At 39.2% G+C, this 72,089-nt stretch overlaps 1 long non-coding RNA gene across 2 annotated transcripts; it reads left to right on the top strand.

Annotated features, from left to right (window-relative positions):
- The first annotated feature begins 18,766 nt into the window (after positions 1 to 18,766).
- On the top strand, positions 18,767 to 46,500 carry LOC136699319 (uncharacterized). 2 transcript variants are annotated; one of them, XR_010803638.1, is made up of 3 exons: positions 18,767 to 18,887; positions 19,022 to 19,160; positions 46,364 to 46,500. It is a non-coding gene; the product is annotated as an uncharacterized lncRNA (long non-coding RNA). The 2 variants fall into 2 exon arrangements; XR_010803637.1 differs by lacking the exon at positions 46,364 to 46,500 and adding an exon at positions 19,373 to 19,497.
- Positions 46,501 to 72,089: the final 25,589 nt, after the last annotated feature.

Here is a 72,089-nt window from a genome sequence, read left to right on the forward strand (position 1 = left end):
CTAGTATCAAATCCTTATTTTGCTTCAGTGTTGTCCTGTTATATAACAGTGAATATAAAGGTTCACTGGTGATTATCGTTGGTCCAGAGCCTTGGACCAGCAGAGTGGACAGGATATTATAATAATGCGCTACAGTGACAGCAATGTGAGTCGGACCAAAGTCATTCTGCGTGACAAAAGTTTGCAAGGAACTTTCTAAGCAAATGAAAAATTTCATGCACTACTGCTTTCAGTGCCCACATCTCTGCCTATCCTTGCCCCCTCCAAAGAAACAATTACAGCTTGGAGAAAGGTAGAACAAGTTCGACTCGGACTGCATAAAGTGCTGTTTTAATGTGACTTACCTCTACAGGGCTAATTGCTCTCACTTTGAAGAAAAGCACTTAGCTTTGTGAGACACTACAAATTAACTTCATTTTACCAAGGACTCCATTATTTGCTTGTGTAATTCCATTTTTCTCTGAATGTGTGTGTGTGTGTGTGTGTGTGTGTGTGTACGTACACTCACTCTGTGTGTGTGTATGTGTTTGTACAGGATGGAATGTGTTTATAAGTCGATGTAGGTCAGACTATGACTCATCAAATAGTCAGCCATTAGAGACATGCACAGTGCATTCCCTGTGTGTGCTCCCTCTCTGTCTGTGGCCTTCTTTCACCTTAAGTCTGTGTGCCTCAGACCCAGCGTGGAGCTGACTGACCTAAGAAAAGGTGCAGGTTCAGCCATGCGCTAAGAAAGCAACCGCATCACACTGGGGTCTGTTTTTATTGCAGCACACTGTGCTGCTGCATTCTGCTTTCTCTCACCGGCCTGTTACAGCCGTCTCAAATAATAGAAGGGCAAACACAACCCAGTGCCTCTGTAGCCCATTACTGCACATATATACAGGACCCACCAAGGATGAGATGGGACTCTGGTTTGTGTGTGTGTGGTGTGTGTGTGTGTGTGTGGCAGTGAAAGAATGAGCAAAAAAAAAAAAAATGTGAGAAAGAATAAGCAGAGTGTACAGTGAGAGTGAGGGTGTGAGAATGATAAATCAAAAAAAAAAAAAAAAAGAAGTATAAAAGGTTGTGAGACTTCTCAAATGTGCGAGATAGGGTCAGGCACTGGAATAATAGCTTGGCTGGAGGGTGCCACAAAGCTGCAAGATTGTGTTGAGTGTATGAAAGGCTTCATTTAATACATGAAAGCTTGTGAAATACTTTGGTGAGGGGCATTGGTGGGTGGTGGGGTGGGGGTGGAGATTTAGAGAGCACCGGCTTTAGGTCGGCTCTCATAGAAAAAAAAAATATATTCAGGCTATCACAACAATACAACAGTGTTCCACCAAAAAGTCTTAATATGAAACGTATACGCTCACATTGCGTTTCTGTTCACACTGAAGCAACTCATCTCAATTAAAATTAAAATTGAAAATAGAAATAGAGTTAGCTTAAAGGAGTCATATCCTACCTCCTTTGCCACAAGTAAACACAATCTCCATGGGGTATTAATTAAACATCCATGACACCCTTTGTTCAAATTAGGACAAGATCAACCAGCACAGCACTGTCCACCCCCTTCGTCTAAACAGCCCTTTTCAGAATGACCGGTTTCAGCCCCTGTATTTTTTTAAATGAGAATCTGCCACAGCTCAGTTCAGCAAGAGTGCCCAGGAGTGAGAAACAAGGGCCAGGAGCCCAGTTTTTTATTTTTTTTTATTTTTTTTTTTATATTCATTCATTCATTCATTATCTGTAACCACTTATCCAATTCAGGGTCGCGGTGGGTCCAGAGCCTACCTGGAATCATTGGGTGCAAGGCGGTAATACACCCTGTAGGGGGCACCAGTCCTTCACAGGGCAACACAGACACACACACACACATTCACATTCACGGAATTCCTACGGACACTTTTGGAGTCACCAATCCACCTACCAACGTGTGTTTTTGGACTGTGGGAAGACACCGGAGCACCCGGAGGAAACCCACGCGGACACAGGGAGAACACACCAACTCCTCACAGACAGTCACCCGGAGCGGGAATCAAACCCACAACCTCCAGGTCCCTGGAGCTGTGTGACTGCGACACTACCTGCTGCACCACTATGCCGCCCTTATAAATATACTCAATTTTCAATTTTCAACTTATTTGATGAGTATTTTTTTCTCAATGCTTGTTGTGTTTGTTCTGCTCCATTTAACCTTGTATTTATGCTGCAACAAAATTTGGGTACAGTGTTGTGGTTTGTATACTGTATGGAGGACACATGACCATGTGTCTCTGAACTCTACATAAGTCAGGGAGCAAAGCCAGAAAGTCATCTTTAATGCCACATTTCATGTCCTCTACTCTTTTAGACACAGGCCTCAATTCCAAGACCTGAATTTCTTTCCCTGAAGTAAATTCGGAACCAATCCTCATACCAGACACACATTTGTACTATAGGGTATTACAGGAGAAAATAAAGTCTACATCAATAGAAGTGCTCCATAAAACAACAATGCTGGATTCAGTCAAGCAGAGTGAACTGTACTCTACCTGCACAAAACAAACACCCCAGTCCAAAGGGACTTCCCTAAAAAACCCTGACCTACTTTGATGTGTGCGTGCCCTTTGAATGGAACAATTAGAGGAGCATGGCTCACGAGTAAGGAGGTGTGGGGTGTGAGGTAAGGGAGTTGTACTGATGACCCACGAAAAGCTGACCTATTATTTTAAAAGGCCACAGGGATGGTGGTATGCCTTGTTGTAGATATGAGCCTTTTCTGCCAATTAGGGGCTTGGGGTTAGGAAGGATGGATTAAGCTTTTGTTTGAGGCTGAAAGCATGTGAGGGGCCAGAGTGTGCAAAATTGAATTGTGGGAGGATAGAAAGAAAAGGTTGTTTGGTAACCTCTTCTTTGGTATGCATATAATTAATCACAACAAGCTATTTAATGGGGGGTTCTTTCCCCCTTAAATCCAGCATCACAGGACACTGTAAGAATGCGGAAAGCTCACTGAAGCCATCAGTTTTGTAGTGGCACTGGGCCCTCAAACATCCCCCCAGCAGGATACAGGAGTGTGGTTTGTGTATGGGGATTATCATCAGCAGTCTATTTTGAGGAGAAGAACACTGATGCAAATTTGCTGTGTTCTCTGAAGCATGCTGCTATATTATTGCAATTTCCAATAAGAGTCTCTTCCTGGTCGGTTACTGTGTACCAATGGCAGGAGCTCTGGGATCAATGATGCATTAAGGTGGACACATTTATGGCACAAAAGGGTGGGGGTGGGTGGGAGGGGGGATTAAGATGATTCCACTGACCCAGAAGAGAAAATACACCTGAAGATTGTGCCTCGTTTGCATGTGATATTAAAGCTCACTAAATGTTTCTTATCTAAAGCACTTCCTTCCTTAAATAGTGCTTTCAAACCAGTTTTAGACACAAGGCCTATACAGCAATGAAACTTCTGACATGTTTCCTGTTTAGAGATTCCTCTTCCTTCTGTAAATGTTCAAAGATTTACTGTATGTAAGGTCACTGAGATCACTGTATGTAAGAACAATGAGAAATGTGGCTTTCGAAAACACCAGGAAAAAAACTTTGTCAATTTAGTCAGGCTTTTTGCTCCTTGGGCTCCCCCTAGTGTAATTCATTTTTACATCATTGTACTGAAATCAAAAGGGAGGGGGAGGAAGTGGGCCTGGGCGTGGTTTCCTACCTTCCTCCAAGAGTTACATAGTACAGCTTCTGCAGTGCTGAGCCCAGAGTAGCCCTGACAGAGGCAGGTGATTACAAAGTAAAAGCCAATGTCATCTGCTCAATCAACATTATTTAAACACTATTTCAAAAATACTGTACTATAAATAAACATGATTACAAGCTGATTTGCATCGAGCCATGTCTTAAGTTCACATTTAAACCTTGATAATTAGTGCTCTGGTAAACAATTTCAGTAATGAGTGACTCTAATTGAGAAAACTGCCCAAGCTTATTATGTCTATATTTTACAACAAGCTCTTGTTGCCCTTCCTCTGCTGTCCCTCTGTTTCATGGACTGACCCATGGGAGAGGGAGCAAGCCCATGAAAAACCTTAAAAACAAGACAAGCATCCACAAAACATTTAAAACTATGAAAACTGAGTAGATACTTTTCTACTATGTGACAGTGTTGGTAAATGTTAGGCTTCTGATCCAGTGTTTAGTGTCTTTGTGTCTGATAGGTTGGCCACCCCTGCTGTACACGATTCTGCAAGAACATACAACTGGTGCCACAAAGCTATGAGTCATTTGCAAACTACTAAAGAACTCACATTTGCTTTTAGATAAAGGGATCTATTTTAGTCCAAGCCAAACAACTGCTGCTCATGCATTTTGCCAATTCCACAAAACTATGATCCCTTTGTGTCACATTTCATTACTTTCACTTCCATCATTTGCCTTTTTTCCTCTAACATAGAAGACATGGTAAAAATTTAAAAGGTACATAAAATGAGATGGTGTCTTCAGCTGTGCTATGTCCTTTCAATAAATTGATATTCACTGAGCTCCCTGAGGAACTGAGTCTTAACACTAACATTTTCTCCAGTATAAGTGGCAAAAATGAGTGCCAGTGATTAGTGTAATAATGCAATATCTATGCATTAAACTGTATTTTATTATTATGCTGTGGTTCTCAGCCCTAGTCCTGAAGTACCACCGCATGCTGGGCAGGATTTTTCCACAATCCGGATTTAAAACCTCTGTTATAATGACAGAGACATATTCGTAGGATGCACAAGTGAAGTAGCTTTACTGTGAGCTAACGCACATGACAGGCTGGGATCAAAATACAATCAGTCAAACACTATACTTTAAATTTAAAAACACTAAGTCTATATTCATAATCAGTAACAAAGCATAATTCATGAACAGGTACACAGCGAAACACACAAGGCTTAGAACTCGGCTTCACTACATACACAGCAAATTCACCAGTGTTAAATTAGCACAGTTAGTGGCATTATTTAACACTGTCAGTGTTAAGTTAACACGAATAGTGTTGATTTAACACTGGAGAATCTGTGTAGCAAATGTGTGTAGTTTCCAAGAGGCAGAGCAAGGTAAGAACTAGAGCAGGACTGAGCCATTCCCCAGGAGGAAGAGTACAGTCCAGTCTGCCCAGAAGGGAGGAACCATGACAAAATGCCGCTCTAAGCCAAGCTCCCAAAGGGGAGTGGTTATCAAAGAAAAGTACAATTCACCAGACAGTGTGGGAGCAGCTGTCTGGGCTGCTGGGACTGTGGCAGGGGTCTGGAGTAGATAGGATGACAGGCCTAGGGACAGAAATGGACAGGACCACAGGGACCAGGGCAGAAGTGGGATGAACCGTGGGACCAGCAGGAGAAGCAGTCAGGACTGCAGAGACCAGGAGAGAAACAGACAGAACCACTGTGGCAAAAGTCAACAGAACCTCAAGTTGGGGGGTCAGAACAGTGACTCAAGAAAATGGGTCAAATAAACTCACCTTTATTGTCTAAATTTATTAAACTTCTCAGACAGGTGATGAGGAGACAGGTCCTGAAGAGGCAATGGAGGAGCTGCTTATTTCATCCTTAGTCTGCAGTGTATTTTGTAATGTATGCAGGTATATTTATACTCATAATCAGAAGCATACCAAAGGTCATCAGTGGAGAAACACTACCATCTGAGAGGTCCCAGTGCTCATATCCGCACTCTCCAGCCGGGGATGGCAAAACCATGTGTAGGAGGAAGGCAGAGCAACCGAAACAGGCACGGCTTGAGCCTCATGGCGAGAGGACCCACAACAAACATCAAACTTTATGACTCTACCCAAGGACGTAGATTTTATCTCAACATTGATAGGGACACAAAACACTTCTCCAAAGAAAAAACAATAGAAGGAAATATATATTACTGAACATTAATGGGAAATGAGTGTCTGAATATATAAATAAATAACCTTAACATAAGACTGGTACATTTTGCCCATTAAACAGTTAAATCACATACTTTATATTATGATCTGCATTTACAGCACCCTCCATAATTATTGGTACCCCTAGTTAAAATGTGTTTTATTATTTTTTTCTTGCAGAAGCATAATCTCAGTCTGAAAAAAATCAGAAAATGACTTGTTCCACAATTATTGGCACCCTTAACAATTTCTTGGAAATAAATGTATTTGAATCATTTATGTCATTTCTACTGTAAACTACTGTATAAAGTGAATCAAAATCTCTAGGAACCTTTAATTAGTAATTCATCACTTCCTGTTTCCCTGGGGTACAAATATAGTGTTACTCACTCTTAAACATGGGAAAGACAAGAGAACACACTATTCAAGGAAGGCAGATGTGTGTCGACCTTCATAAATCAGGCAATGGCTACAAGAAAATACCCACTCACATGCAGATGCCCTTTTCTACAGTCAGAGCAACCATCAAAAAGTTCAAACATCTGGAACTGTTTCAAACAAGTTTGGAAGAGGGCGCAAGTGTATCTTGCCACCACGCACAGTGAGAAGGATGGTCAGAGAAGTAAAAAGTTCTCCAAAGCTCACTGTAAGAGAATTGAATCAAATGGTAGCATCTTGGGGTTACGAGGTCTCCCAAACAACCATCAGGCGCTATCTACATGCCAACAAGCTGTTTGGGAGGCATGCACTGAGAAAGCCTTTTCTGAGTTATACTCATAAGCGTAAACGAGTGGAGTTTGCCAGCGGTACTGAGATTTTAACTGGAATCGTGTGCTTTGGTCAGATGAGACCAAGAGCGAGCTTTTTGGCAACAAACAGTCTGAGTGGGTCTGGCGTAACCCCAAGGATGAGTACGCAGAAAAACACCTCATGCCCACTGTTAAGTATGGGGGAGGATCGGTGATGCTGTTGGCCTGTTTCTCCTCCAAAAGACCTGGGAATCTTGTAAAATATCATTTGAAATATCAGGACATTTTGAATCAGAATCTGGAAGCCTCTGCCCAAAAGCTGAAGATGGGTCGTCACTGGGTCTTTCAGCAAGATAATGACCCTAAACATGTGGCCAAATCTACTCAAAATGGTTCACAAGGCACAAAATCAAGCTCCTCTCATGGCCATCTCTGTCCCCAGACCTCGACCCAATAGAAAACCTGTGAGATGAGCTGAAGAGGAGACTACATAGACCCAGGACTCTGGACGATTTAGAGAGGTTGTGCAAAGTGGAAATTGAAGATCCCTCTTTTTGTATTCTCACATCTTGTGAAGAGTTATAGGAGAAGATTAAGTGCTGTCTTGTTGGCAAAAGGAGGTTGTACAAAGTACTAACACCAGGGGTGCCAATAATTGTGGAGGGTGCTGTACATTAAATTAAACAGGTTTTTGAGTATACTGTCACTTTATAACCATGCAACTTCACACCTGGGCTTGAAAAGTTTATTCAGTACCTCACTCCCTCCAGTCCTCTCTCTGTTGTCTCTCTGTAATGGAGGGACATGCAAGCTGGATCAAAAATAGATACTCGTTAAAAAAAAAGGTTTGTCTCCATCTTTGCAGCTATAGAAAAAGGGCAGCATTGCGTACTATTAGAAACCCTAAAACAATAACATTACCCTAAACAAAAAAATAACAATAACCCTAAAAAAAGATTAACATTTGCTGATAAAGTGGGTTTGCAAATAGCAGCATCAAGAAGTTTACATAAAATGTTTCTGTGAAATTATTGGCTGGTTGCTAAGTGAAAATCAGATTATTTCCTGACTCATGTTAACCTGGAGTTTTCCCATTATCTGATCGTCTACGTGCATTTAAACACATTGTTTGGATTACTGACAAAATCTCATTTTCTGCAGTTATTGGATCATTAAGTGCATTCAAACCCACTCACTGTCACAACCATATAATACAACTTTTCAGGAGACAAAAATAAAACTGTAAAAAACTTATGCTGTAAGTTAATATTAAAATGGCCTTGTATGAGAGCAAAGATACATGAGTCAAATAAATGTAGATAATAGCATGAACCTCATTCATACTGTTTGGAAACTGATGAAAATACCTCGGAATTTTACAGGATAGCTTGTTTATTTTGTAGCTTCATCTACTCAACATGTGTTCACTTTAATGTACTGTTCACAAGCTATTTAAATATGGGTGCCTGGTATATGTGGTATATTCAGATGTCTCACCTTTATCAGAATAGTAGTGCAGTCTCACTGGGAGAAGAATGTGGCATTCTCTATCTTCACACAGACTTTTATGAATCTTCACTGAATGCTCGGAACCTGGACTCCAATGATTGGCATCTTACTGCAGCTGTCAGAGCAGATGTATATTCACAGTTTTCTCTCATCTCTCTCTCTTTCTCTCTCTGTCTCTAACACACACACACACACAAATACACTGACACACACACATATATTGAGAGACACTTATGAACTAGCCATGATTCCATGTTTTTTGCCAAATATTCATACATTCATACATACATTTCCCTTTCAAGAATAAGAATTGCTTTTAATCCCTCTAATTATTGTATTTATTTATTTATTTTGTCTGATAATAAGGAACTCTAAGATAAATTTTATTTGTTTTCTTGAGCCATTAATGAGCAAATATTGAGCAAAACAGAACTCCTTTGTTTCTGTCATAAGAGAGAAAGCATCATGGTCTCCAGAGAGTGTGACATAAACGGAAGAAAGCTAATGCACAAGTTCTTTCTTGTGTAGAGCTAAATCAGTGTGGGTGATCCTAAATGTGCAGCTCATATATTAGTGAGGTGGTACATGGTGATATGGCCCCCATAAAAGCAACACACTGTTGGGGGTCTTTGTGCATTTCTCAGAGCTGTAGACCAGTGGTCACAATATATCATGGCTGCTTCAGTAATCACATTTAAGTTACTATAGCTGCTCTTTTCTGTATCTGCAGGAGTTCGCTAGCTGGTTAATCTGGGACATATAAAGTTGAATTTTGACACGCATATTCACGTCCCTCTCTATGCAAACATGGCTGCATTTTGGTTTAAAAATGGGAGCTATACAAACATTTCTTGTGCATTACAAAATAGAACAAAAGCAAAAGTCACACTATACCCTCATGTTCTGTCGAATTGTGCTTCCTTGGCAAAATGTATTACCATATAGTGTACATTTATAAGTACAGGCGTCTGAATAAACAGTAGTTAGGCTGTGTCAATAAGCTAAAATCAGAAAATGCTCCCAAAAGAAGCATAAGCAGAAGACACGCAAAGCCTCAAACCTTGTATGAGGGGAGAGATAAAGTAGTTACGGTGATAATAAATTGTTTATAAATTTATACATTTTTTCCTCCCATGGTCCAAAAACACACGTTGCAGGTGGATTGACGACTCAAAAGTGTCCGTAGGTGTGAGTGTGTGAGTGAATGTGTGAGTGTGTGTGTCGCCCTGTGAAGGACTGGCGCCCCCTCCAGGGTGTGTTCCTGCCTTGTGCCCAATGATTCCGGGTAGGCTCCGGACACACTGCGACCCTGAACTGGATAAGGGTTACAGATAATGAATGAATGAATATGATTGTATTATGCACCAGAGGGAAACAGATGTTGGAAATGTTCATGTTAACTCAGTTTTTTTGTATTTAAATAAATTGCAATGATGGTCTAAGTTGCAGCCAGGTTTTGGTCTAATACTGAATAGGAAATATTATTCATTCATTCATTTATTGTCTGTAATCATTTATCCAGTTCAGGGTCTTGGTGGGTCCAGAGCCTACCTGGAATCATTGGGCGCAAGGCAGGAACACACCCTGGAGGGGGCGCCAGTCCTTCACAGGGCAACACACACACTTTCGAGTCGCCAATCCACCTACCAACGTGTGTTTTTAGACTCTGGGAGGAAACCAGAGCACCCGGAGGAAACCCACATGTACACGAGGAGAACACATCACACTCTTCACAGACAGTCACCCAGAGCGGGAATCGAACCCACAACCTCCAGGCCCCTGGAGCTGTGTGACTGCGACACTACCTGCTGCACCACCGTGCCGTCACAAATTTTTTTATTTTATTTTTGTAAAAAAGGGACACATAAAAAAACTGGGTCTATATTTGAGCATATTAGCACTGAAATGAAAACCCCATTCATAGGCGTGTGCCTATGGACATTATATTTGGACAGTCTATGAGCTATGGTGATTAGCTTGTTACCTACCTGGATTATTTTACAAATTCTTATTTTGAGTGAATTGAACTTGAAGTGTGCCAGAAAATAAACTGGAAACTGCACACAGGAAATTTCAAAGAACTTACATCCTGGTGTCATCAGGTAAGAAAAGGTTCTAAATTTATGAAGTTAGCCCAATTAAAATTTTTTTTTTTCATTTTATAAGATGTAAACAATAACAAGAGGAATTTCTAAAAATGTTAAAAGCATTAAATTGGTCAGTGCGTAATACATAATGGGTTAAATAATATATGCTGGTAAACAAGTCTTGTCTCGATCTCATTTTGAATTTGAATTCTTAAGGTTAGGTGGACTCTTGAAATCGTTGTCGAGACTCAGCATTTATTATATTAGTATATAATTTATATTAATGTATATCATGTATACATAACACTTTCCAATTAAAAACATGTATCTTCATTTTTGTGGAGTTTTAGTTTACTAAATTATTTGAATACAATTGTTGTCCCTCACACTGAAAATGTCATGATGAATGAACCAATAGAGCTGCTCCAGAATTACTTTCTGCATAAAACTTTTTACATTGACTTTCATTGACAGTTAAGTAGGTGTTTTTATTCCTGTAAAGTAATTGTTTTGGGAGATAAATGGTTTTAATTGGACAGTGACGATATCAACCCATGGTTAAGGAGTTTATTTTTTTTTAATAATGTAGATTAATGGTAGTAATATAAATAAACTATTGTATATTTGTCAACACCTTTCCAGGTGAATGCAGAAAAGGCTCTGCAATTAAATGTCTTGTTGCAGCTGGACCACATTTCAGTTAAGCCAATGCAGATCTTCAGAAAAAGGTGAATGGGTGAAGGAGAAAAGGCATATTACAAGTACAGGCATGTTTTGTGTTAAATTTATTCAAAATCATTATTGGGGTCATCATACATCACACTTTATTTAGTCCTAATGGAATCAATTGTCTTTCCCGTATACTAAAATCACAAACTAAAATAATGCGGAACAAGTTTGGCCTGTGGTTTGTTTACAGCACAGCCAGAGCAGCACAGCCCAGAGAAAGAGCAGGAGCAGATGCAGCAGCACAGCCCAGAGACCAGTGCAGCACAGCCCAGAGACCAGTGCAGCACAGACCAGAGATCAGTGCAGCAGCAGCACAGACCAGAGATCAGTGCAGCAGCAGCACAGCCCAGAGACCACTGCAGCAGCTGAGACCAGAGCAGCAGCAGCACAGCCCAGAGACCAGTGCAGCAGCAGCAGAGACCAGAGCAGCAGCAGTAGCACAGCCCAGTGACCAGTGCAGCAGCAGTAGCACAGCCCAGTGACCAGCGCAGCAGCAGCAGTACAGCAGTGTAGCCAGAGCTCACAGTACAAATTTAGGAATTTTTTAATGTGAGTCACTTTTTTGTGCCTAATTCACAGATGTCATAGTCATTGATTCAGTTGTTTAATTTGAATGAGTAATGCTCTTGTTGAAATAGACTTGCAGTGTTCATTCTTGGAAGGAATCTGATGTTTAGATGCATAAAAAAAGTGCTTTAGGTTTTCACTTTTGCCAGGACTTGATGAAAATTTTCTTCAGATTTTTTCACAGCCACCTAATTTTTGTCCCTTTTAAAAATGGAGCTTCAGTAACCTGCACATTTGTGTCCGCAGACATCCATTTTTTCCAGGAATTAAATTTATGTAATTTCATTACATGTAATTTATGTAATTTCAACATCAATAAATATTCTACATTCAGAGATTCAGAATCTAAGTAAATAATGAATCAGAGACTAATCCGTTGTATCAAATCATAGTAATTACTTCAGTATATAAGCACTGTAATACTTAATGTCCAATGTTATTGGCACATAATTAACAGCAGCAAACATCCACTTTTCTGAGTTGTCATTGATAACTTTAGTGTAAGTTCAGTGTTGTGTGTTTGTATATGTGTTCAGGCTGCTGCTACTGGTGAAGTGGAGAAAGACACTGAGTGCAGAATCATGGGGATTTACACGATTCAAAGTAATGGTAATGAAGATGATGCTGAGCCACAGGACTTTGTCATTATTAAATGTTGAGGACATTTAGGTGCTCAACATTTTTGCATTCATAATGGTTTTAGAACTCATTTATTCACTTGATCTCTGTGCTCCTGGCAGTATATATGTGCATCTATGGGGTAGTATATAATTAATTAGATGTGTTTTAGAACTGAATATATCTTTTTGTAAAGTATCTTATTAATAGGGAAATATGTCTCTGTTTGACGGGTGACCCCTCCAGGGCGTGTTCCTGCCTTGCGCCCAATGATCCCAGGTAGGCTCCAGACCCACAGCAACCCTGAACTGGATACGTGGTTACAGATAATGAATGAATGAATGAATGAATGAATATGTCTCTATTTGGATGATATTTATTTATTATATGACTTATTTTTACTGTATTCTTCACATTTTGTTGCCTCCATGTCTGTGGCTGTTCTGCAGTGGCTGCAGTGATTAAGTAAGGGAATGGAGGCTGGGTTAGCCATCAGTATTCCAGCCGTTCTCTGCACCTGCCTGTGAGTTCTTAATCCTGCCCCGCTGCGCTTTTAATTCCCTCTTAACTCGAATGCAAATACATCTAATAAGGTTAATATTCCAGGACGTGCATGTGCCTGTGCGTGTGTGTGTGTGTGTGTGTGTGTGTGCAAACCGGCATTGCAGGCAAGGGGAGAAACAAAGGCCATGGAGTGTGGCAGCACATCTGCTCAGTCTTTTTGCTGGGGGGGGGGTCCCTCTCTTCTCCTGCCCCTCACTGCCCTCTCTGTAGTCTTCCACTCATCCTTCATAATTACCAGCAATAAACACACATGACACTTCAAACCAAGCTGTAAGCTTGCATTAATGAAGTCAGTGAGGACAGGATTCCTCAGTTATCAGCTGTGCACCTGGTGCTATGGCTGCTGTATAATGAACTGGTTGTTTAATTATCATGTTCTGGGATGTATAGACAAATGTTGTGTGTGTATCCCACTTGTCTTCATGGGGTACTAACTTGGCTTCTATTTAAAGCTATGTTATAACCTTTTAATGTCCATGTCTGTAAGTTTACATTTGGCCCATATGTTTTCTGAGGTTGCCTGATTAAGTTTTTACACAATTTTAGTCTTTGATACTTCCACCCGCTTACTAAGACTCCAACAATCTCATAAAGCATCCAGCCTAGGTGGAGGCCAGCACATGTTCTTGTGAACCACGTGAAGACAAAAAAAACAAAACAATGCTCTTTTCAAATTGCTGCTAAAGCAACACCAATGGCCCAGTCTCAATCATTTTGAAGAAAAGACCAACTAAATAAAACAAAATTAAAAAACTAAAAAAAAAAAAAAACACCATGTAATACATCCCATTTCATAAACACACACATCCAAATCCCCCGAAAAAAGAACATTTTGGAGCATGGTGGATTAGCTGTGTACAATTATCCATGGGGTGTGAGTGACTGGGTGAGTTTGTGATGTCCTGTGACAGACTGGTGCCCTGTACATGGTGTGTTCCTGCCCTGACCCCTTTTGACCCTGAACAGGATGAAGTGGTTATGGACAATGTATGAATGAGTGAATATACCTTGTATTTAATCATTGTTAATATTATTTCATGAAACTTTTTATACACAACCACATTCTATTTGGCAGCAGAATTGTGAGCTCAAAACAAACAAGAAATAATCTATAGAAGCAAGTTTATTACTGATATTGCTTGCCAAAACACAGCTGGTGTTTTTTTCACCTCTTTTTTTCAGTGAACACACTTCCCAGCCTATAGAACTGTCACTGCCTGCTCATTCATTCTAATAAAACTTTTAAGGAGCATTAATGTTTAACTGTGAGTTTACAGTGGCTGTTTCTGTTAAAGAAATGCAGGCAGTGGTTCTGCCAAACAAGAATATGGCCAATGGGTCCCAGGTCCTGTCTGGAATAAATGAGGAATGACAACTCACAGACTGATGTACGTAAAGGCAATATCTTTTAGTCGTGACTTGAAATTTTTTCCTATCTCTTTTCCCCGTGATTGATAGGTATCATAAAAATTAAATTCTCAACTTTGAGGTCAAGAAGAATGATTCTCTGTCAGTGAATCTTTAATGGTGAGAGAGAGCCCAGGAGTCATTTCTCTTGAGGACAGGCGGATGGAGAAGGGTGGGGTGGTGTTTGGTTGAGGGGTTGAGGGGGGTATCGCAGAGACAAAGAGGGTTATAGGATTTTAATCAATATGGTTTGAGGCATGTGGATGATTGGAAAACAAAACTAATCTAGCTCTCGTTCCTTCTTCCTCTTTCCTGTTTGTCTTGTGCTGGAGACCCAGATCTGTTCCTTTCATCAAAGCATCAGTGCGGATTTCGCTCTCCCTTGATCATACATGTCATCCTCTCGCATTCTGAAACCCAATAGAGCTGGGGGTAACATGGAAGCAGCTTCAAGCCTCTGCGCTATTAAAATACAAGGATGGATTTGTCACCCGCTTTGTTAAGTAGACTTTTATTTTCTAATAACTCACTTTCCAGGGCAAAGTCATGCTAAATAATGTCCATTTAAAACCATATTTAACAAAACTGCAGACATTCATTCATAACTAACGCCTAAAACCTTCAATAATAATAACAACAACAACAATAATAATGATAATAATAATAATAATAATAATAATAATAATAATAATAATAATAATAATAATAATGTGAGCACCGCGACCCTGAAATGGAGAAGCGGAGAAAAAAATGATGATGATGATAATGTGAGCATTCCACAAAAAGATATTACATCAGGACAAATACTGCAAATAAACACATTGAATGTGAAATTGTCAGGAGCAGTTTCATTTAATCAAAGGGGCCAAACGGGGCAGTTTCTGCCTATGAAGCTCCATTTTTATGCCACCTTATTGTTCTCCACATATTAAGCTTTTAATCAGTGCATTATTAAAGCAACACTATGTAGTATTTTATCTTACAATTTCAGTTTCAAAATGATTGAGATGCTGTCTGACCAGAGCTTCTGATTTTGTGGCTACTGCAGGTACAGAACTTCATAAACTGTACTTGTATCTTTTGGAGAAGGAAAACACTCCTCCTTCCCCTTGATTACAGGACAGTGCTGTAAAAGTGAATCACACTCTATGAGTGTAGAGGAAGCACAGCAGCAAAAATACCAAGTCTTACCTGGTGTTCCTTTAAGAGTAATTTATGGTTTGGGACAAAGTCAATTGATACAATATTCCAGAACAGTATATTAATGCATTTTGTTTTTTCATTTCACTGTATTTTTCACAAACCGAATTCCCTAGTTTCTATGGTTTCTTGCAAATAGATTAAAAAACAAAAACAAAACACACATCCAATAGAACTACAAGGTGCAGAGCGTCTAACTATGACTCATTACTTACACTAAACTGCCAAAAGTCTGTGGGCAACTGCACCTGTTTCGAGGTATTGAATGGTGTTACATCTCTCAGAGAACACAGTTCCACTGCTTCACAACCCAGTGTTTGGGCTCTTTATAAAACTTTATGAAGTGTAGTGTAGTTCTAAAACCAAACTGCATAATCTGTCACCTGCCACAAAAGGACCAAATATTTAAAACTGAGAATTTAAATATTTTTAATTTACTCTCTCTTTCTCTCTCTCTCTCTCTCTCTCTCTCTCTCTGTGTGTGTGTGTGTGTGTGTGTGTGTGTGTGTGTGTGTGTGTGTGTGTAATGAGAGACAGAGAGAGGAAATGAGAAAGACAGAGCAATTAATTCATTTTGCTGAAATGGCTCAGATGATTCTAAATGAGCATCAGTACCAGACAGGGTTAATTACACAGCTAAAGCAGCACACTGAGGCAGACAGGCTTTTGCTCACAATCATTTCTTCATCACAGAACCTCTCTTGCTTGATATTCTTTTAGTCAAACTCACCTTATTCCAATTCTTTCTAACTCTGCTAGCAGGTGAAAATTTCTGATCCACTAGGGAGACACGCTCCACTGGATTAAAGGGTCCGACTAGAAAATGTGCTTCACTTTGATGTGCTGCATTGTCACCACATGTTTATAGAAAGCAATGTATGCATAATTATTTTTTTCAGAGTTGACTCTTTTCTCATGTAGAGGAGGACCAAGCTTGTTAGGGCATTGGTCTCTCAGAAACCCCCTAGAACCAATTCTGAACAAACCTGTTGTCACATTCATATTTAAAAACCGGAAAATTGTTGCTGTTTTGAAATAAAAAGACAAAAATAGTGATGCATGTCACTCTGCAAAGCTTGACATGTTTCAAATCTAAGAGTAGTTGAGTCTAATTTGGCAAGGCTTCAAACTAATATCAGATACACAGCTCAAAATAATTTCTAGCTTGATAGACTGAGTATGCCAAAGTTTGGGTCTTCAGATTCTCAAGTCATCAGATTCCTTCACGTTCATTAGATTTGTCTAATAATTGAATGCATATTCACACTTACACATTTCCAACAGAGAGGTGTCCAAATCTTCAAAGCAAGATTCTGTGAAACATTACACACAGTTCAACAGAAGCAAGTTATGTCAAATCTGGATATAGAAGGATTTTTCTGACCGCAGGAAAAAGCGTAAGTACAGTTACTGTAATCAGGCATTAAAAGAAAGGATACACATTTGCATTTTTAATAATTTATTTCTTGGTCAAATGGAAAAGTCATCAAAGGCTATAGACAAATCGCCACTCATCTGTTCTGATAAAATATTAAAACTGGTTTCGACTGTGTATGTTCACTGTTGCCTCGTTTCTTTCTGTATGCAGTGTAGAGAGTGTTGTTAATTTCCAGTCTACAGAGGCTACAAAACACCCACAAGTCAGTTTCTACTACTTTGTGGTTACTGTCATGTTACATGCAGTAATTCATGCCTTCTTTGTTACAGGTTTTTAAACTGTGGATGTGGATGTGGACACACTGTTCCATGTTCCCAAGCTGAGTCAGGGTTTCATGCATTTTTCATGTGGCTCAGTGGCTCAACAGAGGCAGCACAAGTGCAGCACATAAACTGTGGGCTTTTGCCATAAAGAAATGCCACACTACCTTACAGCACTGGACTTTGGAAACAGACAGGACTTTGGAAAGCTGCAGCATGTTGTGCTTGAATTTCAGAATGCATACAAAGTGAGTGTCTACTGGAACCAAAAAAGGTCCTTTAAAGTACCTGCTGCTCCTGTTCATTTTAGGATAGTTGTTTCTGACCATGTAGCAAAGAATTAGACTAACGCCACAACAAAGTTAATACAGAACAGGATATGAAAACTGGTCAAATCAATTGGTCATCCCATTTAATTCAACAGAAATAACACTTAAAAGCTTTACAAAAAATGTTCGCTTTAAAACCATTTATTATCATTACCTTCAGATAATAAGGGTCAGGCCAATTTATAGGTTGATTTGCTCCTCCCAACAATCGCAAGAGGTCTCCTGATTTTAGGGTTATCATAAACAACTTAACCAGTAGTAGTACAGATAAACAATGTATCCTGTAGTGTTGGGAGTCCACAATCCAATCTTTACTCCTCCGATTTTCTCCCAGTGCAGTTGGGGCTGCCCATGAATCCTTTAGTGTCTGGTGGACACTGGTTCTCTGGTGTGAAACTCAATGAGAACATCATGCCTGAAAGACGGTAAACCAATAAGGGCCGAGCTGGGGTTATTTCACCGCCATCCACTGTGTTTGTTTACATCTAGGCTGTGTCTTAAAGTACCGGATGGCTGTCGACTAAGGCGATATTCTGTAGGCACAGAATTGCCTCTATATTTAATGCTGCGTGTTTTATCTTCAAAGATCTAATTCCTCTGGCAAGGGAGCGTAAGTATACAGGTGTCCTGGCAATGTGTTAAAATATTGAACACTAATGTGACTCTGTTACAAACACATTCATTTCAAAATGCTGCCATATGAGGCAGCAAGAAGGCAAGGTATCTGCTGCCTTCTGTTTCAGACATAGCCCTGTGTATAAGAAATTCCTGCCTGCTCTCGCTATGTAGCAGTTTGCAAGAAATTCCCACAAGGTTTTGAGAAGAGGAGCTATCTGCCAGCGTGTATAATCGGACAGTGTGTGGTTTTTCATTCAGGGTGGGTCTTGTAGTGTGGGGACTTTGAAGACTAACAACGATCAATCACAGAAAAAAAATCTGTGAAATATATTTTTGTGTAAACTCCTGTAGTGTGGGCCAGGCATAAGACAACATACCAAGGAGACAAAAAGACAGGCAAAAGTACTACATAGAGACATACTGAGACCAAGCTAGATTATACCTGGCACAAATAGACAAAAGTAAAAACAAGACAGAAACAGACACACTACAAAACACTAGGGACACTAAAGATAAATTCACAGGCTGAGAAAGATATAGAAATTTAGACTTATGAGACAAAAGAAACTTTAAACAAGAAAACTAATAAATGCAAAGAACAGAGTTATGGGGCAGAACAGAATCAAAATGAACACAACATTAACTCAAATAGCAGGAAACTAGGGCATGGGCTATAAAATGACACACAAAAAAGCCATACCTGAAACCTAATCAAGACATGGAACATGAGGGAAGGATAGTCACATGACCAAGGGAACACAAGGGAAGGAGTATCATGTGACAAGGGGAACACAACCAGGAACCAAAGTAAACAACACAACACAGAACCAAGCATGTTACAAGTTGTTTCTGCAAGGTGGGAATAAATTCCCTATTAGTGCCCTTGATTTCAGAAATGTCGTATGAACAAGTGTACTGTGTATATTCTTGGGTAAGCTTTATTTAAATTTTTCCATTGATGTAAAAGTGATGCAGTACTAAACAAACACAAGCTAAAATGAGAAAATGAAAATAAAGATTGAAGTCTGAATTCAAATTCAAGACATGATTTTTAATGTTTTACAGAGGAGTAATAATCAGGGGTTGTGGGCTCCCAAGTGGTGCAGCGGTCTAAGCTTGGATCACTGGTTCCATCCGTGGTGATGTCTCAGCCATCCAAAGCAGTATGTCCTAGAGAGCACAACCAGCCTCACTCTCTGACCTGGTAGGACAGCTACTTGTCTCATCATTATCTCTCTACTCGCAGTGCTAGCTAACATGGGTGTCTCAGCTGTTGTGACAGACTTTGCCTTGTGTGATCTCTTCCAGCATATAAAGCAGTTTGGTGATGTTAGGTCAATGGCAGATCAAAAGTATTCAGTGGATTGACTTCATTTGTCTTGAGTCTTTTTCACATGTGAATTTGCCCTTTCACAGATGCAGCATAGAGATTTTGTCAGATGGGTTCACACAGCTGGAAGCGGTGCCTGTGCATTGTGTAAAAGATATTGGGGCCTTTGTCATTGCAAACACCATTCAATATTGACTGCTTAATTGAAGCTCTTGTTTGGAATTCCTGATATTGCTCCAAAGCTGCTCCAGGACTACTGGAGTTCACTAACATAGAGCATGTAGAGTTTATGGTACTTTATCTTGGAAAATATAATTATTAAAAATGCTTTCAGCAATGATTTACCACATGAAGCCGATTCCTGACATGAGGATTTACTCTGCTTTTATTAGGAATCTGAGGAATGCAAAATGCAGTTCCTAATCAATATTCAACATTAACCCAATATTATTTTTTTTCAAATTCCAGTCTCCACTTTGCATTTGATTAGCTGAATTTAAAATGCTATGGCATTAAAACAAATGAGGTCAGTATGAATAGGTGTTTATGAGTGAATAATATGTTGGGAGACAGTGGAGTTAATTCAGCGTCATGTCTTGCATGCTTGGCTGCTAATGGCAAGGTAGCGTTACACGCAAGTGGGGGAGTTTTTCCTGCCTGGATACATTTATGCTGTAATTACCTGCCTCATTTAAGCTAATTAATTAACCTCTGAATACGGATGGCTACAGAAGCCACACACCATATTAGAAAACAGGAAGAGGTAATGTTAATAACATTTTAAAATATGTAACATGTTTTGAAATATTTGTCTTTAAGATACATATATTTTTCTAGACAATAAGTAGATAAGTAGAATAAGCGCTTATCCGGTTCAGGGTCGCAGTGGGTCAAGAGCCCACCTGAAATCATTGGGCGCACCCTGGAAGGGGCGCTAGTCCTTCACAGGGCAACACAGACACACTCACACATTCACTCACACACTCACACCTACGGACACTTTTGAGTCGCCAATCCACCTATCAATGTGTGTTTTTGGAGTGTGGGAGGAAACCGGAGCACCCGGAGGAAACCCACGCTGACACAGGGAGAACACACCAAACTCCTCACAGACAGTCACCTGGAGCGGGAATCGAACCCACAACCTCCATGTTCCTCGAGCTGTGTGACTGAGACACTAACTGCAGTTTCATGAAACAGCGATGCAAAAAATCTCAAATTATGTTAATTAATGAATAGGAAAGTATAATAATTTTGATGAGATTTTTCAGATTGCTTTTATGTAAGGTTAGTAATGTTTTTGTTGTCAGTTAACTAGGCCAGAACAGCAAACAATCTAATTGCTGCAAATATGAAAATGTAAATAACATATCCCGTTTAGTTTTGTGTAATGAGAAATAATTCATGTATTTAAAAAATGAGCTGCTAATTTTACAAACAATTGAAGTAATTAAACATGTTGCTTGCAGCTCTTGTTTGCTTTATGTAACTCTCAGGTTGCAGGGAAATTATGCTGCATGCAACTCCCAACCTGCAACAACTTGACTGTGAGAATCTAGCCAAAGGTTAAAATGATTTTGATTAACAAGTGATGCCCTTTAGCGACTAAGTACTAATGATTATGCTAATAGTGTGATAAAATCCTCACCCAAACATAAGGGGAATAAGTGAGTGAAAATGAGCTGTAAAAATGCTGCAAAGCCAGCACTTGTTCTCCAGAGCGAAGGTGGTAGGTGAGAAACAAGTAAATTGTCTTATCTCATAAAGCCTGAACTTAAGCCTGTGTCATGACACTATCATGGAATAAAATAATGAGCCGTATCTTTATTATAGAGGTTACAAAGATGGTGCTTTGGTGAAATAAAGGTAAAGATCTGAGAGTAAACGCTTACATATAAACATACACCCCCCACCAACATGGCCCCATTCCACGCTCAGAAATGGAATTGGGTGGCCAGTTTGTCAGAGGCGTGAGATGTCCCTGGGACAGTAAATCGAGCCATTGCTTCCCTCACACTGTGTGAATTTCAATTGAATATTCGGGCATAAATCTGTTTGAGGATATTTAAATAAATAAATAAGAGAGCGAGGGACTATGATTGAATCGGGCAAGCAACAAGTGTCTCTATTCCATGACTGAATGCCATAAATTCCTCTTAATAGCTGAAGAGAAGCCTATTATATTTCCTCAGTTAGCCATATTTTAGCCCTTTTAACTTGCGCTTTGAGGAGTACCGGAAGTTTCTGGTCCCCGGATGAGTGAGCCTTGGGGAACTCTGGGCAGTAATGTGTGTGTGGGTGGTAGGGCTTTTCTCATGTACTCTGCAGAGCATGTGTAACTGGTTGGATGACCTCCAAACTGGCTCATAAATTCAGCAGAGTGTATGGCTTTCTGCAGTGCTCTGCTATAGCTGCCTGACTCCAGGCTGCACCTTATTAGTATGAGTGCTGCTGCTGCCGCTGCTGCTTCCTGCTCAGGTTTACAGACAGTGTCTGGTTCCTGGACTACTAGCCCCTGTTCACTGCTTAATGGCCACTGATCCACTACAGGTTACAGCCTGCAATAAATAAACCCAAAACAGAAAGAATAACTTTTATAAAAAAATATCTACAATTATTGTCATTAAGATTCATACTTGGTTTTGAGTGTTTTTAATTGCAGTTTTGTGCCAGTAAATGTTAAATGGCAGTGTTAAAAGCCAGTCTTTGGTGCATGGACACCTGGGGCTAGAGTTCCAATGTTGTTTTGGGTTACATAATGTTTCTGTTTTACATTGGTTTAATCATATTTGCAAATATGCACACATTCTGATCCCTATGACCCCCACTGTAAGGAAATCTGTGTCTGTAATGTTCTCAGTGGTGCAACAGAATTGCACAGCAATAGAATGACAACATCATCCACAATGTAATTATGTAGGTTCAAAAATAATTAAATAATTAAGTTCTCCTTAAAACTTGACTGAAGCTAGCAGTACTCTTCCACATTGTGGCAAAGTGTGTGCATTTGTGGGTCCTGGTGCTTTATCCTATAGAGAAGCTGCATAATTGGACTGTGTTAAATTTACAGAACAAGTGTCGCACTCAGCAGTAAAGACATTAACGTGTAATCAGTTGTTGCTGTATGCCTCTCCAGGGATGTGTTTCAAGAGCCATCATGAGCAACACTTAAAGCGTCCCAACCACACACACTCACGTCCTCAACATGGCCGCACAATAGCTCCATTTGTTAGCGTTGTTATTTTGTGAGTAAGGTGAGGGAGGCTTATGTCCCCTCACAGCCTCAGTGCGAAGCCTCACTGTAAACAATTGAAAGTGTATCCCTCAGAGTTTGTGGGTGGACGATGTTTCTCAGGTCACAGAGTTCACACAGAATAATAAGGCCATTACACATGATGGCATTTCATTCTTTAGCAGAGGAGCCCAGTAGCATCTATATGGTGATGTGATAATCCCCTGTATAAGTCTTTAATCGGCCTGACAAGGAAACGTTTGACCTTGAGCTGAGGTCACTGTGGCATGGATAAGCAGCCAGTTTAAGCGTGTAGATGGTGGTTAGATATAATTAACTCCTATTACGGGAGACTGACACCCAAGGAGACCCAGCTGAGAGCAATGGCTCTAATGCAAGCAAGAGGGCTGTTATGATAACCTTTTGTTCCATTGGCAGTGAAGTGGAAGGGATATGTGTGATTTTTCACCAACGTCATGAAGCGCTCTGTGTTTAGCTGAGTGAACAGAGCCTCTGACACTGACCTGCAGAATTTCAATGCTAAGCTATCTGCTTTTTTTGAATTAAATGAAATGTGATATTTTTGTCAATACATTGTAGTACCTCTACAACCTAACCCTTTCATAGCACACACACACACACTTATATATGCACAAGAGGCAGTGATGACACACTACCACACACCCAGAGAAACAGGAGTCATCCCACTGATCAGAGAGCATTTGGGGTTCAGATGCCTTGCTTAAGGCCAACTCAGCCGTAAATGTTGAGGGAGGAGGCAACATTCTTCTTTCATGCTTCGCCTCTCTCCCATTGATTACCAGCGGATGGGATCAAACCAGTGACCTTCCAGTTACAAAATCACTTCTCTAACCTTAAGGTCATGCCTGCCCAGATGTATTGAGTACTGTGTTGTATTTTTTTTTAACCTGACTCTCATTAACAGCCTGAGGTTAAACGTCATGTAGTGAGGGTCAAAGCAATGTCTTAAACGTGATGTCAGAGTTATTATGTCCTGTAATATATAATTTGTGAACCCCCTATGGACACAGGCACCATGCTGTGTACACACAGCTGATACATTCTGTTCAAAATATCATGAAATGATACACAATCCAGTCATAATATTAAGACCACCGCCTTTTATCTGCACTCATTGTCCATTCTCTTAGGTCCATCCCTTAGTCTTCCATCAGTGGACAGTGGGTATTGTTGGTTGGATATTTTGGTTGAAGGACAATTCTCAGTCAAACAGTGACACTGAGGGCTTTAAATTATTCCAGGTGTAGCTGCTGTATCTGATCCCTTCATACCATCAAAACACACACTAACCCACAAAACCATGCCAGAGTCAGTACAGCACTGAGAACGATCCACCACCACAGACCATAATTGTAAGTGCTGAGGTATCATTTGGAGCAGTGGGACTGTCTTCTCTGAATTATCCAATACCTCCCAGTGCTATTCTAGAATATCAGATCCAGCATCTGACCTTACGATTGTCCTTTTGGCTGAATGCCACTGAATATTCCCAGAAATTATACAACATCTAGAGTAAAGCATTCCCAGATGAGTAGAATCTGCTACTGGAACAAATAGAAAACTAGTTTTGTTGGAAGAGCAGGTGTCCACCAGCTTATATTGTGTACATTCATCCTACGAAGTAACGGAGACGAGGAAAGCTTGAAAATACAATTATCTTGGCAGAAAATGTGTGTGTGTCCACATATGTGAGTATGTCCACGTATGTGTGTGAGAACAGGATGCAGAAGATAGAATCGACAGGCTAGGATTAGAGTTACTGCCCCTCATTCAGGCCTGCGTTTGAGAGTGCCAGGGGCAGTGGGTGTCTTATTGTAATTGCTGTCTGTTTCCATGAAGCGGTGACTAACAGGAGTGAATGAGTGACAGAGAGCAAGCTTCTCTCACACCTCCATTGTCTCCTCCAACCCCCTGAGACCCAGGGCCTCAGGGCAATTACAGAAGAATCCTGAAGGGTTACAAAATGGAAAACAAGTCCTTCTTGTGGCTCTGTCAATCTGAGCTTGTTCCCCATTAATATAAATCTCAGGGCAAGAACGAGGGACTGGTGTGAACATCCATGCTGAGGGCCCCCGATGAATTCCAGCTTCCATTTGCATCTGAACCAGACACCATAACCACATCAGATGTCCCTTTTGCTGGAGTACTCTATCGATTTGGCTAATTCAATTCTGCTCTGTGTTGTGCAGTACAGCCGGAAAGTCGAGAGTCAAACCGGAGCTCCATAAGATTAACAAGCTCCTCTGTAAGTGAGGTACTACATCAGGCATAGAGAACAGCAGAATCTGAATGGTCAAAAAGCTGCATCCTGCCTTTCCCACTATCTGTCCATAGTTTAATTAGCAATATTTTCTTTCAAACTCAAGATCACTGTATTTCCTTTCTGTCCCGATGGACATAAATGAAAACATCTAACCGAACGACACTGATCTTTGTCAGTGGATAACAGCAATCTGACCTTTGATAGAGTATAAATAGATAAAAAATAAACACATAGAGTGAAGTCTTCTGTTGCCTCTTGACTACAGAAAATATTGAACGAGCGAAGATGGTTCGTTGAGATAATGGCAAATGAATTATCGCGTCAAGAGATAACATTTTAATAGCTTTTAATCTCCACAGGGTTTTGCTTTTAATAGAAAACTTTCCTGGAAGTTTAACAGCCAGAACAGCATGCGACACCTTGGACTATCCTGCCTGCCCTCTCGTTGGATTTGCTCATTAGTATTAGCTCCACGCACCCATCTATGTAAAGAAATTAAGGAAATCATATATTCAAACGTCAAACAGCCCCAGAATGAGGGGTCCGGGACAGGTCATTGATCCAGCACCGTTGAGTAGGGGAATGTGGGATGTGTTTGTGAAGGGTGTTGCGGGTTTTGGAGGTGATTGCCCCATTAGAGCTGAAACATCATTTGAATGTTTATTGATTCTTCCAGGATTGTGTCTGGATCTCCTCATATCTCAACGCAGGGGGCCGAAAGCTGGGGGGCACCGAGAATAAGGGAGGGGAGGGGGGCTGACGAGAGGTTTTATGTGGGCGATAAAGTGGGCATTATCACTCTGACCACACAGCCTGACATAAAACCAGTAAATAACGCGGCGGCGCCTGGCATCACACTAGTAAGGTGGATGATTTAGTGCTATTTGTTTTCGCCTTCTATTTATTTTGCATGATGGCAATATTTACGAGCCGTGGGGAGAGGAACCCTGGGCTGAGAGCACTGTCAGACATGACAGCAAGACGCAGTGCTCTGCTGAAAGCCAATTTCCAGGTATTAGACTACTTTAAGTTTTATGACCCCACATCGCAGAACCTAATATAATTACCCAGCAAGGGCACTCTGTCATTCAGCCCTGGAGGATGAGAGTAAGACCTGGCGGATGAGCAGAGATGAGATACACATTACTGCCTTGAACTATTTTATGTTGTCCCCCCCTTGTTAAGTGGCCATCTCGTGACGAGAGGTTATGACCTTACCCGTGTTGTTATTAATTACCTTATTATTCTAATTAAGAAATAACACCCCGTGTGAAGTGGAGTTGACGGAGATCACTAAGCAGGCGTGTAATTAATAGACTGCGTGTTGAAGGTCAGTCTTCAGGATATCTGTAATGGTGTTGGCCATGGAGGAGAGAAGAACAACACTCACTCTATCCCTGTCTCCCTTCCCTTGTTTTTTTTTTTTTTTCCCCAAGATTTCTCTGTAAAAGGATCATGTGCTGAAATGTTCTCTTGCTTTGAATTCTAATTTGTTTCTTGCTTGAGGCGTGGAATAGCACATAAGCTAAAGCAGTATCAATAAACTGGTAAATGATCCTTGAAGATAACTTTTGAAGTTGTAGGCACAGTATCACCAGCTAGTCAATATCTAATAAATCCAAAAGGTTTTCTTTAAATTAGACTCTACCTGTACAGTAAAGCACATTTCTGCTAGCCTCTTATGGGATTTCTTTTACTAAATTAGTTACAAAAATAGCTAATTATTTTCTATAATCCACAGTGACATTAAATTAACATGTATAAAATAGTTTTACAGTGACTCCTTCTGTAATCAACCCTGGCCTTTCGGCTGCCCACAATTTTTTACTAATTTCCCTTTCTTACAACTGACTTAAATCTTGTCAGACCTCACAGTCATTCATATGTCATTGCTATTCTCTCAATATCAGTCTCAGCCTTTGATTAAATTTCTCTTTTATTTTCTGAACACATCATATCTTCCACAGTTTTCCTGTTGTTTCATACTTCTTTGCCCCCTGCAGCTCCATTTCTTCCATTCACTTTTTCGTGGTCTCTGTATCTGCTCTAAAAATGAAGAATGTCATTCTGCCCTGCACTGGTCTATGAATGAAACATGGCCAAAGCTGTTAGACATACTGAGAGCGAACCGAGCTGTGGGTTGAGGACCCGCATGAACTTATTCACATAGAGAGAGAGAGAGAGAAAGAGAGAAAGAGAGAGAGAGAGAGAGGTGTATATGAAGGCAGCTCCTGACTGCCCCTGTTATGGGGTGAAACATGATCTAAAACATGCCTCAATGCAGTTTACATGCTGTAAATGTAATTCGGGTGTCACTGTGTTGGCCAATGATGTACGCGAACATTACAAATATCATAAAAATGATAATGACATTCACTGGAGCACACCCCTAGTGTGAAGGGTAAATTATCACCACCCCCATGTACTGAGTGTGAGGAGAGATTATTGCTGAGGACCAACAGCTATATCTGTCTATGTGTACGTGTTTCCTCTGGAGAAAACACTCAATGGTAGGTCCAAAATTATTTTCATTTATTTAACCTGTAACAGAGATCCACAATCTGCACAATTGTCTGCACATACATCAATTCTACATCAGACAGTCTGAAGGTGAAGGTTTTTTGTATTTTATAGTCAAATAAATGTTCAAGAAAAGTAATGTTTTTATTGCATTTGTGTGTGTGTGTATCTGTCACCTCACTATTGTGTAGGTCTGGAGCCTACACTGATTTTAATTTTGATTTCTGTAAAGCTGATTTGTGATACCACCAGATATAAAATGCACAATATGAATATATTTAGCTATTGTAAATAATATGGACATTTCTTCTATTTCTGATTACTGCAGTGTGCAAGGGATATGAAGAAATATTTAAAAGAATAAACCGGCTACTGAGCTCTGTTTGTAGTCAGCTTGTATTTTAGCACAATTTTATTTAGTTTCTGTCTTGGCCACTGTTTTTGCTTCAGGTTTTATTCTAGATTTTTTCTCCCATTGTATGCTCTAAATATGTACCATGGAGGAGATATATTTTATATCCACTTAAGGTGGTCGGACGTATAAGAACACGAAGAAAGACAGGAAAACTGAGGGAGAGCAGGAACGTGAGGGGTAGACAGGAGCACCATGCTCCACTGTGCGGTAAATAGTTAATGTCAGTCTAGCATCCTACTTTAAAGGTTAATTATCTTCCAATCTGTGTACAAGGGGCACGGCCCAGTGCAGGATATTAATAAGACATGACACAGCATGCCTCTTCTAGGCCAAATGTCTGGACGTCCAGAAAGACATTAACATTGGATGTGCCCATCACTTAAGATACAAGATAAAATTGAGTTATCAGTCATCTGGAGTCGGGGAAAGAGAATGAGCCAGAGGTGTGGTTTGGGTAGAGAGCAAGAGCGAGAGTGAGAGAGAGAGAGAGTATGTAGGTATATATCACTTGACTTTGCAGTTCTGTGAACACCAGATAGTGTGAAATGCTGCAGTTGTTTGCCTATATTACAATTTAATAGAAGTTTAATAAAGAGCAGTGTTTATTTCTGTTTCCACCTCTGAAAGTGTGGACATATTGCTGCCCATAGCTTATAAATGCCTCTGAAGTAAATCTGTCTAATAAATTTGTTTTTACTTGAAGTAAGTTTTAGTTCCATTCATGAGCTGCATAGCACAAATCATACAGTACTGAAATAAAAGTGAATAATAAAAACAGCTTTGTGTAGACCAATTCCCGGTTTTCAGGGCTGCTACTTATTTTCATAGTTCATGCTGTTTATGCAGGGTGCTGCATATTCATACTCATCCTCTGAATGGCTGAATAAGATTCTCTTCTTTTATTTATGAAAAAGACAGTGTAACTGGGAAATAATTACAGAAGGGACATCATTTTAGTCCTCCAATGCAGAACCGGACTGCCCTATACACTCACTATGCACATTGCATAGGGCACCGAAAATAACGAAAGCCCCCTCGTCTCAAGTTAGGGAGAGTTTGTGTATAACCAGAAGATGAAGAGAAACTATCCTTCAGGAAATGAAAAGAGAGAAGAAAAGACTGTAACTGTTCTTCTCGATTTTGGATTGTTAATAAATAATAGTCTATGAACCTAGCCATGGGAATATATTTAAATTTGGCATTCACTGCACAACTCCCTACAACTTTAAAAGCCTTGCAGTGTCACAATACCATGAACCAAACTTTGAAGCAGAAATGTGAACATATACCGATGTTTTTATACTGTCTAGTACTCGTTTAAACTTCCCAAAACACACCAGTACAGTTTAAAATTTGTTTCATATTCCATTGCACCTTTAAAGCGCTAAGTTGAATTCTTTGAAGATTCAGTTCCACCTTAAATGCTGCCGCTATATTCACACAATCACATTAACAAAGTTATATTTGATGTTTTTGTTAAACATAGTGAAGCAGTTAAAGGCGCTTGTACAAAACAACTGCATAATTTAAGGTGACACAAAGCTGCAAGCTGGAGTATAAACAGCTACGTTTGCTTCTTTTTCTTCTTTTTCTTCTATTCCACCATAAGAACTGCAGCTGTTACAGAATCAGACAAATGCTGACTTGGATGCTGGAGGGCTGATCACAAAGATAATTATGTTAAAAGTGTTTATTTATATATTGTTTTTAAATAAATATTGTTTGTTTACACCACATTTTGATCTGTATATGGCTGATTGTTTATTCTTAAGCCTATAAAGGATGGAGAGTAGTGGCTAGTCAGATACAACTATCACGTGGCCCCTTATATTATAAGATGGCCCCTTATATTATTGGATATTTCAGTTTTTCTCTTCCCATTATGTGCTGTAACATATTCAAACAGAAGCCATTTGGAGATGGAAATTTCTAAAGGTTTGATCTGGGACTTGCACAAACAACACTTTTTAAACACCCTCTTAACTAACAATGTAAAAATACAAGATTTCCAGTCAATTATTTTTGGTGTGCACTCTATAGACGGCAAGTTTATGGAACAAAAGGCATCAGTTAGGGATTTGTCTCCCCTTTTGCTGCATATGTTGAAACGTTTCTTCAAGGATTTGACTGCATTTATTCACAAAAACATTAGGTGTCAGGATGATGTAACGTCCTGCTTGGCTTTTCCCTTGTCTTTCTGTTTTGCCTTTTTGTTTACTTCCCTGTTTGTCCCTGACCATGTGCTTTTCTTTTGATTCTGTGTATCCACTGTAGTCCCACCTCTCCATTAGTGTACCCACCTGGGTATAGTCTGTAATCCTCCTACGCCTGTTGTTCCTAGCCTTGTTTTGTATAAAATAGGCCCTTTGTTTCAGTGTTCTTTGTCTGGTCTTTTGTTGTTTATACTGTGCATATAAGTTGTCAGTTTTGCCAGGTAAGTCTTGATTTTGTGATCTATATATCTTTTGGTTTAGTGTTTTTTTTTTTTTTTCTTTGAATAATGCATTTTGACTCAACTACACCCCGCCTCCAACACCTCAAACAAAGTGTGACATATGTTAGAAATTCTGTCTATTGTAAAAGCACCTTTAAATACATTGAATTCACAATGTAAAAGGGGTTTATACAAACCTTTGCGCATATATTTAAATGTAAAATATATGTTAAAATGAGCCACTAGTCTAACCTGTGACTTACAACAGTTGTGTCATGAATTTGATGCTTCTTCTTTCAAGAGCAGACTACCTACACCCTCAGAATGAGAGCTGCTGATTTTACCTGGACTATTATCATCAGAAATGACAGACAGCTGCTTGTTTCTGCTGCTATATTTAGGTATTTGGGGAGAGTAAATGTCTAACTGACTGCCACCAACATGTTCAGCACTGTCTTGTCTTATGTTCTATTCTTGTCAGAGCAAGGGAACAGTTCTGGTTCTGTGCACTCACTTGGCCACTACTTGAATTCCTATGACACAGGGAATATTTAAATAGATAGTTCAGTTCTAATGAAACCCTGAATCTACATCTTGAGTATTTCCAAAACTTTAGTAAAACAGGTTGCATGTTCTCTTAAGTTCACAAAACAGTTAAATCTAATTTTAACCAACATGAGTCAGGATGATTCTTTTTATAAAACAGTTTAGTTAGACCGAGGATGTAAAGTGCAGATTTCAATTAAAATATATGATCAAAACGTGACAATTATTTTATTTAATATGAAATATAAATTGGGCGGCACGGTGGTACAGCAAATAGTGTCGCAGTCACACAGCTCCAGGGACCTGGAGATTGTGGATTCGATTCCCACTCTCTGTGAGGAGTTGATGTGTTCTCCCCGTGTCCATGTGGGTTTCCTCCGGATGCTCCGGTTTCCTGCCACGGTCCAAAAACACACATTGGTAGGTGGACTGGAGACTCAAAAGTGTCCGTAGGTGTGAGTGAATGTATGAGTGTGTGTGTTGCCCTGTGAAGGACTGGCGCCCCCTCCAGGGTGTATTCCCACCTTGCGCCCAATGATTCCAGGTAGGCTCTGGACCCACCGCGACCCTTAATTGGATAAGGGTTACATATAATGATGATAATGATGTTACAATGAATGAATGAATGAAATATAAATAACTATCAAAAATAAAACATCTTTCTCAGAAACACATCAGCACAATAAGTGAACTCTGTACACCTTGTTTGACTTGCATGTGTTATGTAGATGAATGTATATGATACCTGTTAAATGTTACAGCTCTGTGTGTCACTCAATGTGCAGTGCAGTGAGGCCTTAACAATGTGACGTACAAATAGAATGCCATTCTTCTACTACAAATCACTTTTCCAAACATTTGAAACATTTTGTAATAAATTATTTCTCTTGAAATTTTATTTAACAGACAAAGGCACAAAGAAAAGATTTCCAGAGTCTGCACTGAATAACTTGGTTTTACTCTGTAAATATAAACATATATATAAATGGTTTCCTGAAACACACTCCAAAGAGTTGAGACAGAGGCTACTTCTGTGTTACATTACCTTTCCTTTTAATTACACTCCATTGGGAACTGAGGATTCTAACTGTTAAAGTGAAAGGAATTTTTGCTTGACACAAAACTTCAGCTGTTTACAAGTCACTGTGGTCTGTGCCTGATTTGTCCCTTCATGATGTGAAAGATTTTAACTAGAGACAGTTCAGTCAAGCACAAACACTCAGTGTCTACAAAGACAGTGTTGTGGCATTATCTTCCTTAAGTAACCTTCCTAGAGAGAACTTCCTAGAAAAATATGTCATCTTGATGGCAACATATACTCCTCTAATACCCAGTGCTTCCCACATATGCAACTCACACATGCTGAGGTCAACAATGCACATATATATATATATATATATATATATATATATATAGGTGCAGCACATGAGCAAAAACAGAGCAGTGTAACATGGCTTTAGCATGAGCACCGTGGAAGCCTTCAGCGAGTATAAAATCTTGGTATATAACAGAAGAGTGGCAAAGGGTAATAAATATGGGAAGACATTATTATATCAAACTTATATATATATATATATATATATATATATATAGCTCTGACTTGTATTTTGTGACTTGTGAATATCTCTGAAACAAAATTGTTTTAATTGCATTTTACATAATGTCTCATTATTTAATGTCTCTTTTTTCCGAGAAATGCAGTTTGTAAATTGTAATGTATTGTTTCTCCTTAAAACACCCTGAGACATAAATGGATGGGGATTTTAAATAACTGTCTGTCTGCAAAAGAAAGACGATCATCTCAATGGCACCATCATCAACATCTAATGTTGAATATTTACAAAGTGCAGAATACAAAGTGCTTCTAAGGTTGACAGCTTGCCTGTTTATGCGTGAGTGGAAAAGGCATTTAGTGCACTTGATTTTTCTGGAAATACTGACGGGTGAATGTAAATGCCCATCATAACATGACAGTTGTGCTCCACATGCCTCTTATGTCCCTGTTTTTTTTTTCCTGAATGAAATGCAAGGCAGTTGTATTTTTAGGGACAGAAAAAAAATACTTTTCTTATCAGGGCTCATGGTGTCAGTCATTAGAGATGAATAAGCAGAATTCTGAGTGCATCACATTCTATGCTCTTAGGAGAGCGTGCTAGATAAGGAACGAGATGAAATTGACCCAGCTGAGAGGATATGAGGAGAAATGCTGATGACATCCCCACTCCTTTTGGCCTTTTTAGAATGACGAAAAGGACAAACCTGAAGGTATAAAAATGCAGTGGTCCCTGCAGGAAAACTTCATCGGATGTTTGCAATCTGCCTCCTGTGCATTCATTGTCGTTTATTGTCAGTTTCACCTCGTCGGAGATTCATCTTCTCCTGGCTGTCCCAACAAATCTCCCAGCTGCAGCAGCATCTCATCACCATTCATCAGTCCTCTCCCCTCCTATGTGTCTCTTTATGTGGCAGGGAAAAGGGGTCTCAAGTGTCTCAAAAACACATCTTCACTTTTCAACACAAAATTTGCCAGGGCACGAAAACAGACCTGAGCCCTTCAGACACCTGTGGCCATGGCACAAAGTGTGAAGTGGATAGGTGCCTTGGGGATACTCCACTCTTGTTTCTAAAAGTAGTTGATGGAATGGGAAGTGTGATGCTCAGTTTGGTGAAAGTGGACACAAATACACTCTCCACCTCCTCAGCCTCAGTGTCAAGTGGGTCCACATGTTCTGACGCATCACTCACACAGCTGAATCAGAGTTTCCAAGGGAGTTGCCTCTAGCGTTACATCCTCAATACACAGAGTTGTTTCTCTGCTGTTTATAAGCTCATATTTCAGTGTGGCACACACTAAAACTTGTTATTTTTACTTGGATGGGGCAACTAGAAACTGGAAAATAAACCAAAAACAACATATAATTGACATAGTGTATTTAAATTTTGTGCATTTTCTCTAAACTTTGGAAAAGGCTTACTGGAGTCACTCATCTAGTTTACAGTTAAAGAACCATCATTTCAAGGGCACTTACCCCTCAAAGCATGAGATTTGCCGTTTATGTGACTCACAGAAAAATGAAGTTTTTCATTTGAATCTCTGCTGTCATCAAAGACAATTTTAAAGACAACCAACTGTCCCCAGCAGCAGATCAAGGTTATTTATCTAGCACATCATGTCTAGAAAATGTGTGTACAAATCTGTTTTGTACATACTAGTTGTATATTTTCTATAGAATAAAAAATGTAATGAGATGCTCTGGTGCAGAGCCCAAGCTTACCATGGTCAACACCATGCTTAAGCTAAAGAGCTATAAAGTTCCCTAGCACTGGGTTCTGTAGAAGTGGAACTGCATTCTCTTGAATTAAAGCGTTCTATCCATTAGAATTTGCAATGAATTTTCAGAAATAATCATCAAACCAATGTTTCTGACCCATTGGATGTTTAAAGCATCACCAGGGATCAAACCAGCAACCAGCAAGCATTTATTGATGATGGCTGAACATATTAACTTTTAAAAGAAATATTAACTAAATTATCAAAATGTAAAATAAATGCTTTAAGGGCATTGATAAATGAAAACTCTTTGAAACAAAAATGCATTGATATGTGCCAAGAGAGTAATGTTTCATAAATGGTAAAGCTGGGGTCATTTTTCTCATGATTCCATTAATAGCTCACAAGCCTGAAAGGTTATTAAGCATAAATTACCAACAATTGTAACCAGGGCAATCAGCTACCACTATATGTGGAATGTGAGAACTGCTGTGAGAACTAAGTGACCATCTACAAATTATAGTGCAAGTGGCAATTATTGGGGTCCAAGAAGCCCAGATTTTAATGGAGCTAGTGCTGGAGAGAGATATTCCTGAAGAGGGTTTCGTAGCCATTGTTTTCACCTTAGTGTGGCGAACAGTACATTTTTAACAGTTCAGTCAAAATCCCTGGAAAGCAGCATGACTTGGTTGTGACTGAACTGAAGCTTAGCACACTTGTCACTTGCTTCCTTTCATTTTATATTCAGGGCACACTACAGAACCTAATTGCTCTTTATCATTCTTATGATTGGCTATATTACCATGTCTGCACCTGAAAGAACAACACACTAAAAACTATGTTTGACTAATGTTTTCAAATTGTTATTGATATACACTCTTAAAAATAAAGGTGCTACAAAATGTTCTTTGAGCGATGCCATAAAGAACCATGTTTGCTAATATTTCTAAATGGGTAAAGGACCTAAAGACAGAGTGATGGGTCTTTAACCTTTAAAAGGTTCTTCACACTCTCATTTCTTAGATAAAAATGTTTTTTTGGAACAAAATGTGGTTCCACTGTGGCATCACTCAAAGAACCTTTTATAGCGTCTTTATATTTAAGAGTGAATTTAGAGATATTTTGATATTTATAGCCATTGAACCTTTCTGAACAGCCTTTGCACAGAAACCATGCCCCCATTGCAGCCCCACCAACCTATTTTTTGGAATGAGAGCTGTCTGGGGGAACTCTTTTGGCTATTGTTTAGGATATGGAAAATGATTATTTTATTGCATTGTCCCAAATAATGTATTCTAGAACCTGTATTTTTTAGTGTGTCTCTCATTTTAGGCAGGCTGTTTTACAAGGCAATTTCAGACATCTTTTAAATGCCTCAAGTTGTGTCATTTGTTTAAAAGGGATTAATTCAATGTCTAATTAATGCAATCCAAGATCATCAGTTCTCACCATCTCTCAGTATTGTGGTAATCATTTAGAAACCAGGCCTTGGAGTTTAAATCTCGCGAATCTCGCAATTTGAAGAAATTGTTTGATTAAGTGTTCTTCATAATATAATCAAGCAAAAATGCATTTGGAAATCCAAAGCCTGTCCCAACCACAGCTCATTACTGAGTTGACTGTGTGAGATCCAGTCTCCCAGGCTTCCTCTGGGAACATCCTGTCACTATACAGTGTGAAAAAATAGCAGTGACTTAAGCATGTGATTTGGAGAAAGATTTTTCTCTGAATTCATAATTATGACAACAGCAAAAAAGGCAAATCAGACATTTGGATTTAGGAAGGCAGTAATATAAGGGACAAAGAGAATGAAGGATAAATGCTCAGAATGAATGTTTGTTCCCTGTGCCTGGCCTAAATAAAGTACAAAGAATTAAATGAGTCATGTTTGGTATTAACATGAATTTCTAGTAAGAGGGGAACATAATTGAATGTTAATAATTGGAAAAGCTGAAAAAGAATGATTCCTCGGTTAATACGGGAGACAAAAGTGCAAAGAAATGTAATTGGCCAGGATTGGAATAATTAAATTGGACATGGCCAAAGTCATGCAAGGATTAATGTGTCTATGTTAGGTGCTACAGGTTTTTGTGCCAATGCCATTCACACAAGTGCTATTGGAAAGAGTGCTCTTTGTGCTTGGCAGGGAGACAGAGATCCAATTTGGCAGATGCAAATGAGTTGCATTATCAACAAGCCCGTATCAACTCTCTTTTTTCTCTATTTGTCCTTAAAGACAGGCTTTTGACATAATGAATGGACTGAGCTCAGAGTTTCAGGAAAGTCATGAGAAAAGGACATGGCAACAATGGCTTATGACATGAGTATGTCATCATTAAGGTCATAACCATAAAGTAGCCCACATAATTAAACATCAAACCAGGGCTACACTTCATACACCTTTGGGATAACTTTCACTACCCCTGCAAGAAACTGTTAAAAACAGCCGACATTTTCACTGACAACTTAACAAAGTAAGAACAGCGCACTCAAAATTTAGATAAAGGGGGCCGTCTGACTGAAGTGTAATGATTTCTTTTGCACATGGCTAGTTTATATAATAGCATCTAATTAACCTAGCCTGCATGATATATTGGCCGATTTGTTACGAGCGATTTTCCCCTGAATTCCATTACCATGTGATGTTCACCCAGCAATTCTTAATCAAACTCATAATGTTATGACTGGAGTCACTTACCCGGCCAGTGGAAGTCATTTCTCATAAGAAGCACTTAATGAGACTGAAATGGTCGCACTAAGACATCTCTACCACAGGGGCTGGGGCCTGGGGCCCTGACAAATGTCAAATTAACTCCTCAGGCATTTGCCTCCTTTTTTCAGGCACAGGCAAGACACCTTGACTTTCATTCTTGCATACAGGACATTAAAACCTGACCTTTTCACAGACTGCAATAACTGTGATGATGGCTGGCAGGATTCGACAGTGCTTCGCAAGCACAACAACAATCATTCTGTTATGCTTCACTCACTGTAATACCTTTCTCCAATGGCTAGTTTGTTTTCTGTGAGTAAGAAATCCTACTTAGGCTGTCACATATTTTGTCTAAGTTTTGTACGCCACAGTAACAAACTGCTGACTCACTGTGTTTTCTGTGTCATTTCCTGTGGAGAGAACTTAAAGACGATTTAGTAGATAAAACCGTTACATGTCAATGTCTCTACCGTCCAGGAACTTGTGAAATGTGATCTCTCAGTTGTTCGATTTTACATAATAATTGTGATTCTACTGGCATTCAGGATTTGCGGCCTGAGCAAACCACACCACTCAAATAACGGTGCACACTTACCAAACCTTCATGATATCACCACTGCAGCTGAAGTTTGGCTTACAGCAGGGGTGTTTCTGGATTACTGAATGTACTTGGGCAGACACAGAGTTTATAGGGGCAAAGGTACAGTTGTACCCCTCTGCTTGCCCATCCGTAGAACAGGCAAAACTGAGCATCTTGTGAAAAAAAAAGAAAAATATATATTCACTTTTAAAAGGTACACAGTAGAAAATACATTTATTTGGCAGAACTGTTTAAGCAGTAGGGCGGCACGGTGGCGCAGCAGGTAGTGTCGCAGTCACACAGCGACAGGGACCTGGAGGCTGTGGGTTTGATTCCCACTCCGGGTGACTGTCTGTGAGGAGTTGGTGTGTTCTCCCCATGTCTGCATGGGTTTCCTCCAGGTGATCTGTCTGTGAGGAGTTGGTGTGTTCTCCCCGTGTCCGTGTGGGTTACCTCCGGGTGCTCCGGTTTCCTACCACAGTCCAAAAACACACGTTGGTAGGTGGATTGGCAACTCAAAAGTGTCTATAGGTGCGAGTGTGTGAGTGAATATGTGTGTTGCCCTGTGAAGGACTGGTGTATTCCCGGCTTGTGCCCAATGATTCCAGGTAGGCTCTGGACACACCACGACCCTGAACAGGATAAGAGATTACAGATAATGAATGAATGTTTAAGCAGTCATGCATTTCTCCATATAAATGGTTCTACATAGAACCAGAGCTTTTATTAAAACAGCCTTTAAAGATATATTTTAAGGTGAATAGTACCAGTCAGGGAGGGCTTCCTTTGTTTTGGGCCATTTTCCACATATTGTGAATGTGCAGTGCCAGTAAAAAATTTGGACATTTTCTCTTTCAATGTTTTTTCTTCAGTTTTTATTGTTTTCTGTGTTAAATTAATACAGAAACCAATTAAAACTATGACAGAACAAATATGGAATGATTTAGTAAACACGTGTTAAACAAACCAGAATGTGTTTTATACCTTAGATACTTCAAAGTAGCCACCTTTTTCTTTGATGACAGCTTTGCACACTCTCTCCATTCTCTCCATCAGCTTCATGAGGTCGTCACCTGGAATGGTTTTATAGTGAACAGCTGTGGCCTCGTCTGGAGTGAATTTGTAGAACTGCTCGCCTTCTTAATGTGTTTGAGATTATATCTTGTGTTGTGCAGAGGTAGGGGCTGGTACACAGTTCTATACAGAGAACAGCCCTCCACCAATGACTAATGAGATGAGGTGTCCAAACATTTGACTGGTAGTGTATATGCATGTGATGCAAACTACCCCACTAATAAAAGTGGATCTAATTGATTAAACTTGCTACAAGTTTGTTATTGCCTGAAACTCCCGTTTAATGATGTTTTGAAAGATACTCCTTCAGCATGTGACAGACAGTTGAAGAAGACATTTAAGGGGAAGTCTGGGGTGACAGGCTGAAATCTTCTCTGGTCCCAGATGAAGACAGATATCAACCATTTTTTCTAGTGTCTTGTCAGCAACCAAAAAAGGTTTTAATGGAACTGTGTTTTGGGACTTTCACATGCTCAGATGCTGTAGAAGGCAGTTTCAGCACTGAGAATTGAGCTGCTGAAAGAAAACAAGTGCCTTCTGAGAAACGTGCCAGCATTATCTTCTTGTAGTCCTAATCCTCTGAGACTGGGATTCATAATTCTTGTAATATTCACTGTATCGACTGCTGATTTTCACCAATCACTACATGGTAATTAGAAGCTTTCTGTGCCACTTTGAGTCCAATGTTAAAATGTGTCATGATAACTCAAGACTGTTGAACAGTCAGGGGGCAGAAAACACTTCCTGAATGATGATCACTGGCCTCGAGACATGCCTGCACAAGAATACAGATCTATTCAGGTGTCTTTACTCTACAGTCTTTTTAAGAAATAAAGCCTGTCTACACAGAGAAAATTCAACATCTGTACATAACGTAAATAAGATCAATCTAAAAAAATACATTGTATCTTTAAAAAAGAAAAAAAATATAACATTTTTAGAGCAAATCACGACCCTGAACTGGATAAACGGTTACATTTGATAAATGAATGAACGTTTAGAGCAATAGAAAGGAAAATATTTGTGAGAAAATAATTGAGACAATAAAGAATAAATTAAATTTAAGTGAAATTTAATTAGGCAGAACAGTGGCGCAGCAGGTAGTGTTGCAGTCACACAGCTCCAGGGACCTGGAGGTTGTGGGATCAATTCCTGCTCCGGGTGACTGTCTGTGAGGAGTTGGTGTGTTCTCCATGTGTTCGTGTTTCCTCCGGGTGCTCCGGTTTCCTCCCACAGTCCAAAAACACACGTTGGTAGGTGGATTGGCAACTCAAAAGTGTCCGTAGGTGTGTGAATGTGTGTGTGTCTGTGTTGCCCTGTGAAGGACTGGTGCCCCCTCCAGGGTGTATTCCTAACTTGCGCCCAATGATTCCAGGTAGGTTCTGGACCCACCGTGACCCTGAATTGGATAAGCGCTTACAGATAATGAATGAATGAATGAAATTTAATTAAATAAATGTATGTTAAAATATAAAATGCATAATTCCAAAGAATTCTGAGGTTTTTCTTTCTTTCTTATTTTTTTTTTTTTATTGTGTGTGTGTGTGTGTGTGTGGGGGGGGGGGTCACAGTCACACAGCTCTAGGGAACTGGAGGTTGTAGGTTCAAGTCCCGCTCCGGGAGTGAGGAGTGTGTGTGTGTGACCTTGAGAAGGACTGGTGTTCCTGCCTTGTGCCTAATGATTCCAGGTAGGCTTTGGAATTTGGGAACCTGATTGTATGAAATTTGATATTCATTGTAGAATTTTAAGTTCAAATTCATTCAATAAAAGTTCATTGTTTTCAATTACAAAAGATTATATTATGAACAGTATGTACAGGTATTCGGCTTTCCTTCTGGAGAAAACAAAGTAATTTATCTTTAGGATGCACAACTGAACTCATGCTGTAACTCTGAAGGGATATTTACACGGTCTGTGCTTTTAATGGACAAAAATGTACCTTTACAGGGAGTTTTAATTTGACAGTGTGACAGTGTAAAACATCGAAATGCAGGTTTGTGACAAAATGCTGGACTCTCACCTGCATTTCAGCATTATTCTACAGGTATAATGGTGGAAAGGGTGGTAATGACTGTAATTGTAACTCATCCTCAGGACCCAGGGTTCAGTAGAGTGGCCATTAGCTGCCCAAATTCTTAATGTCTGGGAGAATTTAATCACATTAGTACAAAGTAATTGTTCAGCAATTACACCAGGATATCAACATTAATGCCTTTGGATGGTGGACAGAAGTGATGGTCACTTACTCACAGCTGTAAACGTGTATCTGTGTTCCAGAGTTGCTTACCACTAATGCATATGTTTTTTAACAAGGTATCACTCTCACAACAACTTTGCTTCTGCAAAAAAGTGTAAATAAGATACACGTTTGATGTACATGTTAATGTAACAATTTATAATTCGTTCTGGGCAATTTCCATTGGGCCGTTTGTTGTGAAATTAATGTTGTGAGTTAAAGGCAGCTGGTATTTTCATACAATGTAAAACGCAATAATGATTATTAACAAACTGATAGCTGCAAGGTTTTGTTTTTAAATATTTATGACATCTAAGACATTCTTGTATGACTTTGAGCCTGTCCATCATAAGAATTAGGAGAGGCTTTGTTTGCAGATTACAAAATACCTTCAACTAAAAAAAACACTCAGTGATTTCCACCTCAGTAATCTAATCTCAACAATGAACTCATTTGATTAATTAGTGTTGAATTCACAATCCAATTTATTCTCAAAGGTCTATTGCAAACCATTTAATACAGGCACAAAAACTATTCTGACAAATATACCGAATTAATCAAATGAGTTCATTATTGAGATTAGATTACTGAGGTGAAAATCACTGAGGTTTTTTTTTTTTTTGGGGGGGGGGGGGGGGGCGTTAGAGGACGGAAGGTTTCCGGTTCAATCCCCAAGACAGACAAGCTATCAGGTCAGTCTAGGGTCTAGGTTGTTAAAAACTTTGGCTTTCTTGTTGATTCCACACTTTCCTTTGAGTCTTATATCAAGTTTGTCACTACAAGTGTATTTTTCCATTTGTGTAACCTTGCGCGATTACGCCACATGCTTAGTGATACTGACTCTAAAATGTTGATCAATGCCTTTGTTTTCTCTCTAATTGATTACTGTATCTCCTTTTTCTATGGCCTTCCTGTCAAATTAATTAACAGTCTCCAGTACAGTACCAAATCTCTGCAGCTAGAGTTCTTACACCAAGCACACTTCACATATTACACCTGTCCTTCAGCAACTGCACTGGCTCCTGTCATTTATCTTGGATAAAATATAAAATTCTTCTTCTAACATTTAAAGCTTTACATGGCTTGGCTCCAGTGTATCTTTCTGATCTGATTCTTCCTTACCGTCCCTCTCACACACTTAGATCTACCAACACTGGACTTCTTACTGTCCCTAATACCAGACACTGAACCATGGGTGGCAGATCCTTTAGTGCTGCTGCTCCCAGTCTTTGGAACACTTTGCCTCAATCGCTCCGTCTCTGTTCTTCACTGTCTTCCTTTAAATCTCAGCTTAAAACTTTCCTCTTCTCTTCTCTTTATCCTTGTTAATTTTTCCCCTCCCCTAACACTCTGTAAAGCGTCCTTGGGTTTGTGAAAGGTGCTATGTAAATTGAACGTATTATTATTATTAAGATCAGCGGGAACATCCACAGCTGAAGTGCCCTTGAGCAAGGCACTGAACTCACAACTGCCCCCTAGGCACTGGTGATGGCTGCCCCCACTCTGGGTGTGAGTTCACAGCCTCTAGTGCACTAGTGTGTGTGTGTGTGTGTGTGTGTGTTCACTGCCTCAGATGGGTTAAATGCAGACACATTCCGTTGTATGTTGTACAATGACAAAAAATTGCACACTATCATTATCATTTATTATACTGCTTAATAATGATTGTGCTTGCATTTTAACTCGGGTTCAAACTCTGCTTTACGGTATACTGGTCTTGAATATGCTACATCATTAAAAACTAATATTTGACTTTGGGCACGGCAGGGTGGCGCAGTCACAGTATCGCAGTCAGACAGCTCAAGGGACCTGGAGGTTGTGGGTTCACTGTGAGCACTGTGAGTCTGTGAGCAATTTGACGTCCCCATGAGTTTTCTCCAGGTGCTCTGGATTCCTCCCACAGTCCAAAAAAACACAAATTGGTAGGTATAATCAAAAAGTGTCCATAGGTGGGAATGTGTGTGTGTGTCACCCTGTGAAGGACTGGTGCCCCCTCCAAGGTGTGTTCCTGCCTTGTGTCCAGTGATTCTGGGTAGGCTTCGGACCCATCGCGACCCATGACTGGATAAGTGGTTACAGACAATGAATGAATGTTTGTCTTTGTTAGTCTAAAGCTTACTGCTCATTAGTTGCAACTCCAGCTGCCTTGTCCTCCATTTTTGCCCTCCCATTCCCCATGACAGATCATCAGGGGGTGGGCGGTTTGCTTCTTTCTGGTCAATAGAGTTTCACTCAACTTTTTTTTTCCACACTTTGACATTTCTTTTTTTCAATGCCATGCTGTTACAGTGTCTTTTCCCACTGAACTTCAGATCATTGTTCTCTATTGCCCTTCTAGCCCTTAGGCAATTTCATTGACAAACTGGACATTCTCCTGCGTGCTCTCCCTGTTGAGACCTCACTTATTCTTCTTGGTGGCTTAAACCTTCCATCAGAATAAAATGCAGTCATGCTGCCTTCTCCCTTTGCTGTCATCTTTCGCTCTCACCTTCAATCACTCTGCTGCAACACACAGAAAAGGAAACACTCTGGACTAGGGATGGGCAGCATCCACAGTTTTCATAACGTCATAATGCCTCACAATACGAACCCTGTATATGGTATTACCCTGGGTGTATTGTTTAGCTGGGTGAACCTCATATTTGTGTGCACAAAGTGGAATGTAGGGTTTTTGTATTGTGTAGTTCAGCGCAGCAAAGCCCAACAGTGCACACAGACATGTGTTTTGGTGACAAAAATCCTTTTCTGAGAGGGCACATTTCAGTGATTGGTGAACAGAAATGTAAGACAGGCTCTACACTGCTTAGAAGCATAGTTGGCCAGCTAACAGGCTCTTGTGGTTTAGCTCACCACAGCAGGTGATTTTTCCAGGGAACTCCAGTTCAAATTACACATATTTCATGGATAAAGCTTCATACCAGTGAGCACAGAGTTGAGTGAAAGGTTTTCTGAGTATTTTGCTTGTTTTCAGATTCATTTCTCTCTCTTTTAGCCCAAACTCAGCGTGAAACTCATAACTGCAGTGGGCCACTAGGATTGTGTTTTTTCCCCCACCTTTTTTCAGACTGTGACATCAGCATTCCCCTACTAAGGAATCAAGATCTTCTGAACCTACCCCATGACTGATGGATGTTCTGTGCAAAAAAGAGTGGTAAGACTGGAGGTACATACAACATGACTCAGACCACTCCTCTTACTGATCTCTTGGAAACTGGAGGCATCAGCATTAGAACCCTTCCACTGCCCCACCACCCACTACTCTCTCCCTGGAAGATAGTGTTGCCTTTTTTGGGAAGAAGGTCGACAAGAAGTCTTTTCTCCCTGCCCCCACCTCTCCCAACACACACCATCCTCCTCTCTCTATTTCCCTGCCTTGTTTCTCTCCCCTATCCACAGATGACATCCTACAGCTTCTCAAATCTAACTATCCAAACACCTGTCCGACAGACCCTATTCTATCCATGCTATTTCAGGTGATTCATACCTGCTTCCTTTCACTACTCCCATCAAAAACAGCTCCTTGTCATCAGGTCATGTAATATCCACCTTCAAGGCTTCCAGAGTTTTCATCATATTGAAGAAACCAAATTAAGATTGCTTGTACATCAGTGATTCCTAACCGGTATCTCTTTTCTTTCCTCTCATATGTCCTTAAATGTCCTGTCTAAAATAAACTTCCTCTCTTTCTCACTCAAAACAATCTACAGTATCCAAACCAGTCTGGCTTCAAACCAGCACACTCTACAGAGACTGCTCTCATTGCAGTCTTGGAATCATCAGCTCTGTATGTCGGTGGTTTGCATCATATCTGGAGGAGCGCGTTTACCATTTCACTTGGCAGGGGTCCACATCTGCACCATGCACACTGTTCACTGGCATCACACAAGGCTCTGTCCTTGGTCCTCTTCTCTTCTCACTAGCTAGGATATCTTCTGAATAAAAAGCTTATGTAAGTTTCACTGCCCAGATCATATGCTAAACGCCTTAAATGTAGATGTAAACAATGTGATGTTTTTGTCCACAGTAACAAACAACATCAAGCACATTTCTGATAGATGCAGTATATGAAATACATTTTGTTCCATAAAGTGTCTTGATTAAAAAAGGACATTTATTTGGTAGATACTGTATTTGGTAGATATTGTATGAGATAATTTATATGGTTAACGAGACTGTAAAATAGTGTTGAAACTTTTTTGAAGTTCAGAAAATTTTACATAATATTAAGGTTCCCTAAGTACCTAGGTTCTTCCAACGGTTATAAAGATTAAAAAGGTTCTTTTCACAATCACACAGACTAACCAAGTTTGATTATCTAAAGAACCTTCCAAAACATGCACAAGTAACTTAAGTAATGTAAGATCTTACTGACCATGTAGCTGACCATTAAGTAAAAAAAAAACAAACAATATATATTCTGTAAAAAAAATTCTTAAATGAGGTTTTATGATCAATGCAATGGAAGAAGGAGATTTGTGAGTGTGAAGAACCTTTAAAATTACCATCTTCTGGTAAAGAACCTTTTCTAAGAATATTTCTTCTATTGCACTGATCATAGAACCTCATTTAAAAAAATAATTTTAAAGAATATAGCCTTTTTTTTTTTTTTTTTTTTTTTTTACATCCACAAAGAGGACTTAATGATTCTTTTTTAAATATTGATTTGTAGCGCTGGATTCACAAACGATTACTATCTAGTCATGTCAGGAAAATTAACCATGATATCTCCTAAAACTTGAAAAATTAAACCATTTGTTCATATCAGTGTGATTCCCTTTACCTTAATAACTTTTCTTTTCTTCACTGCTATCTATTTTGGCCCTTGAAATTCTTCAATAGGTGGTTTAATTTCTCTCAGTCACATTTGCTTTCATTGCTAAGTAGCAGACGTGCAGTCCTGGGATGACCTGAATATTTTCTGCTCACTTAAGAAGCCATTCTCCGAGGATAATCATTCCTTAGGCTCAACATAAGAACCAGAGACATGTAAAGAATTCTACACTTTGTGATCTTGTACGGGCGTGAAACTGCCTGATATCTTGAACACACAAACAGAGGCCAGCAGGCTGGTGTTATATCATGATCCACAGGGGACTGGGCAAATAAACTCAGCTGAATAACCAATCTGCTGTTGCAGTGAAATGCCTCTGAAGCTGTATATACTGTAAATCAGTGCCTTTGCTAATGAGAATATGTTGGTAGCTGGTAAAGCAGCTTGTTATAAACTATGATTCCTACTTGCTACTGCTTGTTAGTAAAATCCAGATTCAGAAAAATTACAGATACAGGACAGATAGTCACAGCTATCTGTTGCTCAGTGTGAGATTTACCCTCTCTGGACGTAGGTAGAATGACCTTACCTCATCATTTAGTGTTATGTGAGCACATGCCAGTGTCTGATGTAACAGAACTGATAGTTAATGTGATTTTCCAAGCCTACTGATCTGTGCAGCGACTTTGTATTAGTGGCAATAGTGTAAAGATACAATGGACCTTCTGAAATCTCAAAGGACAAATATGAAACAGACAAAAAAAAAGCTCTCATTTAAAACCTTCCCCCATTTCTTAACCTAATCGTTTGGAGTAAGTCATGTGACTAAGAAGGCTGTCAATGAAAATGTACAAACTGTAAAATAATTGTTTTAAATTATCTCTTAATAATCACACAGACTCCCAGTGATTTCAGAATTTGAAATCTTAGAGAAAGGTCTAGGTTTTGATCCTTTTCTCTTTTTTGTGTCTCTTAACAGATTGTGAGGACTGGAGTCCAGCGTCTGCCTTATTGGTCACCCTGTTGGGGCATATGAATGTGCCTCTCTCAAAGCCAGTGGTGGATAGATGCTGTGTTGATTCATTTATGACTCGTTCTCACCTCATTCACACATGCCACCAGCCATTGGACATGGCCCGGGGCTCTGGGCAACGGCTCGCTGGGCATGAGAAGATGCTTTGGCGATTTTAGCCTGGAGGCCGTTGCTATGCCACTGTGCTAGCACTACAGCAGAGTAATTCATTAGTCCAGAGTTCAATGGAAAGGCAGTTTTCTGTAATGTTTTGTAAGGTATATGAGGAATATATTTTACATTCAGATTTGAATAATTATTGAAAATTCAAAAATGTTTATTTATGTAATATTATACTCAAGAACCCACCTACACATGCATAGAAAATTCATCATTAATTCGTTCATTATCTGTAACCGCTTATCCAGTTCAGGGTCACAGTGGGTCCAGAGCCTACCTGGAATCATTGGGCACAAGGCGGGAATACACCCTGGAGGGGGCACCAGTCCTTCACAGGGCAACACACACATTCACTCACACCTACGGACACTTTTGAGTTACCAATCCACCTACCAACGTGTGTTTTTGGACTGTGGGAGGAAACCGGAGCACCCGGAGGAAACCCACGTGGAAACAGGGAGAACACACCAAACCCCTCACAGACAATCACCCGAAGTAGGGCTCAAACCCACAACCTCCAGGTCCCTGTGTGACCGTGACACTACCTGCTGCACCATCGTGCTGCCCATGCATAGAAAAAAAATAAATAAAAAATTGAGAGAGACAGACAGAATTAAATAAACATATTAGCAAACAAACAGAAATGATAATACAGCACTCTTGGTTACATATATTTTATGATAAAATGTGGCATCCAAAATGACCAAAATACAAAGTAAACAAAGCATAACTTTATCCATATAATATCTAAATTTTGTGGCTGCAGGTTGGAAGAGAGTGTGGTGGGCCCTATATGAAGCTGTGATGAATTGGCATAGGACATCTTATCCTGTGTATGATTATAATAAATCTATGATACATGTTTTCTTTATCATATCTATAACACATATCCCCATGCTATTTCCTTCTCTTTCATTCTTTTCTTGTTTCTTGTATCTATATCAAAATTTACATTACGTTCCCTCACTTCAGGGACCCAGTGCTGCACTGCTATGTTAAAATACAGAGGGATGCTTCTTGGCTTTACAAAAGAGGTCTGTAACATGAGTGGATCGTGGATGCAAATGATCCAGAAAATGAGCCATAAAAAAACAAAAGAACAAAATGGGCAGGTTGGGGGGGGGGTCTCCATACCTTGCAGCAAAACATTGCTAACTTGCATCCTGATGTATGAACAGGATCTCTATGTCTTCCCAGAATGGCTTAATATAATTCCTGGAAATCGTAGTGTCAGAAAGTGGAATGGCTAGCAATCATGAATTTTTAAATCACCCCTAATGAGTTAACAAGTGTTTCTGCAGTGCTACGATCGATTAAATGTTGAGAATATGCTGAGTAGGCCTGCAGCATCAAAGTTATTCTGCCTACACTGTGCAAGCCTTCCCCTACATCACTAATGTACCATTAGTACAGTCTAAAAGAGCAATTCATTTTGTTATCACTGTCACCAAACTGCTTCAGGGGGAGTTAAATAATAAATCATACTAATATTTTCCCCTAAGTTTCTTTTGAAGTCTCAAACCTATAACAAATTTTAGGACAGATTTTACTCTTTGATAACTTATGTATACATTTGTAATAACTCTAACAAACAGTCTGTATTATTCTCCATAGCTTATGCATAACCAACTGAGTGTGCAGGTTTAATCCTCAGTTTTCTTGTCTGTGCTGTGTTTCTTCCAGTATAGTAAACACTCATGCCCGCAGGCTCAAAGCTGGGAGCAGTTCACCTATATATATATATATATATATATATTTACTGCTTGCTTCTCCTTCTGCTTTATTTATAATCAGATTTTTTTAATACTCTTAAATTTCAGTGTTTTAGGAAAACGTCCGTGCTTTAGGGAAGAGCATCTTTCTCAGGAGAGCTGACGCATTTTTTGTTTTGTTTTGTTTTGTTTTTCGTCTGGGTGAGCTATGTAATAAGAGAATTTATTTTTCACAAAAGCTGACCATATATTTTTTTGTTATTCTCACTCTGCATTGACTAGGTCTGTCTGACTGACATTTTCTTTATCTGTAAAGGAGAGAAATGAGTGACCCTATTCCCTGGTTGTGAATTATGATAACGGTGTGCACCCTGATAGAACTACAGCAATATGGCTAAAGTCTGAGAACTAAGATCTCTTTAAAAAAATAAAAAAAATAAAAAACTCCATGTCTGTGTCACCATTTGGGCACTGTTCACTGTATTCTTACATTATTTGTTTTTCTGTCTAGAGTCTTTAATTAACTAACAACAAAATACATGGAATGCTGCTCTACATGGAACATATGGTACCCAAACATATCAAATCCTTACTTGATTTGCATTTAGCTAGAGTTATCAAACTACACTTAGCTGTTCTATTATTATAGATATACATTTACAGGCAAACCAGTCCCAAAGAAGATATTACTTAAAAACTGGTAAATATAATATCCAAGGGCATAGAACTAGCATGAACACAGGTGATGTGTCCCCACCAATAATTTGGTTCCCTTTCAAAAAACAAACAAAAAAACGTCTCATTAACCTAGTGACACAGAAAGGGTTAAATCAGGTTCTTTACTCGAGTCCTACCTTCCAGCAACACCTAGTATGGCCAGTGTGATTGGCTGTTCCAGTCATATGTGAGACTTATTGCGCAAGACTCAGGTACAACGTGGGTGACATAAGCGAGTGAGGATAGCAGCAAAAAGAAGAAGGTGGACATAAGGAGCTATTTTTCAAAGAAACATATAAGTCACTTAAAGTCAAGTTCGCTAATGATATGAGTCCATCATAATAACGTTAATGGCAACGCTAGGCTTTGGTGCACAGCGTACAGCAGGGTAAAATCGTCTGGGGTGGGTCGTGTAGATTCAAAAGTCCTCACCAATCACCAATGTCAAGAGCAAATCTATGACTCTTGATAATAAAACATTATCCGTATTTATTATTTTTCCATGCTTTGCTGTTAATGTAGCTCTCAATATTTTCAGGAGATTTGTGTTTGTGTTTTTCAAAGGAATCAATAGGGGTTTCTCAGCATTTGATTGCACTTGTTGCTTCACATGGTCTGAGTAATCCCAAACACATCCTGAACCACAACAGCTTCTGCATTTGATTTAGCAGTGTTTGGTTTTCCCCAGTAACAATGTTTTTGCCACATTGCATTGACTTGACTTCTCGCATTTAAAAGACAGACTGAAAGACCTTTTTCCATACCTGGATTAAAGCTTGATATCTCTTCCAAGATAAAATCTTTAGTTATCTGATGGACAGTATTGATGGTGTAGCAGGCCTTGTTTTAAAGAGGGAATTTTTTTATATTGTTCATTGATTGATTGACTGATTAAGGCCCAAAACTGGATGTTGTATTTTTTCCCCTTATTTTGATGTCACTAATTTTTAACTTTAATTCCCATTCAAGTGGATCAACTTGTATGTAATATCTTCTTAGTAACCTCCTGAGATGGTAATCTAAATTAATCTGGAACTATTAAACTTTGAGTATTTTTTTTTCTCTTGTTTCCGTTTCCCTGTGAAAATATATCATCGTGTTGTGTGCAAGACTACATTGAAAAATGAGACTATTACAATATTCAATAGGGAAATTACAATAGGGAAAATTTAAAATCCTTTGTTATTTTCTGCTTCATCTTTAAGGCTGCATGGGCCTAATATACACAAATAGTGCCATAAAAATCTGGATTATTTTCTGGTTTACTTTAGTAGTCTGTTAAATTAACTGTTTCATTTAGATGGCACAATATTGTTTTTTTTAAATATATGTTTAGGTTGAACAATGGCTCTGGTTAAGACTATGTCAAGCTCTGATTATGACTTCACCAGTGTCATCACCACAGCCTAAATTAAATGTATTCTTAGGATTTTGCTTTAATGCAGACGTGTCCAATCTTATCCTCAGATGTGGACAAGGAGAACATACTGATTCCACTTGTTTAATCAGTCAGTGTCCATCTATAAACAATTGATCATTTGCTGCAATTAAAACTTGCAGTCACAACATCTGTTTTTGGAGTTTGGACACTGCTTTACCAAAAGAAAGCTGTAACGAGAGAATGACAGAGAGATTAAAGCCAACCTACCTTGGCTGTCATAGTCCTTTGGGATTAGTGTAAACAAATCCTGCACCCATCCATGGATTTCAGGGATTTATAGTTTGGAAACTATGCTCAGGTATACACACTTATACCCTAGACAAAATGGTTGGTAATATCCAAGAATGAGTTTGGAGGAGGCAATGCAAGTTCAACACTCCAAAATCTATAGTCTGGTAATACAGTGAAAAATGGTTTGAATATGTATCCGCTGGTATCCTTGCTGAGTTTGTCTTGGTGTTAGATCCTTTCACTTTGTTCATACTTCTTCAATTTTTGTGCTCTCACCGCAGCCAAGGTATAAAAATAAGATTAACTTATTAACTGTGTTTACCATGTGCTGGGTAAAAAAATCACACATCTCAAAAAAAAGCAATAAATGACATTAAGTTTCCATTCTATAATTTAGGTATTGATATCTGCAAATCAGAAATACAGTACTGTGCAAATGTTTTAGGCACCAGAAGTTGAGATTTAAAAAGCTATTAATCTGAGCAGTGTTTATTTGCTAAAAAACAAACAAACAATAAAAACAAATAAATAAAACTAAAAAAACATTACTCCAGTGAGTGTGATATTCTGTGTGTGAATGTGTTGGTTTAACTTTTACCAAATCTCTCCTCGTGGCAGTCTGTATTATTTGAGGTTATCATCCAATACCTACTTTTACCGGTTAAAATCATAAATACGGATTTTAAATAATGTGTGTTGTTGATTTAACAAATTCATACAATCAAGAAGAATCTGAACAAAGCATTGTTCTTCAAACTCACACCTACTACTTTATAGGAAATAAAAATCTTATATTTCTTATCTGTTTTATATTGGGTTTTTTTTTTTTTGTATTTACTGTGATTATATATAACTTTATACAAATGCCACACTTACTGAGAAGGCATTAGTTTATATATATATCATTATCTTAGGTTCCTAAGGCTTCTGCACAGTACTGTAGATAGAAAGAAAAATCGAAAAACAAAACATCTTTATTTAACTTAGTTTAAATGTGAAACTGCAGCATCTTTTAGTGACATCTTTTTCTTTATTGGTGTGAAATGAAAAACATACAGTGTTTCAATTCTTGTTAATGTTTAATTTACTATATCATTTGAACACAGCAGCTTTCCTGATAAATGGACCAACAGAAATCCTCCACAATTACTTGGAATAAAATCTTTTAACATTGACTTTGGGTTTTTTTTCTCCTGTAAGGTTGCTATATTAGAGAAAAATGCTTTATCATTGGATGGCAGTATGTAGTCATGGAAAGCAAGATCTGTGGGAACACTACGCCTCATGTTAATGTTTTTAAAAGTGCACTATATTCCATTTCACACTACAAGCACTAAACACATCTAAGACACTACAGAAGTATTTGATTTGACACAGGCTATGATTTAAGCTGTCAGCTGCAGGTTTATATAAAGCTAGAAGTTCTATTTTTAGAAGCTGTGTTTCACCTATGACAGTGTTTCATAATCCATATCCAGGTGTTCTACAGCATTGCACAGTTTCAACCATTCCCTGCCCCATCACACATGATCATGCTCAAGAAGGGCTTCATAATCAGTTGATAAGCTGGATCAAGGAATTTTTGAAACTGTTTACTGCTGTGGTGCTTCAAAAGCAGGATTAATAAAGACTGACCTATGGTTTATGTAAGTGTTATTTGATTAATATGCAAATATGGCAAGCCTGCAGTGATTACTGTGTGAGTTACATCCCCAGTAATGAAAAAAAGCCTAGAATTTCTTGGTCTGCCACTATATTCTTTGATTACAATTGTTTCCAGTCTTCTCAGGATACTTGTTTTTAGTTTCCCCAAAAAATATTTGCAGAGATATTTTTTTAGTTTTAGAAGTTGGTTGCTTTTGCTGATTCTCCTGATCCAAGTTCTCTTAAACATGAATGATTCAGTGATGTTGATGTCAGAAATGTCAGAAAACAATCATAAATTCACCATTTATAAATAAAGCTGTATATTAAGTTTCGTTCCCAGTTTCTTTAGTAGTCAAGAGACAAAATGAATTTCCAAACTATGGGATGCTGGATTTTGGGTAATTTTTTGTAGTCTATGTGTATAAATAGTTGAATAAGACCTATATATAGTTCTGTCCAACAAAACGTATGCATCTGCAAATTGTAACTGTATAGAAAGAAAAGAAAACTTTTTAACTTTCAATGGAGATAATTTTGAGCATTTATATTGCTCCATTTATCATGACATTTTCACATAGCGTCAATGGCAGCTGCTGTCATCAAATGATGTAGTAACTTAAGCAGACAAAAAATAAAGAATAATTTGCTTCTTATTATGATACTGTAATTTGCAGGGAACCAGGTGCTGCATATGCCAATCATTTGCTGATAACTTGGAGGAGGTTGGGTTATGGGATTTTGGGGAATTTGATAAGGGATTGAATCAGCTGAGACTTGGTGCCAGACAGTGAGTTCATGTGAGGAGTGGTTTCGCCTGTCATCAATCTGAAAATGTTACATTTGTGTCAGAAGTTGAATTTCAGCTACAGTGTTGACATTCTCTTACATGAGAAGAACGTTTCTTGCCCATGCCAACATTGGTGGGTCAAATATCTGTAAAGAGAGAAGTAGCACTGTAGAGGCCATGCTGGATGGCATGGGTGTCAGTAGTAAAGCAGGACTGGGCGCCCTGCTGGAAAGTAATGGAGCGGAAGTGACAGAGTGGATGATGGATCTTGTCGCCTTCGATGCACCACCGGGTCAATTATGGAACTTTGCCCAGGGACTGTGTTTGACATCACCAGAATGTTTGTGAGACTTTCCCTGGATTGTGTTTTCAGTTGCAAAGATACCTCCCCTTTAAGAAAGGGGTCTGTATTGTGCACATTGTTACAAATTCCTGGTATGTGCAGCATGTATTGTCCTGGTACTTAGCAGAGGGCAGGGTTATGGAGACCAGCCTGTAGGCATGTATCATCTCCAGTCACATAGTTGGACCTTTGGGGACAGTAACAAGGGGTTTGAATTAGTTGAATCACTGCAAAAGTGTCTTTGTGTGAATAGTTTTGATTGATTAAAAAAGGGGCCTTTCACTAACAAAGGAGCCATGTTGTCCTTGCCTGTTTTCAACCAGAAATTGCTACTTCATTAACTCAGAGATCACATGTGGTGGGTGAGTTCCAAGGACAGGTGTAAGGGCATAATATATAATTACCTGGGCTATTCTATCATCCAAGAAAACTGATCTTCTCTGCTAGACTCCTTGGGAACCCAACTGTTGACAGTGTGGGGAGGCTGGGTTTTGAATAATTATGTGTAAAAACAGTAAAAAGGCTGAAAGGATAACAAAAGATTTTTCTAGCACTAAATTGCTACCTTGGTTTGAGAATAAGAGAGGAAGTCTAAAACAGTGGGGCCACCCAGAGCAAGAAGGGAAGATAAATGATTGATGAGAAAATAAGTCCTAAAAAGAGTAATCTACTTTGTGAATGAAGTCTGCTAACTTGCCGTTACTCCTCAATAAAACCCAGCAGTGTGTGTGATGTGCAGGAGAGCAGGTGAGGTACACTCTGGGGGCATTTAAAAGCAAGCACAGCTATAGAGTACTTTGTGTGCTGTAATAGCTCTGGGCTATAGCCACAAAGCCTTGCTCAATGGCCATCAATTACTGTCTTATATAAAATGGGTCTCCATGGTCATCAGAGAAATGGAGAAATCACATGATTGTAATGCTTTAATTCCCTCTCTGCACATTGTTTTGTATTCACTTGGACCATCTTCACATAAAAGTTGGTCTGAAAATACAATATATATATAATATTTCTTATTTACAATATATATGTACACTGTAAACAATGACAGTAAATGACTGTAAACTCTAAAAAGGTTTGAAAGCATTTTCAGCCAAAACACAAATCTTTACATCTTTACTGTAAAAAATACATTGTCACTGTTAAATGCACAAACCATTAGGGGTGGTACAAGTGGCCAAGGACTGGGAGGAGCTGAGACTCATTTGGGTGCTCCCAGCATGCCTTGCAGCTCCACATTTTCTATGATTTTCTTACCGGAATTCTGTGAAGCTGCTTTGTGACAATTGTAAAAACACTATACAAATTGATTTGATTGGATGATTTTCAGTTTCTTTGTTATTCTCTGTTTTTAAGGCTTTTTGATTTGGGGTTGCATTGGGGCAATTATTTTGTGTATTTGTGTATGTGTTTGTGTTTCCATTCATGTTTAGTGATGATATATGACAAGATGTGTGGTTGGTCAGGAAAGTTCACCATCAGCCTGTGTTACGAATGCTGGAGTGTGGCACCCAGATACTGCACATTTCTTTGCTCTTTTCAGCAATATCCCCTTTTAAGGGCTGAATATAGGATGCTATATCTAAGGCTATATCTAAGTCTCAGTTCTCTCATTCTCATTTGTCACACTATTTACATGTACCACAGTGGCTGTTTTTTAAAATCAGTTTATTTTACTTTTTTTTTTACAGTGTAGGTACAGCTAAGTGATCTCCTTTATTGGTTTGGACTTCAGGAACAAGTTTGGAGGCCTTACACACAGGGTGCGAATTATAAAATGAAAATTAGGGGGGTCAATTTTTCTTCAGGTCATATAGAGCAAGCGTGTGCTTACAATCCTTACAGAGTCCTGCTTGTTTACTGTAATGTCTGCAGCACATTAATAATGAATCAATTACACCAGCTAATGTGTCACATACCACACAACAACCTTTGTAGTCAGGGGTCAGCAGTTTTCTTGCCCTGAAAATGAAATTCATATTAAACAGAATCACTTCCACAGAAGCATTTGTTAATTAATTCTGAATAAATTGGAATAATATCACTGAAAGACACTGTAGCTTAGGCTTTTGTCCTGTCTTATCCATTCACACCGGGACCGATATAACATCTACAATGTGAAATGTTAGGGGGAGAGTGATGGAATGCCTGTATATAGAAGCTTGGCTAATGCCAGTCTCCAAAATAAAATCTTTTTTAGGGAATCAGGTGAGTGAAATAAGTTAAAAAACAAAAACAACAAAAAAAGCACATTTTAACCAATGTGCCTCAGCCATGTACTTCAAGTTTATAAGTGAATGTACTGATTCACTGCAGTAATATTTGTGTTTACTGTAGAACTACTCACAGCAGCAACTAATACCTCACCACTACAGCCACCAGATAAGTTTTTAGGTTCTTCTTCAGATTTTCCTGTTAGACGGTGCATATGGTGCATACATTACATTGAGCTCATAGTGGATGATAAGCTCTTGACGAGTCTTATACATTTCTGTTTATGTTTTGTAGAAAATAAAAATAGTCCACATAAAAAAAATAAATAAAAAATTACCTGCCTTCTCTGGATTGTGCAGCTGCTACATTAATGAGGACGCAATCCATGTGAGCAATAATATGTGTGAGACAGGTAGAGATGTAAAACTTAACAAGGGATGTATGATCCGGTGTTTGAAATCGTAATCAAGATTCTTCCAGACATGGATATTGTAACTGTATTGTAATATTTAACATTATAGGTAACAAGAACATATAAATGTTTTGACCCCCCCCCCCCCCAAACTATTGGTTTTACCCTCTCTTTTTTGAGGGGATTTAGTTTTAGTTAGGAGGTTAGACCCCCCAATCCCCACCAATCGTATATCTACTTCCAGTAGGACCCCTTTTGTTTTAAAAAAATGAAATAAAACAAAATAATAATAATGTACTCTACCGGAGATTATGAGATTTTAAAAAGCTATTTATCTGAGCAGTGAGTGTTTATTTGCTAAAAAAAAGAAACAAACAAACAACAAATATTGCCCAACATTAGAATAAATCCAAATACCATTATTCCAGTAAGTGTGATATTCTGTGTGTGAATGTGTTGGTTTAAGTTTTTCCAAATCTCTCCTCGTGGCAGTCTGTATATTTGAGGTTAATAAATAATGATTTTAAATAATGTGTGCTGTTAATTTAACAAATTTATAAAATCAAGGAGAATCTGAACAAAACATTGTTCTTCACTCTCACCAACTACATTATAGAAAAATGTATCTTTATATATATATAATTTTTTATATAACTTTATACAAGCACCATGCTTACTGAGAAGGCATTAGTTTAAATATATATAATTATCTTAGGTGCCACGCCCTTGTCCTGTCATGTCTGTTTTCCCGGCCATGTGCTCGTTCTCAGCACATGACTCTTTGTTGTTGCCCTAGTCCTGCCTTTGTTTCGCCTCCTCGTCTGTGTCTCATCTGTTACCCTGCCCCCTTGTTACCTGTCCAGGTGTATCTTGTCTGTGTCTTGTATTTAAGTTCCCTTGTTTCTCCTGTTAGTCGGACATTTCACCTTGGTTGTTTCATATCAAGTTGTTTCGTTTCCTATCACCGTTTCGTTCCCCAGTCTAGTCTGTCTCTGCTATAGTTTCGTTCCAGTTCTCAGTCGTTGTGTTGCCTGGTCTTTAAGCCTGTTTGTTTTGTAATTTTGTTTAATTAAAGTTTAATGTGTTTTAGCAAGTGCGTCCGCCTCAGTCAGTCCGCCCCTTGATCCCTGACATTAGGTGCCTAAGACTTCTGCACAGTACTGTAAAACCAGTGCAGTGCAAGCACTTTCTTCTGTGAACTGAAGTATCACAATCCTGACATTAAATTAGCTCATTCATCCATATTGTTGCTGGGCAAGGGGAAATATGTTGATTTTCAGTTTAATGCATCATGTGAGCATGTGAAAATTTCATGATGAATTTGGAATACCAAATCCAATTACTTGGAATAAAACCTTTCTATTTTGACATCCATTGAAAGTTAAGAAGGTATTTTTCCTTCTCCTGTAAAGTTAATATTTTGGGAGATAATTATTTTAAATGGACAACATTTTTTTACATTAACTTCCACTAAATGTTAACGTATTTTAAAAGTATTTGGGAGATACATGTTTTTGTTGAGTTTGAGTGAATGCAGCTGACAGAGTCTAATTCAGGAAGCCAGTAATAAAGTATTAAAGAAGCTAGATATGTACCTACACACATGAAATATACAGTGCCCTTTCTGGCTGCACAATGGCAAATTACAGAGGACAGGACCAATGACGGAAGTGAGGCTGGAAGAAGTGACAAAACGAGAAATGGTACGACCCAATTTAGGTGTGTGTGTATATACACCCTGATCTGATGTATTTACCTCTGTTTGGGAGCGTCTTAAGTCTTAATTAGATGGTCAGACTATCCAATCCCCACTGCAATTTGACCATGATTTACAATCTTAAATGTCCACAAGCCATAGCCATGCAACTATCACCCAACATTAATCCTCTAACCAGAATTTCTCTCCGCAGTTTGTACAAGTATTTGCCACTGAAAGATGGAGTGATTTAGTGTCATTTGGGTATGATGGCTATTAAGATAATTGTTATGTGTGTACATGACTGAAGAACTGTCATGATGACAGACATTTTAAGCTGAGGGCTGTGATGATCAATATTCTCCATAGGAGCTTGCTGCTTGTCATGCATTCCTGCTGCAGGCCAGTGGTTACTTAAGGGAGGAAGCGGACTGATAAATGACCAGTTAAATCAAGGGCTTTTCCTCATGAATTCGTCTACTGATGAATAGCTCGCAGAATCTTTCTTTACTAGCAAAAAAAGTGCAATAAGAAATTGCATTAGTGTGCCAGCTTATAAAGCGCCCACTTAGCCTGCCCATAGAAAAGTGTAATGGTATTTTATCACAGTTCCTAAATCAACACAGTTTAGAAAGCCCACTCCCTCTACCTACACCCTTAATGTGAGTAAATAGCAAGTCATATATTTCTGACGTAAATGTGCTCAAGAGATTTATAATGGAACACATGTCACAACAGTAAATCAGAACACCCATAATTTGTTTAATTTTCAAGCAAAACGAGATACAAGTTATTATAAGTTATTCATTTTGAAGAGATATATCTGAGAAGATAAAAGACAAAAGATAAACCATTTGAAAAAGAAAGGGAAAGTCAACAGAAAATAAATGACAAAAGGTGTTTTTAGAAACTGGAGATGAAAAAACAAATTAGGAAATGTTAAAGAGACTCATTACAAAAAAAAAAAAAAAAAAATAGGCTATCAACTCTGTCACCATTGGATAATAAATGCTTACATCTCTCATCATTCAGTTGTTTCTATTCCAATGTAATAGGTCTAAAAAGGACATATAGCTGTGAAGAAGCTATTACTCAGAAAATGAATCAACAAAATGGAGGAACATGTCAAGCTAATAAACTTTTGCTGTTCTCAGAATAATAGACTGTTCACCTCAGAGCCTCAGCTCAACATCACTGAATATGTTGAGGATTATCATGAGAAGCAGCTACAAGCAAGTCTCCAAGACTATATTTTGTAGGTGTGAAAACAGAACAAATTTCTTTGTAAAAGTGAAAGCATATAACTGAAATGGAAGCTGAAGCAGGGGTTGAACAAAGATAATGCTGAAAAGTCTGATGATATATTTAGGTGTGGCAGAATCTGTACAAAAATGCATGCATCGGCAAAGCATCCAGAGTCATTCGTTTTCTACGGGAGTTTGCAAAAAGGGCCACATGGCATGAAACAAGTGATTAGAGAACAGTGAGCATGTTCAGCTTCACTCAACTTGAACAGTGATGCAGGCGTGTGTCTTCTAATCAGAAACAAGGCTCTCAAGCCCCAAAGAGGAAAAAATGATTTTACAGATGTTTCCAATTGGGTTTGTTTTTATAAACGTACATTAAAATATCAAGCTGTGGCAGACGAAAGTGTTTCCTGATTTACAACGATGACCATGACTATAGTAATGTGTCTGCACTTAGTGCCCTATGGCCCTGAAGGAACGCTTTGGTCACAATATCTTCCTGCTCCATTGTTTTTTGTGGTTGTGGTTACTATAGAATAATAGTATTGCTTGTGGTTAATTGTGTTGTGTTTTTAGTTTTTAATTCACAATTTATTGAAGGAAAAAAAAACAGTATCTTTAGTTTGAATGGAGCATAATGTAACTCTTTGTCTCTGAGGGAGGTGCAGAATGATCTGCTGCCTCTGAGGCAGATTCTGAAGACGTACTTTCTTGCATACATTTGAGTTATTACTGCGGCCTCAGAGGAAGCTGCAGATTGTCATACAATAATGCTCTGCTTCCTCAGAAGCAGCATACATGTGCTATTCAACTTAGTCTTAGCCTTTGCCTCAGAGGAGAACATTAGTATACAACATCCTGTAGCTCCTTCACAGGCAGCAGTCATAACTCAAATGGGCAGGAAAGTACTTCTTAAGAATCTGCCTCAGAGGCAGCAGATCATTATAACAGCTCCCTCAGAGGCAGCAAGTTACTTTATCTTCCATTCAAGCAAAAACAAAATACTAAGATTCTAACAAATTATGAAACAGAACTGTGTCTGTTCTAACTAAAAAAAAAATAAAATAAAAACAAATAAAGAAGGTACATACATTCCTTCCAAAGACATTTCTGGAAGTCAGAGAAGACAAACACAAGGGTCTAGGTGGAGCTTTTCTGGTTTATGGCACAGTGTTTGAAATAATCTCTGCCCAATATGTGTTAACCAGTAATATTTTTTCTACCTCAAAGGCAGCTCTGCCTTCAGAAACATTTTGAGTAATGATTTTGCACACAAGCCATAACACGCACTACACTCAGCAAAGCTCAGCAAAGATTTACTGTTAAACAACTTACTGCGCAGCAGGTAGTGTCACAGGAGTGATGCTCCAGGTGACCTTCTGTGAGGAGTTTGGTGTGTTCTCCCTGTGTCTGCATGGGTTTCCTCCTGGTGCTCCGGTTTCCTCCTACAGTCCAAAAACACACATTGGTAGGTGGATTTGGCGACTCAAAAGTGTCCATAGGTTTGAGTGAATGTGTGAGTGCGTGTTGTCCTGTGAAGGACCGGCGCCCCCTCCAGGGTGTGTTCCCGCCTTGTGCCCAGTGATTCCGGGTAGACTTCGGACCCACCATGACCTTGAATTAGATAAGCAGTTTCAGACGATGAATGAATGAATGTTTTATTAATGCACCATATAGAATAGGCTTTGAGACAGATGCAGGTTACTTATCATGATGGATTACAAAGTGTCGGAAGCTGTTTAGTGTACTAGGAATTTGCCTGCTGTGAATAAACAGAGTAGCATTAGCAATTTGAATATTCATCATTATGACTCACATTTTTAACATTGTTGTCTGCAGTGAGTCTTAATGAGTAAATATAGCCTTTGCTGGCAAAGCACTCTTTATATTGGCACCTGTTCCTTTTGGAACCTGAGCCTGCACAACAAACAACAGTCATGCTTCCACTTGAGTGGGAAAGCCCCTCAACTACAAGTGGTGTGACTGTGAGTGATTTTATCACTTGCAGTGTGAATGAAGAGTAACATTGTTTTGCACAGTAATTATAATCATGCACAGGATAAGATGTAAAATATCCTATGCCAATCCATAAGAGCTTCACAAAGGGCCCACCACACACTCTACCTGCAGCCACAAAATCTGTGTTGAATCCTACACCTCAACACTAAGGTTGCTGTGGCCATTTATGATCCGATCAGCAACCAGCTATCCTGAACAACTACGGTTACTCATTGAGCCCAGTCCCTGAGTACCCAAACAGGCCACTGTATCACTATTGTATTTGTAATGTTAAGTATTATTATAATTATTATTACTGTTGTTGTTGTTGTTGCTGCTGAGACATACACACATTCAGTCTATGCCTGGCCAATAGATTTCCAACATATTACCTCAAGTAAGTCTAACATATTTTGAGTTCTATTCCAGCTACCAGTACACTTTAGTCAGGTAATCAAGGGTGACAGGATGCTGATTATCTGGCTCAGGTCTTTAGAAGAGAGTGAAAAATGTGGACTGGTGAAGGAACTTCAGGAATTGGATAGTGAACTCATGGGCTTGCCCACTTCAGCATACAGAATAGGACACGTAAATGTCAAATCTGGACTAAGAGCCCAGAAATACAGCAGCTTTTACAGCTATTGTTGGCACAAGTCAACCCAAGAGTATTAGAAACTGCTGGAATTGTAGAAAAGACAAAGAGCCCTATTTTCGTGCATGAATTGTTCCCTCTCTGCTTTGTAAGTGCCATTAACAGCTCCAGATTGATATGTCCTTCTGTTGCAATATATATTTACTGAGCACATTGTCACAAAATGTTTTTAGCTTTAACAGAAATACTGAAAGCCATCAATAAAAGGCTTTATAACTGATGAGTGATGAAATGAGGGGAATGGCTCATTAGAAAATGCAAGGACATGAATATTGATTAAATGTATGATAAAGGTCTGTTATTATTCCAGTCATTGACCACACTCGTTTTAATTGCTTGCACTTGTGCACTATATCACTAACATGAGTTTTCTTCATTTCTGATTTTGTGTCAAGAAGGCTGGTTTGATTTTTAAAGCTGAAGGTGCTGTTTTAAACAACGATGGTAGTTCTCAATGTTTTTTAGACCAAGTACCACTCTTTATCAAACCAAAACCTGCATGTACTACCTATGAGTCTTACCACAGAAACATGCGCACCCTTTTGTGTACATGTGCTTTTTTTTCTCTAATTTTGCCTCGGAATGTTCTCTTCTTGCTTCGGGAATATTTCTCTGTTTGTTCAGGCCTTTATATTATAAAGTCCAAAATACTCACGTCTGTCCCTAGCCTTTGCTTACGTCCAGAAAGTGAGCAGCTGAAATCATGGGCTTTCTTTACATGGATTTAGCAAAATACTGTGGGGTCACATTCCCTACCTGGAAACAAAGTGTTTTTCTTGCAGTACGATGACTGTAAATCATAGCAGCTGTTATAATTATCATGATACATATCATAACACACAACCTCGAGTTTTCTGCTGATTTATAACAGTTCTGCAAAACCAGTGAGTGTTAAAATGGAAATTCCTTCCACATTAAAAGTTGTTGTTCATGGTCATTTTTAGCTATTTGAGGAGGCTATTTGTCAGATTATCCTGAATGCTGCTTTGTTCTAGCCAATCTGCAACACATTTCTCAGCCCGTCTTGTTTGCTAAATTGAGTTCTGTTCATTTCTGTCTAATTCCAGTCTGTTTAGCTGGCTTCTGTCACAGCTGCTGACCAAACGTCTTGCTGAGGGCTCATAACAGGCAACAGGCACGGAAAATATTATCTCATAAACATCTAATATAGTCATTTACTGTTTTTATAAGTGCTAAATTAAATGTTTATCAGTGGTTAGCTGTAGTATAAAGCAGGGTAATACTTAGCAATTTATGATGACACAACAGCTATCAACAAGGCTGTGGGAACAGTATTTTCAGTGGGAAGGCTTATGGAAACTGATATAATAATGCTTATTCAACAAGAAAGGACATGCAGTTGGACTTTAGGGAATGTTCTTCAGCAGGTATTTTCCGAATGAACATTTTACATCACCAAATCAACAAATTTTCAACAAATTTTAAGGTAAGCATTCTGACGTATTAGTACCTATGATCTTTCAGAAAGTCTTCAGGCACTGGAATAATTTGCCCACTTTGATAAGAGTGCTCTCTCTCTCTCTCTCTCTCTCTCTCTCTCTCTCTCTCTCTCTCTCTCTGTGTGTGTGTGTGTGTGCACTTGTGACACAGGTTGGGTTCAGGCTGGTCGATAAACATGCGCTCTCAAGTGCCACAAGTCCCTAAGCCAGCATCACTCCAAAATGTCATTGCTCCACACACAGAGGGGGTGAACTGGGCATATCGCCTTACTGAAGTCCCACAAAGGTCCTTTAGATATTCGCCATCCCACCATCACCCACTGCTCTCTGCTTATTAAAAGTGCCACAGAACAAAGGGGGGTGGGGTGTATAGCTGACTCACTGTCGATATCTTGAGGTATTAGTGCAGCTGGCAAAGGCCTCTGGTTTAGACGCTTGGGCCAGAATAACAATGCATCAAGACCTATCTAACATTAAAGAGCTGCTACAATATTCTTGGTTGGAAACAATTAGTATGGTCAATAACATCCGTTAAATTTTAAAAAAACACAATGAACAAGATCGCTTAGAAGAAAAACAATGCTTCAGCATGAATAAGTAATGATTCTGGAGGGTTTTTTAAACAGTCAATAAGCTATTTTCTTTTACCTTTACTGGATAAAAGATTTCTTTCCATGGGCTGCCACTGACCTTTGAATGCCACAAAACATTGCTAAAAATTGGTAATATATAGAGCATGAGCAACATTCTGATCAGTCTAGTGGAATCCTGGTAATTGTATAAACAGATCAATACTAGTATAACAGATGTGTATGATGTGGGGGTTTGATATTGAAACAGATTTGGGTGAGAAAAGAAAGGCAAGCTTTACTTCGAAAAACATATTTAGAGTTTTCTTTTTGTTTGTGTTTTTGTTTGTTTGTTTTTTTCATTCCCATAAGGTGTATGTAATAGTCCTTCATCTTACTAACCCCAACAATGCCTTCTAGGGCTTAGAGAACATGCTTAAAAATAAATGTGCTTCAAAGGGTTTTTGGAGTGATCATACAATAACCACTTTTGGTTCCATGAAGAACCATTGTGGTAATAATTTTGAAATGGGTAAACAACCTTTACATGAAGTTAAGTTTTTAAACCTTTGAAAGGTTCTTCACACTCACTCCTGTCCATACACTAAACTGTAACCCTGTAACTCCATATTGCTGCTTTGCCTTCATAACTCAAGAACAGGCTTATGGACATGATAGACATAACAAAATAATGTATTTAGCCATCATAAAAGTCTGACATAGCATCACAAAAATCATTCAAATCATACCCATCTTCTAGGCTTCCTAATGCAAAATTGTTAAATTTACAAGTATCACACATATCACAACCAGTGCTAACACTAGAAATCCGATTGCTAGCTGAAATTGGCATCATACAGCAGAAATTGAATGGATCATTTTTACAGTTGTGGTTTGAACTGAAAGCCAAACTCTTAACAGTTACAGTTGTTCACAGTATTATGGGGTGCTGGGGCCACTGATGTCAGCCATGTGGTCCTTATATTCTTAGTATCTGAGCTGTGTTCACATTCTCTCTGCATTGATTAAGAGTTGTTCACTGTGGCGCTGGGCTTCACCAAGGTTGTGACTTGTCTCTAATACTATTCTTGACATTTGTAGACAGGGTGGCAAGGCATGGCCAGGGACAGCAGAGCTTATTGTGGGGTGCTCAAGAGTAGCATCTCTGATACTTCAGATAGCTTGATAGCTTCTTCATATGGAGTTAACCTTAGGTTAGGTGCAGATTCTACAGTATGTGGTCACGGTACTGGACTGTAGTTGTTAAGAGGGAGCTGAGCCATAAAGCAAAGCTTTCAATTCTATATATCCACCCTCATCTATGATCCTGAGCTCTGGATAATGACCAAAAGAACAAGATTGTGAATATAAGCGGCTGAAATATGTTTACTGTAGTAGGATGGGTGAGGAGCTTGGCAATTACAGAGGAGCTTGGAGTGGAATTGTTGCACCTTCAAATTGAGAGAAGCCTGTTGATGTGGTCTGGGCATTTGATAAGGATGCCCCCATGGATAGACATGCTGGAAGGATGGAGATGCCTGCCCTGTTGGCAGCATGACTCTGAAATGGATTTAGCAGAAAATATTCCAGTGTAAATACAATGTATGGAACAAGATAATTCATTCATTCATTTTCTGTAACCGCTTATTTATTTCAGGGTCGTGGTGGGTCCGGAGCCTACCTGGAATAACTGGGTGTAAGGCAGGAACACACCCTGGAGGGCATGCCAGTCCTTCACTGGGTGACACACACTCACACCTAGGGACACTTTTGAGTCGCCAATCCACGTACCAACGTGTGTTTTTGGAACGTGGGAGGAAAACGGAGCACCTGGAGAAAACCCATCCGGACACACCAAACTCCTCACAGACAGTCACCAGCAGCGGGACTTGAACTCACAACCTCCTGGTCCCTGGAGCTGTGTGACTGAGACACTACCTGCTGTGCCACCCCAAGATAATTCATTGTGTACTAAATGTTATGTCTTGACAGTCTTGATACTTGGTTGAACCGTTATATGATTCACTATACATTTTAATATCTTTATCAAATGATCTGCTGTAAGTAAACTCAGCCTTAGGGTAGACAGGGCTGTGTGGAGAGTCACTGTGATGAGGGCACTGTGGGAAATATAGTCCATTCATTATGGCTGCCCACCATGTCCTAGTAAGTCAGTTCAGACTGAGTCTCGCCCTGCATTTCCCTCCAGGATGAATCACTGTGTAAATTATTAATCTGCATCCATAAAAATAGATTAAGCTGTAACAATAGAGAGGAGGTGGATGCTGAGCATTACACAATATGGGAGGGAATCCTCACTAAGGATGCCCAGGAGGTGTTAACCTTCACACATGCTTTAGAAGCCAAGGAAGAGACTACAGCTTAGCATTGGTATAAGTAATGGCCACCCTCCACCTCTCTGATGGCAATCGTTCATTTTCCCTGCTTACACGGCCCTCCCCCTCCCTTAGTCCCACCCCGCCCTCCTGTTCCCGTCAGCCTGCTCCTGGCACCTGCTCCCTGGCAGCGAACAGAAGCAGCGATGTGCGAGCGCATTAGCCTTGCTCTTAAGGCATTAGACACACAGCCAGGGAGAATTGCCTCACACCATTTACCCACTCAACCATGCTACCGCAATGAGCCTCAGCCCTTTTCCCTACCCCCGCACCCCATCACACACACACACACACACACACACACAAATCCACCCCTCCTTTCTTCATCTTCCCCACAATCTGTTTCATGCCCAAGGCCCATGAGTTTCCTGCTTACACACCCAGTGACACCTTTCAGGAGGCGTGGGCATCAGGGCTGGGACAGGGCTAAATAAATTACATGCCATGCTTCTCAGGAAAGCAAAAAAGGCACACACATCTACAAACACACTGGTTGGTTTTCATGCAATGTCAGGACAGCAGGTTATATCCAGCACTGTGCAAAAGATAATATAATTCCTTTATTCAATTTCATTTCAAATTGATTGTTTAATAGGAAATGCAGATGAAACAGGTGAGTTGCAAAAAATCAAGGTCCACATTTCCTTCAGATATGGAAAAAAAGCTCTATTTCTGTCCACTGTAAGAAGACAACTCAGCACACTGGGTCTAGAGGACATGTAGCAGCTGAGTCTCTAAAGAACTATCTCGTTACATTGGTACCTGTCATGGGTTGGGATATATTACACAGTAAGTGAAAGGTCAGCTCCTGTAGTTGATGAGTTGGAACCAGAAAAATAAACAAGGACATGAATGACAAGGGCCAATTTGTGACGGTCGTAATGTTTTGGTCAAAGCATCTCCAGAACATCAGGTCTTGAGGGTGTTCCCAATATTAACAAAAGTGATCAAAAAGAAGGATAACCAGTGAATTGATAAAAGAGTCATAGGTGCCCCACTGACATGTGGGATGGGAGCAAAGTCCGGACCCTGTGGTCTGATCCCATAGAAGAGTCACTGTAGCACATACTGCTCAAAAGTTTGGAACTGATTCTGATAGAAACACGTGAGAACACATTCAATTGCAGTGTGCTGTGCGGTGGCCTAGCCACAAACCAGACAGCATACCCATGCTTACCCTGTCCACTGTGAAAAGCAGCTAGATTGGTCTTGTGAGCATCCAAACCGGACCATGGTGCAGTAGAAAAAGTTGGCCTCGTAATTAATTACAGCCCTTCATGGGCATTCCTTTATGGTAATGAAAATACTGAGGAAGATGACACAGAGTTCAGGGTGTTGAGTTGGTGTCCAAATTCTCCAGATCTTAGTCTGATCCAGATTTGTGGAACATGTTGGGAAAACAAATCTGATCTTTGGAGACCACACCTTACACCTTGTAAGATTTAAAAGATCTGCTACTAATATTTTTGTGCCAGATACCACAGGACATATTCTGAGGTGTTGTGGAGTTCATGGCTTGTCAGATCAGGACAGTTTTGGTAGAATAAAGAGACTTATGATGACTTATCTGTACCCTGTACATGAAAAGCTGTGTCCCACTGAAGGTGGAATTGAAGTGCAGATTTAAGTGAACACCATTAGAACCCATTATGATCTCTATGTTCTCTAAACTCTGATTCTGCTTTCATCTGGTCTCTATTCTTTAATTTGGAATCGCTTGTCCTCATAATCAAATCAAGGACTAACTCTTACACACTGACATTTAGCCCTTGAACAGTCAAAGCATGACTCTTCAAAGCTTTAAAATGAGGCGAAAAAATGAAAAATTTCACTGTTCTCTGAAACTAAAGAGACTGGATCAACAGGCTGCATTGCACTTCAAGAGGCCAGCTAAATGAGTGTAAATTTATTCAAAGGCTGTCAGCCTGTAAGGCCCCTTTGCCCCTCCATTTATACATGTCTGAGAGAGAGAGAGAGAGAGAAAGAGAGAGAGAGAGAGAGAGAGAGAGAGAGAGAGAGAGAGAGAGAGAGAGAGAGAGGGAAACCCTGGCACTTGTCAAATCTCTGGATCCCAAGAGACTGAGATCCGTGTTGTTATTCTGAACTGGCACACAGGACTAGAACCTGGGTAGAAATAGTGCACAGTACACCTCTTGATTCACTTCTGTTTAAAGGGAACCTTAAATGATAGAAACCTGCTCTAAGCCAAATTGCGTATTTGTAGCTGGTCCACGTTGTGTTTTTTATATGCTAGATGACAAAACATTAGCAAAGTTAAGGGCAATTTCTGCTTTTCCATCAAACCTACGCAGTAAGCAACACATAGGTCCCACATAGATGTGTACCCTATGCCGTAGCCTGATGCACACCTCGCAGTAATGTAACAACACATAGCTACAATGCAGACTGCAACAGCTGTGACTGGTCCACAGTCGGACGAACGTGGTTCAAGTTGTCCACTCCTCTACGTCACACTGCAGAAACTGCAGGCAGCAGCAAATTCAAGGCAAGAGACTTGCTCAGATATGTAAATACACATGTAAAATACACTCTGTTTCAATAACAGTCCCAAAATAATGCACTTCAGCAGCTATAAAACTAATACACCATTACATTGTGCTCTACATAGTGTGTAGGATACTTGTGATTCAGCCCTAGTGTTTTGGTGGTGTAGTTGCAGCCTGACAGACACCAAAACACAAGTATAAATGCTCACAACATCTGGCACTTGCGCAAGAGTCAACACACAAGAATTGATTTGCCTGAAGAAGGCAGTGACACAGATGACTATTTATACTTTGGGACTGTAATGTTCCAAATGTCATCTAAAATAAAAAATAAAAAAACACCCATTTATAAGATCAGTATTTCTTATGTCACTAACCTAAGGAAAAGATCCAGTCGACTAGCCTGTTGAGACTATTCTGATAAGCTTGGAAGGGACTTCTAAATATGTAATGTTGATGAACATTCATTCATTATCTGTAACCGCTTAAAAGACATTATGTGTAACCGCTCAAAGACACGGGTCAGAACTTTTGATGATGAGCAGGCTCTGCATCATGTAGCTACAGCACTATGAAACTTCAGCAAGAGGAGTCAGAGAGACAGAAAGAAGAGGAGTTAAGTTAACTGAGATAATTGTGCTCGATTGTTTGTGTTAGAGTTAGCAGTAGCCAGTACCATTCTGTGTCTGAGTGTTTTAGAGAAAATTAACAGGAAAACAACTGACTCCAGGAAAATACAGTGTAGCTTGGAAAAATATGTAAAGTGCATTAGACTTCCATTAGATATCAGTTTGAGGATGACGTTCCAAGGTTGAAAGAAATTTGTTCTCATTGAAGGAGTGAGCAGTAATTTTGAAACTATTTATTTATTTATTCATTCATTGTCTGTAATCACTTATACAGGGTCTAGAGCCTACACAGAATCATTGGGCACAAGGCAGGAACATGCCCTGGAGGGGGTGCCAGTCCTTCACAGGGACACACACATACACACACACAGCTATGGACACTTTTGAGTCACCAATTCACTTACCAACACATGTTTTTGAATGTGAGAGGAAAACTGGAACACCCAGAGGATACCCACATGGACACGGGGAGAACACAGCAAACTCCTCACCGACAGTCATCCAGAGTAGGACTTGACACTGCTGCTAATAAACAGAGATGAGTATTTAGAGGTTCTGTCAATGGCCAGTGGGAGAAAATATAATCCTGCAATGCTATTTAAATCCATTTTAATAAAATAATATAACGATCAAATATAAACACATATAATAGGGGGGTTGAATGTGTTATGCAGTGTATTGTATTTTAAAAATGAAAATAAAAACGGATTTCATAGAGACGGTGACACACCCTTCCACCATGTTGACAATCCAGGTAACAAGGCAGATTATTATTATTATTATTTTTTAAATGCTTTCGCTATAATAGAATAAACTGATTCTCAATGATTCTGAGTGTCTGATTAGAAAACTGTTACATGTAAATGCTAAAGAACAGTTATTACCAGGGCTCTGTGTTCTGTACTATCTCACTGCGGCAGTTCCTTTTTTTCCAGCTGATTGGTCTTCTATGAAGCAGCACACGACCGAGAAGAGGCAGAATGAAGGGAGGAGAGAGGAGGAGAAAAAGAGAAAAACAAGAGGACTCTCATTACACCATCTCTGTCATTCTCTGCCTCACCTCTCTTGTCTGCTCTCTGGGATTAGCTGTATCAGACATGCTTTTCAAATGAGGTTTTCTCTCCCTCACACTCTCTCTTTCTGTTCCTTTATTCTCCTCTGTTCGTGCTCCTTTTCCGTTCCTATTTTATCCTTGTTCATACAGTTGAAACTACACTCCGCCTGTAATGAGCTTTCCTTGAATATAAATACAGCCTAAGTGCACTAACATATTTTTAAAGGAGGTTATTGCCCATTTGCATTTTTGTTTAGAAGTGCTGAGCTGAAAAACAGTAAGAAAACATTTGGGTAAACAATTTTCCATGAACTCAGTTTCAGTGTAACTGGGACACTGGCTACAAACAACCATTTTGGTTTTCATCATTTCATTTATGACTATATGAAGTTGTAAGCAACTTTAATTAATTTTCTGAATTGAACATAGTCATTTTCAATAATAAAGACATGCTTTTTCAGCCAGTTAACACACTGTACTTGGAAATGGTCAGAAATTAAGGCAGCAAAATAAAACAGTCCCATGAAACAATTCTATAAAGGATACATATTGGTTTCCTTAAAACGGGTGTGCCTCATGCGTCCATCACACACTTTGGTTGATTGCGCATCATTTAAATAACGTAAATCAGCCATATTTCCCACGTGAAAATAATTACATCCAAATATCAGTCCAAGTTGAATGATGATTACTTGGAAGCCCGTTTGAGAATTGGTCCAATAAAATGGAACATAAATGACTCTGAGTATAGACTTCACACCCACTACAAACCTGATCAGGATGAAGTGGTTACAGAAGATGAATTATTGCATAAAATATGACAGGCTTCTTTTTTGGCATCTAGTTATTTAAGAGGGAGAAATCCTCTAGGGTAATGTGCTTTTTTTCTTCAATTTATTCTGTCTCCTAATTAAATGGGCCCAAATGTAACCTCCACACATTAAAGGGAACGTCTAAGATTGTGGGGAAACGCAGTTCTAAACTCTGTCTTTTAAGGTGAAATGGTATGTTTGAGGGAAATAATGACGGTTGTTGGTACATGGTTGACGTTTAACATGTCTGTAAGTTTTTGTTCACTGTTTGAATTATCACAGCAGCTCATTTGTAACTCAGGTTGTTTAGTTTTGTACCCCTTTGCTAGTGCAGTTTGCTGTCTCCCGAGTTTAGAGACATCTCCACCTTAAATGATCCGAAGCAGCAAAAAGTCAATAGACAGCTTGTTTATTTACTCATTTACAGACGGAAGGGCTTCGTAAACACAGTAGACCAGTTTTGAGCATTGCAAACAGACTGGAGAACTAGAAAATAGTGAGGAAATCTTCAGAATTTTATAAAAAGTGTTATTAATGGCTGCTCACTAACATTTCTTTAACTTTCACTTGAAGAATGCCATTCCTCTGATTTATTATGGGGTTAGTTGATGAATATTTTCATTTTGATTGGGTTATGTATAGTGTATGGATGCAATAGTGTATGGATTATTTTGGATAATAGTCTAGGAATTAATATAATGATATTAAGTACAACAAAGGTTTAAAAGGATCAGTATATTACTTTTTAACAGGTAAAATATCTTAGAGGTAATAACCCACCAGTATTGGTCAAACTGTCACTCAGCTCTATGTATATTTGTGCAGCATAATCAAATACAAAGGCATGGATTAGTTTTCCAGTAAATTATCATTTTCCTTAGGAGACTTTTTTTCCATGTTTTCCAATGTATCGGATGTTCAGGACATGGTACCTGGGTCCATAATACCCCAAAGACTTGTTGAAATGATCAAGGAGACTGTGAGATATG

The sequence above is a fragment of the Hoplias malabaricus genome, chromosome 6 (assembly GCF_029633855.1).
Source record: "Hoplias malabaricus isolate fHopMal1 chromosome 6, fHopMal1.hap1, whole genome shotgun sequence".
NCBI lineage: Eukaryota > Metazoa > Chordata > Actinopteri > Characiformes > Erythrinidae > Hoplias > Hoplias malabaricus.